This window comes from Mus musculus, chromosome 12 (assembly GCF_000001635.26).
Source record: "Mus musculus strain C57BL/6J chromosome 12, GRCm38.p6 C57BL/6J".
Taxonomy (NCBI): domain Eukaryota; kingdom Metazoa; phylum Chordata; class Mammalia; order Rodentia; family Muridae; genus Mus; species Mus musculus.
Window position 1 is genome coordinate 110,123,258 of NC_000078.6, and position 72,089 is coordinate 110,195,346.

At 46.7% G+C, this 72,089-nt stretch overlaps 2 long non-coding RNA genes across 2 annotated transcripts; both read right to left on the bottom strand.

The window, feature by feature from the left end:
• Positions 1–28,396: 28,396 nt before the first annotated feature.
• On the bottom strand, positions 28,397–34,816 carry 3110009F21Rik (RIKEN cDNA 3110009F21 gene). Its single transcript, NR_045466.1, has 3 exons — positions 34,582–34,816; positions 33,015–33,084; positions 28,397–29,712 (listed from the first exon to the last, which is right to left on the bottom strand). It is a non-coding gene; the product is annotated as an RIKEN cDNA 3110009F21 gene (long non-coding RNA).
• A 19,882-nt stretch (positions 34,817–54,698) lies between these two features.
• On the bottom strand, positions 54,699–60,387 carry Gm34785. The gene is made up of 4 exons (XR_381940.2): positions 60,303–60,387; positions 59,783–59,861; positions 59,526–59,708; positions 54,699–58,917 (listed from the first exon to the last, which is right to left on the bottom strand). It is a non-coding gene; the product is annotated as a predicted gene, 34785 (long non-coding RNA).
• Between the last annotated feature and the right edge of the window lie 11,702 nt (positions 60,388–72,089).

Genomic DNA, 72,089 nt, shown 5'->3' on the forward strand with positions numbered 1-72,089 from the left:
AGCAGTCCTGCAGGGCTGGCTTGCTGGTGAACCTCGCGGCTCTCAGCTCTCACCCTGCCCCAGCCAGAGCACAAGGTTGGGAACAGAGAACCCCTGAAATCTGTGTTCACCCCATGTCCTGGGTCATGACATACCTGGGACAGACACTCATTGTAAAATGCTTTGTCTGCCTCCGGGTGTGTGCAAGATCCTTGGGGTGGATATGTATGTCTGCACAGGGACACCAAAGATAAGTCTTGGGGGTCCTTCCTTAGGATATTGTCTACTTTGTTTTGTGACCCCCAGATCCCACATTGACTTAGAAATCATGAGTTTTGCTGGGCTGCTTAGCCAGAGAATCCCAGAGACCCTCCAGTCTCTGCCTCCCCAGAGCTGGGATTAAACCAGGTGCTGTCATGGCCAGCTTTTGATATGGGTTTTAGTGGAGGAAATCACATCATCATGAGAAGCACTTACCAATGTTGCTACCTCTGTTCCACAGCCCCCTGTGTAACTTTCAGACCACAAAGTGGCTCTCGAGCTGAGGGGCTGCAGGTGTCATCTCCCTCCCTCTGCTGGGGCAGGTTGCCTCCAAGGTTTGACCACACTGGGATAGAAAGATGGAGATAGCTAGGAAGGTCCTGGGAAAGATACATAGAAGAAAGTGTACAGGACTCAGGGCCACACTGCTCAGGAATGGGGGGCCAGACAGAGCGTCAGAGCCTTTGTCAACCTCTCAAGGCCACTCTTGGTGTGGCCGCAGAATCCACAGCCACAAACAGTAACAAAGTAAGAATGTTTTCCATTCTGGAAGGCATTTTTCCCATCATCAGAGACAAGAAGCTAGACCCCCTCCATCCCTCAGACAGCAGCAGGATCAGGCATCCACTCAGAGCCAGAGCCCACCTTCAGTCTTCTGAATGCTGGTCTTCTAACAGTATAAACCAAAACACTGAAGGAATCTGTCTGGCCACTTTGAAATCCAGGTGACAGAAGTCAAGAGGAAGAGTCAAAATTCAACCAGCGATCGCCATCTTAAGCAAAAAGATGATACCCCTGTTGAGCATCTCTGCTTTGTTCCCCATAGCCTGTGGCTTCTGGAAAGCAGGAACCTAATATCCGGATGGATGCTGATCTGCTGTGGCTTATACCTGAACTATAATCTCCCCACAACTGCCACAACCTTCCTGCTACTGAGGACCAACGCCACCACACGGTGCCTTCTTAGGAACAGACAGCCTTCCCATTGCTCAGTCTGGCTGGTGGAAACGCAGGACTTCTAGATTCCAGAAGCAGAAACATTCCTACAGGTAGCTGGGCTGCAATTCCCCAGGTGTTAAAGACGGGCGCCCCTGAGAGCCCACTTAGCCCCTGGTGCGTGTGAGTTTCTTTCCTGTCTTGTTCTGACCCCTCCTTCTGGTTCATGGGTTTACCAGTTGTTTCCCCCAAGGCTTGAGAAGGAAACTCTGTTTCCTTTGTAAGGCTGTTTACATTTGGATGCACTTAACTTGCGTCTGTGCCTTGCTCCTTCTCAAACGGACCACAGCTCCCCACAGACATGCAGACATAATATTCTTGTTATAGACTTGAAGGAGCTTGGGGAGGTCTGGAGGGAGACTGCTGCTGATGGGAACAAAGGGGTGGGAGCTGTGGTGTTGTTGTTGTTGTTTTAGTACTTGCACGAGCATGAGTGCATGTATGTGTGCATATGTGTATGTGATGTGTGTGTGTGGGTGGGTGGGGGGAGATGCATTAGAGATCAAGAGAACTCCAGGAGTCGGTACTAGCCTTATATCTAGTTGAGACAGGGTAGGTCTCTCCTGTCTCTCTGCAGCTGCTGTCTACTCCAGGCTGGCTAGCCCTTGAGCTGGGTAATTCTGTCTTCACCTCCCATTTTGCTGTAGGGGCGCAGGAAGTCCAGATGCAGGCCACCGTCTCCAGATTCTTGGTTTTACGTGGTTTCCAGGGACTGAACCTGGGCCACCAGGCTTGTGTGGCTAGGTGCCTTCCTTGCCTATTGGTTCCGTGTTTGCTATCACGTCTTCTTAGCATGGGGAAATCGAGGTGCAGAGATGTCAAATCATTTGCTGGGCAGAGACGCAGCGGAAAGAACACGGTGTGAAACCCAGGTCTGGGCTGAAGCTCCCACTGATTCCACAGTGTCAAAGGGCCGCCGGTGGCTGCAGCAGAGTTTCCACAGTGAATGCCCACCTCCGGCCTGCAGCTGCACACGGTGGCTCCTTTCCCCTTAAGGTATAGATCCATGTTCAGAAGCACGGTGTTGCACAGGCAAGGGTGGCATTGATCCGCAAACCCTTGACTTGACAGGAGGCATCTTGGGGTGTCACTAAAGCCAGAGTCAGCACTTCCAAGCCTATCAAAAGCACGAACTCCAGTCTCAAATGCCATTTTACCTGGGATGGAAAATTATCTTCTTACTGCTCACAGCTATACCTCGTAAGTGGGCCAGAGAGAAAACCTGTGCTTCAAGGTCAGCCACAGGGCTCTCTGCCAAGATGAACTACAGAAAACCAGCCCAGCTCCCTCCCTGTCCTCCCTACTCCCATCCATGGAGACAAAGAAGCAAAATGGGCAATGCTTGTCTAAAACCCCCAACAGGCAAGGACCCGGAGGTAGAACAGGAGACATAAACACCACACCCACCACATCCTAGCTATTAACTCAGCCTCACCAACTGCCCCTGTATTTGGCCACCATTTGCTTTCAGGAGTGGATCAAACACAGTCACTGCACTCATCTGCTACAAGCTGACGGTAACTCGGGCTGCATGACGACACGGTCACGGACAAAGAGTCAAATGTCCATGAACAGTGGCATCTTCCGCTCAGTCCCTCTGCTCTCAAAGCAAGGACTGTTGTCCTGAGTCTGTCCATATCAGAGGGAGAAGGCCCATTCAGCTGTGACCAGGGATCACTTGGGACATGCTGATACTCAATAGGTTCCCTTGGGACACATCCTAGGACTTAAAGAAGATCTTTGCATTGGGGGGGGGGTGTTGTGTGTTTTTTGTTTTGTTTTTCAGATTCGAGAATTTTGACATTCATCAATTCCAGTGATCAGAGAGTGAGTGGCCTTGTTGGTTAGAGTGAAACTCAATCAAACTTTATGCTCACATCTATTTTCCCAGCACTTTGCATTTAATGGGCTAACCTCATGCCTTTGTGTGCCTCAGTTCTCCAGTCCGCTAGCCTCTGTCTTAAAGGCTTCACTAAATGAACAGCCATGCAAGCACCTCTTTTGTGGGTTTTATGTTTTATCACGTACTGCATGGGTTAATCCCTTCCCTTATAGAGTGAACAGGTGTTTGTTCCATGACTTAGGGGGCCACAGAAAAAAAGACCTCACCAGCACCATGTCGTTCTCAAACGGGTAGGCAATTTAAAACTCCACAATAAATTGCAGCTTATTAGGGATTTGTGACACTCTTAATAATGCACATTAACTGGAAAGCAGGCTTGCGAGCCATGGCAACGCATCTCCCTCCTCCCTGCTGTCACTGCCAAAGTCCTCACCGGGACCCAGCTCATAAACACACAAGCCAGCCCTCATCTTTCTGCAGCCTTGCACGCCTAGCCGAAGACTTTGCAATAACATCATCTGATGAACCTTGGGAAATTTGATTCTGGGACACTTAGGGAGAAATAGGTTGTCAACCTGCCTTTCTTTCTTGCCTAAGGACTGCTGTGGCGTACTTACGTTCAGCTGTAACCTTTTTAAGGAAAGTAAAATTGAGACAGAAAAGCCGGGGTGGGGGGTTCTCCTCAAGTGGAAACGGGAATGATTGTTTGAGGAACTGCCTAACTGTTGCTCCTGGGACTTTGCAGACTGATGAAGCTCTGTAAGAAGAAGAGTCCCAGCTTCCATACCAATTACTGTATTGACCTGGGTGACTTGCCAAACTGTGAGTCGTGTGTGTCTACATCACGAATAAGCCCGATTCAAAGACAGCTTCAGATAATTGGGGGTAGGGGTTTGATGAGAACTTTAAGGAATGGGGTGACTCATCAGGTAAAAGTGTGAGTGGTGTATGAATGATGTGTGTGTGTGTGTGTGTATTGTATTGTATGTGTATGTGGTGTGTGTCAAATATACATGCGTACATGTTTGTGTGTGTGTATGCACATGTGGTGGACAGAAGAGCTAGGGTGTTCTCTATCACACTTGACCTTATTTTTTGAGACAGGGTCTCTCACTGAACCTGCATTTCACTGGTTTAAGAAAATGGTTGAGCTCCTAGGATCTGTCTGCCTCTACCTCCCAACACTGGGGCTGCAGGCCAATGTGTCCCTGCCTGGCTTCTATATGGGTCTGAGGGATTCAAACTCAGGTCTTCTTGCTTGCCTAGCATATGTTTTTACCATTGAGCCATCTCCTTAGGCCTCAAAACTGGCTGGGCTTTTTGTTGGTCGTGGTGGTGGTAGTGGTGGTTTGTTTATTGGTTTGTCTGTTGGAATGAAATCCTGTGTGGCCATTTTCAAACTGAAAACTAATAGTTTATCAAAAGTCAAAACACTGAACGTGGAGCTAGGGAGACCTGGGTGCCTGGTCTTCTCGACACAAGGGAGGGATGGTGTCCTCTGTGGTGAGTGGGTATTGACAGGGTAAGACAGGTGTGTTGACAGCTGACCATGCAGCTCACCATATACATACCCCTTAAGGAATCAGATTGTTTGTGACCTTGTACTGTCAGAGTGCTGTCAAGTTTCCATCATAAGAAACAAGCATTTGCATGAAAGGATGGTTTGAGAGCAAAGTTCCCCATTTCCATTGCTTTCATGCACAAAGCCTCACCAACCATATTTGTAATCGAGTCAGTGATAACTCTCACATCTCTAAAAGTTTGTCTTCCAAGCTTCTCGAAGAAAATGGAGATCCAACCCCACTTGTGAAGTTCTCGTATGATTCAGACCAGGTCTTTTGTCCCCTACATGTCATTCCTATAGTCCCAAAGGAACCCAGAGAAAAAGAGGTTGGCATACGCAGATCCTTCCAAAATTCAGTGGTATGGGTGTGCTTCTGCTGGGAGCCCGTGGGTATTTAAGACATTTAAAATAGATGTTTTTAAATTTTTTAAAAATATTTTTTGGGTATATCCAAAAGTAAACAAAGTTCGATTACTACAGAGACACCTGCACGTCCATCTTTGTTGTGGCTCTGTTAGTGGTAGCCAGGTGATGGGAGCAATCCAGTTCTGATGGATGAATGGGTAAAGAAAATGTGGTGTGTACATAATGGAGTTTCAGTCAGCCATGAAGACGAATGAAATTATGTCACCTGTAGGAAAATGAGTCGAACTGGAGGTCACTGCATCGAGGGAAATCAGTCTAACTCACAAAATCAAATGCTCTGGGGGGGGGGGGGAATCTGGGTGAATCTGGGGGAAGATTCACACGTGAGAGAGAATGGGATTGGAGAACAATCTAGTTACATATGGAAACACCGTGAAGAAACCCCTTCTTTTGTACAATTGAATTATTGTTTGAGGCACTGTCTCATTATTTAGCTCTGGTTAGCCTGGAACTCACTTGGTAGACCAGGCTGGACTTAAACTCCCAGAGACCCACCCATCTCTTCCTTTCAAATGCTTGATCAAAGGCATGTGCCACCATACCACGCCAACTGAATTTCTGTTAATGCCAAAAGAGACTCATGTAGTCTTCAAATTTTCAATATTATTTGATTTTTTTTGTTTTTGTTTTTGTTACATCAAATGGTGTCCCCTAAAATGCTTGCCCATGGATTTTATTTGACAATGGTGTTAGTACAGATGAAATAAGACAAAGTAAAGTCATGGTAGGTTAAACTGGGTCCTAATTCCAATGACTAGAGTCCTCATAGACAAAGCAGAAAGACATCCAGACTCAGAAAGCGAATGACAGCCCTGTGCTGATGGAGACAGAGAATGGAGCCTCAAAGCTACAACTCAAGAAATGCCAAGGAGCTCTAAAGACCGCCAGGAATGGGGAAGAAGAAAGGGGGGACTCTTGGTGAGTGCAGTCAGAATGCAGCCTTGTGTGCAGCTCGACTTCAGACTTCAAATCCCAGAGCTATGACAAAATACATTTCTTTTCCTAAGCCATCCAGTCCACAGTACTTTGTCACACCACTCTAGCAAACTGAGCTAATGCCGAAGTTACACCTTTCATCCATGAGACCTGCCCCCTGCTCTCACATGGGCTGGTGAGATGACTCGGGGGTAAAGATCATTGCCACCAAGCCTGATGGCGTGCATGAGCTTGATTCCTGAAACCGACATGGTGACAAGAGAAAAGTGATTTCTAAAAGTGGCCATCCATCTGACCTCCAAAAGAGCATTATGGTGCATCTACAATTAAGTCAGAAATTCTGGAACTAGATCCCAAATGTTTTAGGTTTCTGAGACAAGGTCCCATGTAGCCCAGGCTAGCCTCCAATCCCTGTGTAACTGAGCATGACCTGGTATTTCTGATCCACCTGCCTCAACCTCCTAAGCATAGGCATACAGGTGGGCACCATCATGCCTGGCTTATGGGGTGCTGGAGCTTGAACCCAGGGCCTTGCACATGCCAGTCTGACACTTTACCAACTGAACTGTAAGCTCTGTCCATACATGCTTTAAACCTCTGTGGGTAATGTCAGTGAGCAGCCAGACATCAGGCATCCCTGCTCTGTAGGTGAGGCAGCCGCCAGGGCCAGTTTCAGAATCAATCGAGTCTTTGCTGGATTTCTGTCTTTACACCTCTTTGATGCCCTTAGGCAGGTCATTTAACTTAACTGATACTTTCTCAAATCTAAAATAAGATGCTGTAGGTACATCTTCTTAACTATGTAAAGCATCTTAAAATACCTGCATCAAGTACAGATACCCAATAAGTCTGTCTGTCTGTCTGTCTCTGTCTCTGTCTCTCTGTCTCTGTCTCTCTGTCTCTCTCTCTCTGTCTCTCTGTCTCTCTCTCTCTGTCTCTCTCTCTCTCTCTGTCTCTCTCTGTCTCTCTCTCTCTCTCTCTCTCTCTCTCTCTCCTCTCAACACACAGATGAAACTAGCAGGGATTACAGAAATCCAGGCTGGGGACGGAGAGTGTGACACTCAAATCCTCACTTCACACAGTTGGAAACTGCAGGCACGGCTCCAGGCTCAGTGTTATCTTTGAACAGCCACAGAGAGCCATTATGACATTTGCTTGAGATAATTACGAAGTTTATGTGAGATAATAAGGTGATGCGATCCCCAAAAGCACTTCCAACGGTACCTGGCGCACATAAGCAAGGGTTAGCTCATTCGATAGACCTGATCTTATAACCCTGCAGAGAGTCCCTTGATATGACCAGACTCGCCCGTCTAGCATCGCGTCCCTGCACAATCAGACATAGTGTGGTGGAGATCAAAGAACCAACTGGATTGGGTGGAGCTGGGACTTGAGTTCTGAGTGCAGCTAAGAAGCCATTACATTACAGCCTAGGCGCTGAGATCAGTCCCCATCACAGCTAATATATAATTACCTGAGAATTATAAAGTGGTAGCAAGGTCTATGTTACACTTGGCAAACAGTTCCAATGCTCTTGTGGTTAGGATTTTCTTTGGAGCTTCACAAATATCTATCTCGGGCAGAAAAAGGAATAGGACTCTGTTTCATTGGAGCAGAGGAGAATCCTGGGGCCTTTTCCAAGAAGTTGCAGCCTAATGGCCCTGGACTCCACTCTGTCATTGCCAACTGAAGCTGGAGAAAAGACAGAAGCTTTTTTTTTTTTTTAAGAAGGAAAAGACGTTCCTTCTAAAAGTTAAGGAACAGTATAACATGATACAAACACTCCGGTGGGAAATGAGCTAATACACACTGATGGCTTTAAAAACACACAGCGATCACGTTCCTCGGCATCTATGCTGCAGATACACGGTTAAAATGTGAAATTAGGTAATGTGGATTAATGGCCTCCAAAAATACTCAGTAATTACATTCCTAGGAATCTATATGGAGGAGAAATGGAATCTCCTTTTTTTTTTTTTTATGACTTTGCCATCAGAAATTGGGACAACTGGTCAACCTAATGAAAAGCCCATTAAACTGAAAAGCTGCAACAAATGTCACAAATGACCAAAAGCAGTTATCTAAAAGTTACAATGTAAAGTTATAATTCTCTTTCAATCACCTTACAGTGGAGGGTTAAGCCTCCCTATACTCTCCCACTAGAGCTCAGTAACCCCCTTAGATGAACCATCGCAGCAACCCCCGCTTCAATTTGAGTTGCTTCCGGCTGAATGGAGCACCAGCTTACAGATGTCCATCTCAAAGTTCACTTCTTAGGCCAGTGAGATAGCTTAAGTGTATAAAGGCAATTGCAGCAAAATCTCACAAGCAGACCCGAGTTCAATCCTCAGAACACACGCACCCACAGTGGAAGATGAAAACTTACTCCCAAACATTGTCCTTTGACCTCCACATCTCTGCTGTGGCCTGTGCGCATGACTACACTTGCCACACACACACACACACACACACACACACACACAGAGAGAGAGAGAGAGAGAGAGAGAGAGAGAGAGAGATGCAAATAAACAAATGATGCAACTTTATAATTTCTATCTTACTAGCCAACTTCTCTCTTATCTTCTGGCCAACTGATCTCACAGCAGCCTTATCTTTATTTCACTTTATTGAGTCTCGCTTAAGTATTCAACTTCACTTTTATACAAAGAGTCGTTCTTTTCTCTTCTGATTCCTAATCAGTAAGTCAGTTTTCCAGTCACCTCACAGTACCATGCTGAGGCGTAGAAAGGTTTTGGATCGGCATTGTTACTTTGTGTAACTGTAGCAAAATGTTTTCCAATATGAGGTAGACCTCATCATGGCTTATACCAAGTAGACCAGTATGGGAGGGCCCAGGCAAGAAACAGCTCCCAAGGCCACACCTCCAATGAGTTACCCTTACAAGTAAACTCCATCTCCTCTCTCCTCCCCCCAATAGTGCCATAATTGTGTGACTCCATCAAGGGATTAATCCATTCATTATTTCAGAACCCTGATAATATATTTGTTTCTGAAACTCCTTGGCAGATAGACCCCGAGGTGTGCCTGGCCATTCTCCTAGGCATTTCTCAACTTAATCAACTTGACAGTCAAGATTAACTATCACAGAAACATGCACAATTAGGTCTGAGTTAGCAGGCATCACAAACAGTATAAGCAGAGGAAGGTCTCCAAAAGTCAACAAGACAGAGACGCAGAAAGCAGCAATCAGTCCAGCAAACTGGTTCAGGCTGGGGCAGTTAGAGAGACTTTTTCTACAGTTAAAGACTTATATGCAAAGTACCTGATATTAACAAGATAAAAAAATGAATTTACAATAGCTAAGAAATAACTAAGTTAATTAGTTTGTATCCATGTAACAAAATGTTATGTAGAGATTTAAAACTGTCTTTCAAATGCATTTTACAATACAGGTCATGCCCATAAGCAGTGGAACACGAAGCTACAGAACACGTTGTAAATGAAGAAAAGATTGTATCCTTCTTATGCAATTAAAAGTGAGCCAAGACCTAACAAAACAGGGCTGATAGCATCTTGAGTCTTCATTTACGTTGACGTTGACTCAAGGGAAGTCCAGACATTATTTTTAAAAAGACATCAAGTCCCATGCACATTGCCCAAAATCAAAACTCCTTTAATCATAAGGCGAAGAGGAGGCATTGCCTGCCTTCTGCTATTAGGGAGTCCGTCAGTTTCTGGACCCATCTCTGCTGCAAACCTTTAATCCCAGGGCTCAGGAGGCACAGAAAGGGAACCTTTGAGTTCAGTGCCAACCTGGTCTACTTAGTGACAAGTTTCAGGATAGTTGTGGCTACATAGAGAGACCCTATCCGCCCCCCCCCAAAAAAAAAACCAGTAACTATGAGCCCAGGAGAAAAATGAAAAGCATGACTTCCACTGAAAATAGGCAGAGTCTGGAGAGAAAACAAAATGGTATGAGGCAAAATTGTGAAGCGCTTACCCCGAGGGCACGTTAGTGTAGCCAACCACGCAGCTAAGTGTCTAAAGGAAGATGTGTGTGGGGGGGGGGGGGCATTCTGGCCCAAAGAACCTAGGAGCAGCGCTCAAAACAGCCAGGGATACTGCAGAGAGTGTAATTCTGGAAAAAAAGAACTGGGAGGGGTCAAGTTCTCTCCTGATGTCTAAGCTGCATGTGGGAGATGGAGTCAGCGAGCTTAAAGCTAGAAAAAAAATGAACTGACCTAAATTGTAGCTGTTTCAAGACTCAATTTTTAGTCCAAATAAATAATCTCCTCCTCCTCCTCCTCCTTCCTCCTCCTTCCTCCTCCTCCTCTTCCTCCTTCTCCTCCTCCTCCTCCTTCTCCTCCTCCTCCTCCTCCTCTTCCTCCTTCTCCTCCTCCTCCTCCTTCTTCTCCTTCTCCTCCTCCTCCTCCTCCTTCTTCTCCTTCTCCTCCTCCTCCTTCTCCTCCTTCCTCCTCCTCCTCTTCCTCCTCTTCCTCCTTCTCCTCCTCTTCCTCCTCCTCCTCCTCCTCCTTCTTCTCCTCCTCCTCCTCCTTCTTCTCCTCCTCCTCCTCCTTCTTCTCCTCCTCCTCCTTCTTCTCCTTCTTCTCCTCCTCCTTCTTCTCCTTCTTCTCCTCCTCCTCCTCCTTCTTCTCCTTCTCCTCCTCCTCCTTCTTCTCCTTCTTCTCCTCCTCCTCCTCCTTCTTCTCCTTCTTCTCCTCCTCCTCTTCCTCCTCCTTCTCCTCCTCTTCCTCTTCCTCCTCCTCCTTCTTCTCCTCCTCCTCCTTCTTCTCCTCCTCCTTCTTCTCCTCCTCTTCCTCCTCCTCCTCCTTCTCCTCCTCCTCCTCTTCCTCCTCCTCCTTCGCCTTCCTTCTCCTTCTCCTCCTCCTCCTCCTCCTTCTCCTCCTCCTTCTTCTCCTTCTTCTTCTTCTCCTCCTTCTCCTCCTCCTCCTCTTCCTCCTCCTTCTCCTCCTCCTCTTCCTCCTCCTCCTTCTCCTTCCTTCTCCTTCTCCTCCTCCTCCTCTTCCTCCTCCTCCTCCTTCCTCCTCCTCCTCCTTCTTCTTCTTCTTTTACAAAATCAACACTCTTCAGAGATACGTAACAAAATCCAGATGGCATTCCCAGTATTCAAGATAAAATTTAAGATTACATATACTTAAAAGAAACTAGGAAACATGATCCCCCCCCAGTAGAAAATATACTAGATGAAGAAGAATTCCAAAAACGATGAAAAATTTAAATGACAAAGATCCAAAGCACCGACAAAGGTAGAAATGTTAACACAGGTGCGCTTGTAAACACAGGAGGTGTCAAGGTAAAAGCAGTGGTAAAAGGAATTACAGAGAATCCTGGAACATCTAATAAAATGTACAGCACTATAACATTTGATACTTATCTAAAACATCTGTCAACCCACAGAAGGAGCCACCAAGAGGGAACTCTCATGTAAACAACGGATTTTACTGAGGAAACACATCGGTGCGATTCATCAGTCATCAGAAAGGAACCACGCCCCTGAAGGATTCTGATGGTGGGGAAGCTTTGCATCCAACGATGCCAGGAGACTGACTGACGGGAAACACCTGAGCCTTCCTTTGACTTTGCTTCAGGCCTAATAATCCTCTAAAACTTATAGTACTTGAGCTTGGAGAGACAGCTCAGTGGATAAAGCACTCTGTATAAGTGGGAGAGCCTGGGTCCCATCTCCCCTGAAGCCACAGGAAAGGAGGGTCCACACCAGTGACCCCAGTTCTTCTATGGCAGAGACAAGAAAACCCAGATCACAAACAAACTGGCCCAACAAATGCAACGGCTAGCAATAGACAGAGCATATCTCAAACAAGGTGGAAAACAAAGACAATGGACTCCTAAGGCTCTCCTCTGACCTGCACAGGAGCACCTGGCATGTGTACACCCACATTCAAACACACTTAAGTACCAGACACAAAATCTAAATAATTTCTTTTTTTTTCTAAATAATTTCTTAACTCATTCTTTGAAAAACTATGTAAAAAATAAATTAGGCACAGTGGCATAATAGATACGATATAGAAAAGACTTTGTGAACTTGAAAATACTTCCAATAAAAATTATTCAAAATAAAAAATATAAAGAAAAACTTTTATACAGTTAAAACATCTGAAACCTATGGGATAATGCTATGGTGATTTGGGTAGGTTTGGCCCCCATAGACTCATGTGTTTGAATGCTTGGCCTATAGAGAGTGGCACTACTAGAAGGCATGGCCTTGTTGGAGTAGGTGTGGTCTTGTTGGAGTAGGTGTGGCCTTGTTGGAGGAAGTGTGTCACTATGGAGGCAGACTTTGAGATATATATATATATATATATATATATATATATATATATATATATATATATATATATATATATCAAGCTATGCTTAGTGATAAACACTGCCTGTGGCTCAAGGCGTAGAACTCCCAGCTCCTCCTGCACCATGCCTGCCTGGATGCTGCCATGCTCCCTGCCATGACAATAATAAACTGAACCTCTGAACCTGTAAGCCAGCCCCAATTAAATGTTGTTCTTTATAAGATTTCCTTGGTCATGGTACCTGTTCACAGCAGTGGGATCCTAACTAAGACAGATGCCAACAAATCAATCAGCAGCTAAGACAAAGAGAAAATCATGAAAGCCACGAGGAGAAAAGGAAATGAAGTGCACGACCAGCCAGTCACATGACCTCCAGCCCGTGGAAAGCCAGCACAGTCTCAATGTTATGAATTAGAAACATTAAAATGCTGCATTTTAAACCCACCAGTCCAGTGTGCTGGCTGGTCTTTATTGTCAGCTTGATACAACCTAGAGTCACCTGGGAAGACAGAACCTCAAATGTGGAGTCGCCAGATCAGATTTCCTGTGGCCACATCTGTGAGAAATTGTCTTAGCTGATGGTTGGTGGGAGGGCCCAGCCCACTGTGGGCAGCACCATACCTAGGCAGGTGGATCTGAGCTATGTAAGAAAGCAAGCTGAGCATGAGCCAATGAGCAGCTTTTCTCCACGTGGTCTGCTTCAGGTTCCTGCCTTGAGTTCCTGTCTTGACTTCCCTCCCTGATGAACTATGACCCAGAAATTTAAGTTAAAGAAACCTTCCTCCTCCATGTTGTTTTAGGTCATTGGGATTATCACAAGAACAGAAAGCAAATTGGAATACTTAGATACCTAGATTCATGAATACATCTGTGAGGGATTAAGATAAATACAGCTTGAGATAAGGGATAATTGAGAATTCATTGACAGCAGACCTGCACTAAAAACGACTATAGTACAATTTTCATGTTAAAGAGAAATCAGCTCACCCAGGATCAAACAGACCTAGTGAAAATAGAGGGGACAGGCTTGTGACATGGCTCAGTGGTCAAGCTCACTGGCTGTTCTTCCAGAGGACTCTTGTTCAGTTCTCAGCACATAAACATGGCTGTTTACAACCATTTGTAAATAAAGTTCCAGAGAACCCAACACTCTCTTCTTGCCTCTGCAGACTCCAGGCATGCATGTGGTACATGGGCATACATGCAGGCAATACTTATACACATAAAATAAAAATAGTTCTTATAAAGAAAACAGTAGATTTGCAAAATGTCTGAATAACTGCAAAAGCTATGTTCCTTTGTTCATATGTATTAGTAAATATATAACAGTTGAAGTGAACATTGTAGCCTCATACGGATAGACTTAGAGTGTGGATAAAATCTATATGGCTATAGTGGCAGCAGCTACGGGCTCACACGGGTCACATGTGGAACACAACACAAGCACTAAGCAGGGCCCGATAAGCAGAGGATGTCACTCAAAACTTAAAATCTACTACAGACACAAACAGAAATACCTGAGATCGTTAGATTGAAATTATCTCTCAAAAGTAGAGATAATTTACACTCAGAAAGATCCCCAGACACCATGTAAATGCTAGGTGGGCATGGTGCTCTGCCTGTCATTCTAGCTTCAGAGAGAGAGAGAAGATGACGGGAAGGAGGGGGTAGCAAAACAAGCTGGCTGGCAAGAATAGCCATACTGGTGAGCTCTGGGTTTCATTGAGAGACCCTGCTTCCATAAATAAAGTGGAAGAGTGATAAGACTGACTCCCAGCATCAACCTGGGGCCTCAACAGGTACAGGCACAGACATTACTTGTGCCCCTGCACGCGCAAACACATAAATGCACACATATAAACATGCACGTGTACATACATGCATACCATATACACATGAAATTTTGTGGTGGGGAAAAGAAAAGAAAGAATTTAAGAATAGATTCAACTATATGCTTCCTACAGTCAAACAAAATAAAAATATAAATACTCATAGTTTTCTTTAAACTATTATTATTTTGTATGTATGATGCTTTGCCTGGTATGTGCCTGGTGCCCACTGAGACCAGAAGAAGGTGACAGAAAGTGTCAAGTCCCCTTCAACTGATGTTACAGGTAGTTGTGAGCTACCATATGGATGTGAGAAATTCAGGTCCTCTAGAAGAACAGCAAGTGTTCTTAAGTACAGAGCCATCTCTCCAGTCCCACGTATAGGTTTGTCAAGGAAGATAGGTGGGTTTCAAGTAAATGACTGACATATAATACATGTGATTGTCTTAGTTCCTTTTCTATTGCTGTGAGGAGACACCAAGACCAAGGCAACTTATAAAAGAAAGCCTTTAATTTGGGGCTTGCTGACAGTGTCAGAGGGTTAAGAGTCCATGACCATTACAACAGGGAGCATGGTGGCAGGCAGGCAGGCAGGCAGGCAGGCATGCTGTTGGAGCAGTAGTTAAGAGCTTACATCCTGATCACCAAGTTGGACATTCTGGGAGGGAGTAGACTGGGTCTGAAGCCTCAAAGCTCAACAGCAGCAATACATCTCCTCCACAAACGCCACACCCGATCCTTCCCAAACAGTCCCACTCACAATGTTTGGGGATCAAACATTGAATGTGTGAGCCTATGGCACCATTCTCACTCAGGCCCCCACAGTGATGAGAACAGGTAGGGGAAGACTGAGGGAGCTACAGATAAGACAACTTCAGCAGCAGTCTAGCCAGGATTAAGCCCCAAATTTGGAGAACACACATTCTCTCCAACCCATGTGCTGTACAAATACAGACAGACTACAAGTTCCATGAGAATCACGCCAAGGATGGGTTCCAGCTGCAATGGAACTATAAATCAAATAATAAGAAGAAAACCTAGAAAACCCCAAATATGTGAAAATTAAATAACAAATTTCTAAGTAGCGTATGGTTCAAGAATAAATCTCAAGAGAAATCAGAAAACATTTGAGCTGACTTCATATCCAAATTTGCAGAACTGAGACAAATCCCTTAGAGGGGAAAAATAGCTCTAAATGTTCATATAATAGAAGAAAGATTTGGGGCTGAAGAGATGGTTCAACAATTAAAAGCACTTGAGGCTCTTCCAAAAGACACAGGTTCAGTTCTCAACACCCACAGGATAGTTCACAACTGCCTATAACCAGTTCCTAGTGATCAGGTACTCTTCTAGATCCTGAGAGCACAAGGCACATACATCCTATACATATGTCAAAACAAAATGGCTACCTAAATTCAAATAATTAAAATTTTTTCTTTAAAAGAAGGAAGATTTAAATGGGCCCAAGGCTGTAGTTTAAGGGTCTAGGGCAGTGGTTATCAACCTGTGGGTCTCAACCCCTTTGGGGATCAAATAACCCTTTCACGGGGTTGCCTCAGACCATCAGAAAACACAGATATTTACATTATGATTCATAACAGTGCAAAATTACACACAACTTTGAAGCAACATTGAAGTAGCAACGAAAACGATTTTATGGATGGGAGTCACCACAACATGAGGAACGATATTAAAGGGTCAGGTCAAAACCACCGTACTAGAGACAGAGGAACAGAGGAAACCCAAATCTGAGTGGCAGACAGAAGGAAAAGCTAAACATAAGAGCAGAAACCACTGCTGTGTTAAAACAGAAGTAGACACGTCAGAAGCAACGCTAAGTATGATTAACCTACCTGTTCTGATCTAGGGAAGGGAGAAGGCACTGATGAACTCCATCAAGCCTGAGACAGGCGATGTCAGCGCCAAGTCTACGGGGATTAAAGATATAATTATAGACTGTGTCAACTTTACACTAATGACTCTGACAACTTAGACGACATTGACTAATTCCTTATGACATAAAATCTCAATAATTATTATCTATAAAATATTTAATTTCTAAGCCAGGTGTGATAGCTCATGCCTAGTCTCCCGCCATTACAAAGACTGGTGCAGGATGACTACAGTAAGTTCAAAGCCAACCCTGAATACATGTTGCATGAGTTCCAGGCCAGCTAGGGCTACAGTCAAGACCTTGTCTCCCCCAAACAGCCAGAACAGTCCCTTTGTCAAGCACTTGTCCATAAAGAAAACGTCAGACTTATCAACAGCTTCCCTGGCTGATTCTGTCAACTTGTGAAGAAGTGGCTCACCAACAATGCAAAAATTCTTCCTAGAGGCAGAGGAGGAAACCCTTTGCAACTTGTTTTATGAGCCACTAAAACCTTAAAAATCTAAGCTCTGCAAAGCTGTCAACAACAAAAAATTATAGACTAAAACCACTCATAAACATAGTTACAATTTTTAATAAAATGTTAGTAACATGTAAAGGGCTAATAGATCACAAGCAAGTGGGGCACCTCCCAGAAATTAAGGTTGAATTAACATTCAACCATCAATCAATGTCATCCACGGTATTGGCGGAGTAAAGACAATTCCTAGCAATGTTCCAATAAATGCGGAATAAGCATTTAACAAAACTGAACAGCCCTCCTTAACAAAACCTCAAAATAACACTGCGTACCTACTGTCACATTGAATGTTGATAGACTGTCAACTTCCCCCACAGAAAACAGAAGGAGGGTGAGGACGGCCGTACCTGGCACTCTTTCTTTTAAAATCTTTTATTAATTCCTTGAGAATTTCCTGCCCTGTAGTCTGATCATACCCTTTCCTCTCCTCCATCTCCTCCCAGAAGGACCCTCGCTCCATACTCACCCAACTTTTTGTCTTCAATTTCTACAAAACTCATCAAATCCATTATTGCTGCCCATATACTCTTGGACTCTTGGGTATGTTAGACTATGATAGACCAATCATGGTCTATGATAGACCACCCTTAAAGAAAAAATACCCCTCTCTTAGGGGTAGGACTTTAAACCCACCTCCCTCCTCCATGCTAGAAGAAAAGTGTCCCTTAGAGTCATCTATCTTCCCTCTGATCTTCCACAGTGACTCTGAGCCTTGGAGGAGAAGGGGCTGTACCATTCTTATTCAGTTCTGTCCTGTAGGTCAGACAGCGAAGGTCATTTACAAAGCCATCCAAATTAGAAAGGAGGAAATAAAACTGTACCTTTTGTCTGTCACCCAGCACAGTCACAAACCTCGAAGATTTGAGAGAATCAACAGGATTACCACTGGAACTAAGGGAAGAATTTAGTTAGTTAAATAAATAAATAATGAACGGATACAAGACAGATACACAAAAGTTATTGTGGCAAATAACCAAAAACTAAAATTTGAAAATCGATTCGCTGACACTACCACCCCAAAAAAAGAAAAAAAACAAAAACAAAAACAAGACACTTAAGGATAGATTTAACCAAATTATTTCAAGACTGGTGGACTGAGATGCACAAAATATTCTGAGAGGAATTACAGAAATTAAATTAATACTCTGAGCAATGTACCTTCGTTGAGGCCAGAAGGAAGAGTACGGCCTAGTAAATCACATGACCACATACACATTCAGAGTAAGTCTCCAGCTGCCAACCATCAGACTGAGCAAGGGGACGGACTGAGAGTGGGACTCTAATGGGGAAGGAGTGAAGGATCTGAAGGGGTTTGCAACCCCTTAGGAAGAATAGCAATATCAAACAGTCAGACACACACACACACACCCGAACTCCTAGGGACTAAACCACCAAACAAAGAGTACACATGGAGGAACCCATGGTTCTAGCTGCACCTGTAGCAGAGGATTGCATTATCTGGCATCAATGGGGGAGCACCCTCATAGAAGCAAGGGGTGGGGGAAGGGATAGGTGGTTTGTGGAGGGGAAACTGGAAAGGGGGATAACATTTGAAATGTAAATAAAATAACCAATTTAAAACAAGGTCTCTGCCTGCCAGTCACTGCCTAAAAGACTGGCATCTCCTTCTGAAATGACCACAGAAATGCAGATACTTAGTGCTAAACTGTGCATGATACGGTCCCTGCCCATACATAGTGAGCACATAGTAGATAATTAGTTACTTGGATGGAGTGATAGTCCACTCCAGGCCAGGCAGGACCACGTGTGACTATAACCCCAGTGCTTGGGCAACAGATACAGGATTCACTGGCAAGCCAGCCAGAATAATGAGCTCTAGAGCCAGTGAGAATAAGTTGGAAGCCAGCATGGTGCACTCAAGAGGTAGAGACAAGTAGATCTGTGTGTTCAAGGCCAGTCTAGTCTACGTAGTAAGTTCCAGGCCAGTCAGGGCTACAATGAGAATCTTCTGAATTATAATGAGAATACCCTGTCTGAATCTTCATCATCACCATCATCACTATCATATAAAAGCAATAGAGGAAGGCATCTGTGCCTACCTCTGGCCTCCACATGTACGCACACAAAGCCACCCACCCGCACATACAGTACTCGCTTGTACACACACAGATCCAGTTGCTTATCCTATCAACCCTATTTTAGGATTAGCTACTTGCAGAGAAACCCAAAACACCTCAGACAAAGAACACTTCTGCCATGGCCGAAAGTTGTCAGGACAGCGCTGACCTCAAATCTCCAAGCAACCTAAAATAAAAAAGAAGCAGCAGCGGCCAAGCATTTCTATTACCTAATTTCAAAGCTGACTGTCAGACTGCCACAGTCAGACGCAGCGCTCCCGGCCCGGGAAGAATGAGCTTAGACCAGGGACTGGGAAATGTTTCTTTGACAAGTCCTATGAAACAATAACCATAACAGAAAACACTGAAACATTAGACTCCGCCAAAATTAAAATCCCCTGTCTATCAAACAACCGTCAGAAGGAAAATTCATAGGCAAGCCACAGACTGAGAGAAAATATTTGTGTGGCAAATGTGTGACCTAAGGCGGGTGTCCAGGAAATATGAAGAACCCTCCAACTCAACAAGAAAACACAAACAATCGCTTTCCTCAAAAAAAAAAAAAAAAAAAAAAACATAGAGGCAAAGTTTCTTTAAAGGAAGCTGTTCCAGGACAATCTATACAAGGCTCTGATAAGAAAAATAAGCAGTAGTCAGTGTCCTTAGAAGCCAGGAACCGAAGCTAAGCTGCAGCTGTGTCCCGCGCCATGCCGTTAGAATCACTAGAATTGAGAAGGCTGGAAGGACTCAGCAAGAAAAGTGTCCTGTGGTGGAGTGAGAGTGACAACTGGAGAAGACCCCTTGTGGAAAATCCCGGAGTCTAATCAAGAGCTGTCCACAACCTGGTAAATCCACAACTGGGTGTTTACCTTAGGGAATCAAAAATAGACATCTACTCACAAAACGGAATGCAAGACACCATGGCAAATTACTCCTACCATCCTAAAACTAGAAACTGTCCCCATGTTCATCAACAGGGGACACAAAGGTGATAAAGTTACGTGGTGAAGAAAGATGCAGTGATGTCAAGGACCAATCAGAACACACAAAATGGTGAACCAGTCTCTAAAATATGCTTAGTGAAAGCAGCCAGCATATTTACTATATGATTCCATTTATACGGAATCCTAAGAGAGGCAAGATTAATCCAGAGTGTAATAAGCTTTGAAGAAATCTGTTGCCTCTGATGCTTTCCGGATGGGACAGACAGGAAGAAGCCAAGAGGCTCTTCCAAAGTTCTCTCTCTCTCTCTCTCTCTCTCTCTCTCTCTCTCTCTCTCTCTCTCTCTCTCTCTCTTTCTCTCTCCCTTTCTCTGTTTCTTCTTTCATCCCTAGTTGTGCAGTATGAATTTTCCAAATTCCCCGTGGCTTTGTCTTCTACTCTATATAACAAACTAACAGAATCAGGCTAACTCCACCAGCATGTGGAGCATTTATTAGTCAGATGTGCAAGCACAGCCTCATTGGGTCCTCCTCAGGGTCCACAAGGTTGTCTGTGACAGCATAGAAGCTGCAGCCTCATTTGGGGAATAATCAACCTCCAAGATCTTCCTATTAGACCCTAGGCCATCTGGAGACAACCTCACAGTTCCAACAGGTGCCTTTGTCATGTAGACCCTCCAACACTACATTTGATGCTGTGAGGCTGAGAGTCTCTGGATTGTTGCTAGCACAACAGCAATGCTTTGAAACCTTCTGCTGACCTTCTTGTGTGAGGAGAGGACCTATGAGATACACTCTCTCCACAGACTGCTCTGTGTAACGGTTCCGTCTTTGGGGCTCCAGCTGAAGGTTGTCCCATTATCCTTTGGATTCACTTCTCCTAGACTGTTGTAACATCTGTTGCTAGGCAGGTGTGCATACTCATGCATGAGACCAGAGGACAACCTTGGGTGTCATTCCTCAGACCCCCAGGGTCTCTCGTTGGAACTTTACAAGTAGGACAGGCTGGCTGGCCAGCAAGCCTTAACTGTCTCCCTCGTTCCACTTCCCACACCCACTTTCTGTGTGGGTTTTGCTTGTTCTTCAGCAAGCACCTTCCTGGCTGAGCCATCCTTTCCTCTCCTGTCCCTCCTTCATTTTGTTCAGGAGCTCGCACGATTGGTTTTTCCTTTCCTGTTTTACCAGACTCAGCCAGGAGACAGCAGAGGAAGGTGTAGACACGACTGCTTCCCAAATAGGTAAGGATATTGGTAAGCTTTCAGATGCCATATCCCAAGGACTGCCCGGTCCCCAGTTTCCAGCTTCTTGGTCCTCACCCCTTCTGTGCTTTCAGTGCCCCCAAAGCCCTGGTTTGTATTTATTTTAGAGAGAGAAGCTTTCTCCCTCGTGCTCGATGAGCTCCAAGACCGCCCCAAATTCTCTAGTGTTTGTTACAGTGACACCCCCTCTTCTTCAAGTGATAATATTTGTGTTGTTTCCTATTGTTGTGTAACAAATTCCCACACATTTTGCATCTTAAAACAGCACTGGCACCCACTGTATTGGGGTCTCGATGGAAGGAAGCTCAGGAGTGATGTCCCCAGATCGTCTAAGCAGTGTTCTGCACATCAGTGGCTCACCTGGATGCTAAACCAGGAAGAGTCTCTGTGTAGGCCTCACCTTACAGCTTGTTGGGATTTGTTTTCCCTTCCAGCTGTGTAAGTCAAGGCCAGACTTACAGGTGCTAGAGGACACACCTACTTCCCCAGCACCCTGACTTTTCTCATAGGGCCCCCTACTTCATGAGCCCCACACAGGTCTCTAGTTTACTAGCAAAATGGAGTCTCAGGGACACTGCAACACCATTGTGGTGGTGACTAACCACCTCCCTTTGAGCCCCTGCTTGTGAGTAAGTATAAGAGATTGTACAGGGGGCAAACACCTGGGGCCGAGGATCGTGGGGGCTGCTGTAGTAGGTATCAGCCCGACTCAGAACCATTAGCTTTGGGCGTTTTGCTTTAAATAAAAATAGATTAAACCCTAGACGTATGCACTGGAGATGCATGTATGTCCGGAGAGGAGTATGCAGAAATGCATCCAGAGAGAAACATGTGTTTGGGGAAGGACAGAGGGACGATTGAATAGGTATCCAAGCAAGCATGGCAAAAATGGTAAGAGCAGAATTGAGCTGTGAGCATACACACGTTCCTGAAAATTCATTCCAGTGTTCCTGAAACTTTAAAATGCACACCTGGTAGAATGCTGACTGGCTCGATCTTACAAGGGTCTGGTGCAGTCAGCCTTAGCTGCTTTGAATCCCTAAGTTCAGCCATCCCAGCATGCCCAGCTTGCTCACTCAGGCAGTCCCTGACCTCCTGGCTCTTTCCTGACCCTCTTCTGTGATGGTCCTGACCCATGATATAGATGTCCCATTTGTGACCCAGCCTCCATAGACCCTTAGTCTCCACACTCTGAGCAGTTGTGAGCTTTATGCTAACTGCTGTACAAGGCACAAAGGAACTCTTTTGACGAGGTCTGAGTGCCCCCACCAATCTGTTTACGCACTCGTTCATTTGTTCCTTCTCAGCAGCAGTCTCGCTTTAGGACCCAGCATGGTTTCTGTGGATAATCATGAGCTGGGAAAGTGTATTTAACTGACAAGGTAGCTGGTGTGTGAAGCCAAGGCCCCCTCCACCCGAGTGGAGCATCATTGTCTTCCCAGCAACCAGGCTCCAAGAGAGCGGAAACTGACACCCCCAAAAGACATTCTTGAGTTTTCCTAATAGCCAGTTGTGGCCAGACCACGCATGATGTCATGGATGTTCTGGGGATGTATCATCTCTCATGTACAACGGCTGCCTGACAGCACCCCAAGGCATGCTCAGTGGCTCTCTTCCTATGTCCTAAAACTACCCCATCCTCTCAGATTCTAACATTTCTGAACTTAATAAAAAAGACAAATCCAAATTCACAGCAGTCTTTGTGATAGCGATTCTTCCATAAAGATAACTATTGTGCAGACATAGCATGTGTACAGCCACACAAACAGCACGCCCAGTACACCTACCAGTGCCATGTCTGTGTAGGTGAATTAATTAGTCGGTATTATGTAGATGGTGTCAGAGCACAGCCAATAAAAACAACAGATGTTCCGGGAGTGAAGTAACCGGGTTAAGCAGGCCTAGACATTCGCTTTTCTGTTTTCACTTTTTACAGGAGGGATGGGTCTGCCTGGTCAAGCACCTTAGGAAGGCATTCAGATGGAACAGGCGGGTCCCAACAGTGGAGAAGTAGCCAACACTACGTGCTAACTCTGAATAGGTTGCTTTTGCTCCCTTCAAAGCCAGCCAGAGAGTAAGTACCTCTTCCGTGTGAGATCCCTGCTAGAGGCAAGGACACAGACAAGGGATAGTGCCAAAAGCCACCAGCACAGGATGCAAGGAAGCATCTACGTGTGTGCTCAGAGAATCCAGCCTCTCTCTGTTAGGCTGGGCACTAACAATTAGCAGAAAAGATCATTGCTTCTCTGGCCTCCAGAAGCTGGGGGGAGCCAAGCGTGCACCAGAGATGTGGCCTGTCAACAACTTTCCACTAAATGATACACAGCCCCAGAACGCAAAGAAAGTAGAAATTAGTAGGCAGGAAAGCCAAGATCCCGAAATGACGGGTAGAAACCCAGGACTAACCTTAAAGAGCCTCTTGAACTGTGGGCAGAAGCAAAAGAGACATCATCCCACTGCCGTGCTGACGACGGCCTGGTTGCCCCTGAGGAGCAAAGCGAAAGCAAGACCCGGCTTGGAATTTGGGACATACTCTGAACGCCCCTCGTGATGCAATTCCGTTGGTTTCAGCTCTTCAGCAGGGACTTGAGTGAAGTCTTTGTGGGCACCTTGGAAAGTTCAAGGGAGTAATTCAGTTGGCCATGCTGTTTGAGTGAAACCGTTCCTCAACATAAAAAGGATATATGCCATCTTGTATATTTTAGGTGTGTTTCACACACACACACACACACACACACACACACACACACACACACACTCTCAACCCAGTAAAAAGTACCCCTCTACTTCTCAACCAAGGCATCCTCCTGCCTCCTGCCTTCCCTCACCACAGGCCTGCTCTCTGTGCCTGCAGACATAAACTCTTAGATAACCAGGAACTGCTCCTTTCGCTCAGCACAGCCATTTTGAAATCTACCCATCTGACTGGCATCACACAGGGAGGACCGAATCCTTTTCATTACTGAGTCGTGCTGTACGGTGTGTTTCCCGCAGGTGTCCCCCTCCTATAGCTGATAGTCACACTGTGACCAGACGGTGGCCATTATAACCAGAACTGCTTTGATGAGTATCCGTGTCCAAGTCTAAGCAGATACATGTCACGTATGTCATCTCTCTTGGATGGAGTGGAATGGTTGCCAAAGTCTCTTCCCACATGGCTTGTTCCCCTCATCATCTGGGTGTGTACTGACATCGTGTTTTTAATGCATAGTTCCCCCATACAGATTGGGCCAAACATCTTTTTACCCCTTCTTAGTCAGGGTTACTATGGCCGAGATGAAACACCATAACCAAAACAACTTATCTGGCTTATGCTTCCTTATCACTGCTGGTCAATGGGTGGAACTCAAATGGGGCAGCAACCAGAGGCAGGAGTGGATGCAGAGCCCATGGAACAGTGCTGCTCACCGTCTTGCTCCTCATGGCTTGCTCAGCCATGGCACCGCCCACAATGGCTGGACCCTCTCCCATCTATCATGAAGTAGGCAAATGCTTTACAGCCTACAACCTAGTCTTAAGGAGACATTTTCTCAACTGAGGGTCCTTCCTCTCTGATGACTTTAGCTTATGTCACACTGGCATAAAACAAGCCAGCACACACCTTTACCTGCAACCTACATGTTGTCTCTGGTGAAAAGGCCATCTGAAGCTGTCATTGATTAGATTAATATACCTAATTAAAACATTTGTTTTCTTGCCTCTGGGTTTTGAGTCTTTAGTCGACACACAGTAAGAATTCCCTCCCGGTTTTCTCACCCTACACAAACGTCTTTGCAAGAACACAAGTTTTCTCAATTTTATTGAAGTCCAATTAGGCCATCTGATCATTACTGCATCACAGTTTGCAGTGTTTGAAGCTTTTGCCTAACCCAGTGTCACCAAGAATCTCTCTGTTTTCCTTGTGCGAGATCTGGAGGACGAGGCTCTATGTTTAGACCTAGAAATCACCTCCAGTTAGCTTTCAGTATGTGATTCTATTGAAATCTCAGCATCAGCTCTTGGGAAGTGTTGTCCTTTCTCCACCGGTGTGCCCAGGTGACCACATGGCTGAGCAAGCTATGAGGAGCATAGGGACACGTGGGGGTGTCCCCCAATCTGATTCTGTTCCTCCAATTCGTTTACTTCAAGCCAGGGCTGCCCCACTTGGGTACTACTCTGTAAGGAGAGACCCTGGGGTGAACAGTGTCATGTTCAAACTTGTCTCCTCTTCTAGTGTCACTTGTCACATACAAAAATAAAACCCAAATGATCTACTAGGTATTGCAGCACCAGCCCAGAATCCCTATACTCCAGGAGCAGAGGCAAGAGAATCCTTGTAAGTTTGAAGCCAATCTGAACTACATGGTGAATGCCAGGCTACCCCACGCATGCGTGCGTGCGCGCGCGCGCGCGCACACACACACACACACACCACAAAACAAACAAACAAAAACTATCAACCATGAAAAGATAGAGAGAGGCAAGAGAGAGAGAGAGTGGGAACAGCGGGTATTTCAATCAGGACTGCATGCAGTCCCTGCAGCAACCTGGCGAGAACTGGTCTATAAATACTGTCTGTCTTGCCCCCTGAGGTGGTGTGTTTTTACACTTCATGATGACATTTTCAATTCCTCTCAGCAATATTTTCATGTTTCAGTGTGCAACTTATACAGCTTGGTCCAATTCACCCTCACACATTTCCTATTGTGTGAGATTATGTGAGGTCATAAGACACAGCTTAGACTGGAGCGGTGGTTGAGTGGGTAAAGGCTTTTACCGCTAAATCCAGTGATTTGAGTTCAAAGCCTAAAATTTACGGAAGGAGAAAACTGACTCCCAAAAGACATCCTCTGACCTCTCCTTGTAGGCTATGGAGTGAATGCACCCATACACATACACAGTACATACAAAATATATACACAATACATACACAGTACATACACAATACATACATAATACATGCACAATACATACACAATACATGCACAGTACATGCACAATACATGCACAGTACATACACAATACATACACAGTACATACACAATACATACACAATACATGCACAATACATGCACAATACATGCACAATACATACACAGTACATACACAATACATACACAGTACATACACAATACATGCACAGTACATACACTATACATACATAGTACATACACAATACATACACAGTACATACACAATACATACACAATACATGCACAATACATACATAGTACATACACAATACATACATAGTACATACACAATACATGCACAATACATGCACAGTACATACACTATACATACATAGTACATACACAATACATACACAGTACATACACAATACATACACAATACATGCACAATACATACATAGTACATACACAATACATACATAGTACATACACAATACATACACGGTACATACACAATACATGCACAATACATGCACAATACACAATACATACACAATACATGCACAATATACACCACATACACACACACCACCAACAACAACAACAACAACAATAAAAATAATACTTTTATTTTTGTTTTGTTTTGAATTGTTTAGTTTTGTTATTTCTGTTCTTTGTTTTTGTTTCCTAGTGAAGTTGGTCACCTTTCTCATCTCTAATCCTACACATCTGTTTCTTCTCTTTTCCAGATCAGTATGCATAAGGGTGTATTGAGGGCTGCTTGCTTGCTTGCTTGCTTGCTCGCTCCCTCGCTTGCTTGCTCGCTTGCTTGCTTGCTTGCTCGCTCCCTCCCTCGCTCGCTTGCCTGCTTGCATCTATGTAAAGAACCTCTTTCTGGTTCTGTAGGTGTTTCTCTGCCGTCCTCTCTGGCTCTGTTGCCATTGATGATGATGGTCATCGGTTCGTTTGTTGTCTTGCTGAGTCAGCTGTCCTTTTTCAGTTTCTTCTTCCTACTTAGCTGGAGTGACTCCGCCCTCCCTATCACTAAGTTTTTTGGTTTTTTTCCTTTGGGATAGGATCTTCTTACTTGGCACAGGTAGTCTCAGATTCATAACCCTTCTTATTTCCCTTCCTGGGGCTACGAATAGAGGTATGCGTGTCGTACCTGGTTCCTCTCTCTCTTAATACAGAAACTAAGATCATTAATCTGAGGCCTTTCTTCTTTTGGAATATAGGGTGTTGATTGGTTTGGTTTGTTTTAAATTAATTTTCCCTGGAGAATTCTGCCAGCAACATCTCATGGCTTCTTGTATGTACTGCTCAGGGTCTCGTATGTACTGCTCAGGGTTTTGTATGTACTGCTCAGGGTCTTGTATGTACTGCTCAGGGTCTCATATGTACTGATCAGGGTCTCGTATGTACTGCTCAGGGTCTCATATGTACTGCTCAGGGTCTTGTATGTACTGCTCAGGGTCTCATATGTACTGCTCAGGGTCTCGTATGTACTGCTCAGGGTTTTGTATGTACTGCTCAGGGTCTTGTATGTACTGCTCAGGGTCTCATATGTACTGCTCAGGGTCTCATATGTACTGCTCAGGGTCTCATATGTACTGCTCAGGGTCTTGTATGTACTGCTCAGTCAGGTCCTCAAATCTTCCGCTATCACTTTACTCCACGGGAAGCGTGCTTCTGGTTCGCTTTGCCATCTCCTTTGACCGTGAGTTCTGTACAAGTGACTTACTTAGTTCTGAATGTTTAAGGTTTGCCTCGGGGTCTCTCGGGTGCTGATTCACCGTTTAGTTCCAGTGTGATTGCATAGCACTAGCTGAGCATCTGAAATGCTTACTGAGACTTCTATTATGACCCAGACTATGAGCTGCCTCAGTAAATGTGCCAAGAGTAGTCTAGTGTTGGGCACCCTTCTGTCCTTGGAGGAAGTTCTCCATAAAGGACACTCAGGCCACGCTGACTGATGGCACCGTTTATGCTGTCCTAAACTGATCTTCTGGGTAACAGGTCAAGAGAAGTGCCTGAAATGTCTGCCTATAACTGAGGGGTTTTCTTTCTTTTTGACGGGTCTATCAGATTGTGTTTCGCCCTTTCAAGTTCTGCCCTTGGGTGTGTAAATGGTGAGGCAGCCTTCATCAAGTGACGTCCACATCACTATGAACTGTCTTCATTCTTGACGATGCTATGATGCCTGCCTTACCTAGCCTGGTACAGACCCTCCTCCAGCTTGCAGTGGGATGGGAACACATCTTGAGACGTGTTACATACACAAACGTTTAAACATGCAGTAAGGTTGGCTTTGTATGCTTACTTGTCAGCGTGTCCTTACCCATCTCTCATGACTGGAGTGCACTTTGTTTAGTTTCATTAGGAGACAGTAGAAAGCTGGGTTCTTCTTTTTTTTTTTCTCACAATCTTTAAATCTTTCCCTTTTAATTGGAATGTTTTACTATTTACATTTAAATAGGGGGTTGGGGTGGGGCTAAATCTCCCTTAAGTTGTCTAAAAGTTTTCTATTCATCCTGTCTTTGGTTCTCTTCTTCCTTTTTTGAATTAACTGTATATTTTTTCCTAACTTATGTTAACCTATGTGATAAGACAACTGTTGGAGTATTTTGATAGCGGCGTTGAGCTTCTTAGTATACATTTTTATTTTTTAAAGGTTTTATTCTTTTTTAACGTGTATTTATCTGTATAAGTATATGCTGGGTATGTGTAGCTGCCCTCAAAAGCCAGTCAAAGTTACAGGCAGCTGTGAGCAAGCCAAAATGGGTGCTAAATGAGACCTAAATTCGGGCTGTCTGCAAGAGTAGTGAGTGCTTTTAGCCATAGAACCATCTCCAGCCCCAGATACAGCTATCGTCAACAGCAATTATCATCTGATGGGTATCATGAATTATATATCATATACATTATGTCCTGGTACACATAATGTGTACAGTAGTGTCCTTCCACTTTATCCCTCCTGGTGTCTGTGTGCTCATTCTCATATTGTTTGTTTGTTTGTTTGTTTGTTTGTTTGTTTGTTTAAAGAGCCAACTATCATTGGAAGCGATGTAAACATAGGAAAAGTATCTTAAGTGCCAACTCACATGGTTGCCATGTCTGGAGTTACCATTATCTTGTGAAGACCCACATTTCTGATCATTATCAATTTATTTCTAGCTAAAAGCCATCTATCTGTGGCTGGTGAGTTTCTCATCTTTTGGATGTATTTATAATTTATGAGTGTACAATATAACTCTATTATGTGCATATATACATTTATGCACACACACACAATGGAGCTACAGTGTTCATGTTACTTTTCTAATGCCGCAACTGTTGTATCAGTAGAGAGAAACTACAATTTTCTGTTTCTCTGAATTTGGCTACAATTTTGGATATAAAATCAGCTCACTGATGAGATCCACGCAGGTGTCATCTACCACATCCCAGCTGGGGTGGAGAAGTTCCTGGTGGCTTCGGCACATGTAGCCATTTCATTATGACTTCAAGCACAATTATCTTATTATAAACTATTTTCTTGTTATGTTTACACTTAAATGAGGGCATTGTGGTTTCTTTTCAACTGCATGAATGGCAGCCTATGATTTCCACATACACTGGCATTTCATGTATACCCAACATAGATGCCATAGCGTTTTAGAGAGAGTTGTGATTAAAGATTGCCCCACCTCCAAACATACTGACTTCACAAACTAATGACGCCTTTTCCCATGCTGGCTGGCTGTGTGCAGCTCCTTGGTGATGAGTCAGCAGATCCATGAGACCAGACTAGGCTGGAGCGGCTGCCCATATGGCAGTAGCCCATGGCGTTGGACTCTGCTTCCCACAGTCTTTTCCACACGGCTATCTCAGGCTTCCTCCCACAGGTCCCTGGTTATAAGGCAGAGCTTGCAAGGCCTTGGGGGTCTTAGCTCTAGAGTCACACAACACTTCTACTGCAGCCTGTCTGCCATGGTTGATCAGGATGCCAGCCCGGATTCAAGAATCTAGGAAGGAACCCATCAGCTTAGTTAGAGCAGTAGGGATAGCAGGTTGCAAAAATATCAGACACGTGCAAGACATTGGTAACCCTGTCCCACCATTTTCTACAAAGCATCATGGGATAGTTATTATAAAAAGGTGTATTGATCTGAAAGGATTAAGAACCATTAACAGGCAATTATTTTTTTCCAACTCAGCCCTCATCTATTTCAATGAGTAAACATCCTGTCTCAATTCTTCACACACACAAGTAAGAAAGCACCCTCCATGTTCTACGCCACCTGCGCGGGTTAAGGCGGTGTAATGTTCTGTGTTCCAGCCTGCTGGTAACAAGACAGCATTTATCTGCAGAGATGGAGCATTTATTTCTTCTACTGTAAAAATAAGGTGAAGTGAGGATTTGATGCTTACGTTTTTTTTTTCTTGCTATTGCTTTGTTTTGAGTTTCTAGAAATAGACGAGCCAGTAAACTCACAGCCCACAGTGAATTTTCAGATAAGAGGTCTTGCTGTGGTCTTAATGCCTGTCTCTCCCATCCAAGCTCAGTAAGATAATATTAAGAGATGGGATTTGGGACTAAGTGATTAAGTCATGAGATGGGATTAGAGTCCTGACAAGATGATCCTACAGAGATTGCTTGAGACGTCTGTGAGTTTTCAGAAAGACATCGCTGCCTATGAAGCAGAGAGCCCTCACCAGCCACCGAATCCCACGGCACCTAGACTTCCGGCCCTCTAGAACTGTGAGCAGTCAGCGTCTGTTATCTCTGCATCATCAACCCATGGAGCTATTTGTCTGTTTGCTGATTGCACTTCAGAAGGACTGGGACGGGATCTTCACTTTCAGAAGGATGGAGTAGTTGGAAATGTGAATGGGCAGAAAGAATTTCTTGTGTATTGTGTGGATGCCTCACCTGTCAATTAAAAATTCTGTGGCCTGTGGCTGAGGCAGGAAATAGAGGTGAGACATCTATCTAGGAGGCAGATGGAAGATCAGCCCTGGAAGATGTGAAGAGGCAGGGCACATGGCACCTGCGCACAGGTACCCAGTCACATGGCAGAATGTAGGTTAAAATAATTGAGTTATCTATGGTTTGACCGAGCCAGAGAAGAGCCTAGCTATATGGCCAAGGTGTTTGCAAATCTATTTTGAGTCTGAGTCTTATTTCTGGGAACATGGGCCTGGGAGGAAGAACTGGGCCTAACTTCTACAGACATCCTTCTTATATGAGTGACACTTGCCCAAGACACAAGATATAGCTTTGATATTCAGTTGGTGGTACCACAACCCTGCACACTTCCTTCTACCTGAGCTTTTGAAAGAGCTTTTTCTAGCAGCCAGGAATTCAAAGCATCTGGTCCATGAGCACACACAGGCCCTATGACCAGGTTCCCTCATGTTTCAAACAGTGTGTACTCTACCCAGCTGAAGAACTTTGAACTTCTCCAGGGGCACACAGTGTCCAGAGCCAGTGCTTCCTGGCTGGCCTCTCAGTTCCTGGTCGCTACTCCTTGTGACCACAGGTTACGGTCTACACAGCAAAGCTAGAGACAGGTCACAAAAACATCAGTTTATTCTCAAAGGATTTGGTTTTAGTCCTGCCAGTATGCAAGAGGCCAGGACAGACACTTATTTACTTTACACGCAGGAGAGGTCTTCACCTGTTTCTAGAAACTTCTCCTGGAATGAAATAAGCCCCAGCGCCCAAAACTTACTTCAAACACAGTAAGCCTGCAAAATATTTGACAAAGGCCAGTTCATGCTCTGCAGTAACCTTCGTGCTCCTGACAGTACCTGCCAGGCAAGGATCTGTGCCAAGCAACCAAGGCCTGGAGAAGACTGGCAGGCCTCTGCACCCAGAGCCACCAAGAAACAGCGCCCTCTCTCTCCTGAGCTGGGCACAGCCTCTCCCAAAGAGGAAGCCCAGTTCATCAGACACAAAAGGTGAGGCTATCTATAACGTCCCCTACAGAAGCTGACTGAGCGAAGCTGCAGACACAGACCTAGGAAGAAGGAGGAGGCCCTGCTTTCAGGAGCCATCCACCAGCCCCTGGACCTTCTGTTGGAGTTACTCTAGCAAGCAGGTGGGCTGCATGCAGAATACAGAGCTTTGTTGCAAAGCCTGAACTTTCTGCCTTGCATGTAGCTGGTGACCTTCCAGACTCCTTTCCGGCCAGTACAGCTAAGGCGCTGTGCCAGAACAGAGCAGCTTTGAATACCAAACCCACAGGTTAGGCTGAGGCAGACAACAGCAGACGTCACAGCCTCTGCTTGAGGGTCCTGCTCCATGGAGAGTGCCAATCCCCACCTAAGACTTGCTAGATCTGAGGAGACAAGAGTTTCCCCGCAGCCTTAAAGCAGCCAGGCCGGCACTTCCTTGCTTCCTTCCTGTTTTGTTTCTGGCCTCCTTGCTCAAAGCGCCCGTCTTGTGACACAGTGCAGAGTGTCTCCCTAACACACCTGGGGGAGGCGGTGAAAGGAACTGTGTTATTTGAGAGGGGGTAGCACAGAGGAGGGGAGGAGAGGCCAGAGAGTCATGTGAGGAGAGCTGGAAGGAGCAAGTAGACAGGAACTCGTGGTAAGCGTCCTGCAAACATAGCTGGTCACGTGTGGAGCTCGTCTTGATTGTGTGTGCCTAACCCCCCACAGATATTCTTCTGCCCCAAGAGCAGAGAGCTCCACACGGCGCCAGCACCTGAGTAATGGTGGATGCATCCATCTCTTAGACATAAATCTTGGTTTCTGACAGGCTTCCGGGAAATCCTGAAAGTGAGGGGAGGGGCTGGGGAGATGATGAGGGCCTGCGTTCAGGTCCCCAGGGCCCACGTTAAGACCCCAGTGTGACAGTGCATCTGTAGTCCCAGTGCTGAGGGCGCAGAGGCAGGGGGATCCTTGGAGCTTGACAGCCAGTCAGCCGAACTGAGTCTGTCTGCCCCTGGCCAAGAAGGAGACCCTAGCTCAAAAAATCAGGAGGATGGTGGCTGAGAAAAACACAGAGGATTAGTGTCTGGCCTACCACACACTCATGAGTGTGCTCAAACAGATAGGTGGGAGGGAGGAAGGGAGGAAGGGGGAGGGAGGGAGAGAGAGAGAGAGAGGGAGGGAGGGAGGGAGGGAGGGAGGGAGGGAGGGAGGGAGGGAGGGAGAGAGAGAGAGAGAGAGAGAGAGAGAGAGAGAGAGAGAGAGAGAGAGAGAGAACGAGAATTGGGATTCTAGCAGAAGGAAACACAAGAAGCCTGAAGCCTCTTAAATGAAATGCCTGGAAAGAAGAAACGGAGCAACCATGACCACAAACCCCATAAAGTACCTGAATGTCAGCAGGGCCACAGTCACAGACACCCACGGGATGAATCCCCAGGAGCCAGATCTGCATCTGTCTGAGCAACAGAATAAATAGCATAGTATTGGATAGGAGCCCAAAACATACAATAAACACACCGGAGCCTTGTCTCACTTAACAGATGGAATAAATAATCAAGTTGGGGGGGGGGGTGAGAAGATGAGCGATTGGAGTTGTTTATGTAGGTCCTCTAGCCTCAGATAGGTGTCATATACCTGCCACCCTCTTACGTGGCCTGTGCGTGGTCACTTCCTCCCAAAGAGGACACTAGGGAACCAGGAAGATTGGCAGCTTCTCAGTGGGGAAGCCCAGCAGTGCGTCAGCAGGGCAATGTAGGTCAACAGAGCAGGGTCAACACAGCAGGGACTGGGCGTGCTGACAGCCTGTGTCCAGGAGAGCGGTGGAGGAAACGGTCCTTCACCTGGGCCTTCCTCTCAACACCTGGCTAAGCACCAGGAAAACACCAGATGAATCCCAGTGAGGCCAACCCTGCAGACACTTGACTAGTGTCCCTCAAACGATCAAGTGTAAGGAAAGATCAAACAGACTGTCCTCGTTAAATGCACCCAGGCACGGAGCGGCATGTGGGAACAGTCAGAAGTAAAGAGGTGGAGGCAGGGTGGGTCCTGGCATACTAATGCATTGGGGACTGGGGCATTCGGTGTGATTAATGTGTCCTGTTATTGTAGCATGCCGTCACAGGAGTCAGTATAGGATACGGGACCACTGCCCATTTTGAAAGACTTCAATTAGTCTAAAACTATTTTAAAATGAAAGTTTTGTTGTGCTATTTTGAGATGGGTCTCAGGCCATCACCCAGGCTAGTGAGATGCTGGCTCCAGCGTGAACTTAATCTTTTGTTAATCCTCCTGCCTCAGTTTCTTTGCCGAGATTCTAAGCATGAGCCCATCATGCCTGGCAAGTGTTATTTTTAAAATATATAAGATGAATTGTATAAAGAAATACCAGTGTTGGACCAGGCATGGTGGTGCATGTCTTTAATCCCAGCACTCAGGAGGCAGAGGCAGAGGATTTCTGTGAGTTTGAGGCCAGCTGCTGTACATAATGAGTTCCAGGCCAATGGAGCTACACGCTGAGACCTTGCCATAGATATGTATGTGGGAAAGTATACAATTTTAAAAACTGAAATAACACAGATATTTCTAAGAGCATTGGCATTGGTTATCAGCTCATTAAGGCACCAAACTGCATGTTATAATGTAACAAGTATTTTTAAAGGCGATGTTATAGTATGTCAAAAGTTACAACACTGAACAGTATTGTAAATTTTTCAAATAGCTTGAAAATATTGTAAGAGAAACAGAGTATTTCTTTCCAAAACTATTTTAGGCTGTGACAGAAGAATTTTGGGGGTAGACAAGACACCCCAACCCTGCTTCCCAAAGCCACAAAGGCATCAACAACCAGGCCAGTAAGTTGGGCCACTCTGTAGGCACATAGAGATATAGAAGGGACCGGGACTCCGGCATGGCTGTCAGGGCACCCACCTGCACAGAGCTGACCACGTGCTTACCTGCTATGGCTGATGATACATTCATGAAGGTTCTTCAGACATGAATAAGAAATGAATAGAGCTTAATATTCACCCAGGAGAGTAAATCAGCTCAACTAACTGCCCTTCAGCCCCAAGTCATCCCTGCAAAGTTCCTCCATGCTAAGAGGCAAATAGAACCAAAGAGGGGATTTAAAACAAAAGCCCATGGGGCATATGTGTGGTCGACGTTTGGAGGGAGCAGAGTCTCATCTATGGGACAGTCCTGTGTGGCTGGACCCTGGGGTCACAGGGGAAGGGAACCGCAGAGGCTTTCAGAGCAGCATGGGTCTGTTTAATGTTTTCCGAACACATGACCCACCGAGATCTTAATCGATGCAGCATGTCCTTCTGGAGAGACCTAAATGGCTGCCCATAAACACGCAGTAAAAAGAAATGTGTTTAAAGTTACTACAGCCCTCCAGCCAGGCCATTCATGGTTTTAGTTACTGACCTAAGTTTAATGGGGAGTTCATCGTTTTCACACCACTCATGTGCTGTATGGAAAGAAGAGGTGAGTCCGTGACGGCAAACCCACATTGTCATTTCCTGAGTCACTCCGTCCCCAGTGATCACATGGCCACAGGTTGTTCTGTGCTCAGACCCTAATTCTTAGCCAGGGCACTGTTAACATCAGTGGGGGTTAGGGGGTGGTGTGCTATCATGGGGGTCGTCCTGTGTATCACAGGACATTAGTCAGCATTCCTAGCCTCCCCTCCCTAAGTCCTGACAATCAGAAACATCTGCAGACCCCTCCTAGGGGGTGTGACCACCGTCATCCTGTTAAGATCAAGGATCTGAAAGCCACAAGTATGAGAATGCTGCCCACTGCCCGCATTTGCAAATAAAGCTTTATTAGAACATAGCCGCCCCGCACTGCATTGTTTATGAGTATGTGGTCAGTTTCATAGCACTTGGGCAGAGCTGAGGGTTCCCCCATGCAACAGGGAATGCAGAACACGCAGGGCGTTGAAGCATTCACTGTCCCAGCAGAAGGTTCTGAGCCTCTGCTCAGCTCCAACCACACTGGGTTCTCCCACACTCTTCCCATCTCCATCTACGCTGTGAGTGCCTGGCCAACCCTGCTCTCGCCCTCACTGACTTCAGCCAGACTTCTCAGGGCTCTCCCTCTGCTCCCCCTGCCAGCTTCAGATCATAGATAACCTATCACTTTTCTGTTTAAAAGCTGTTGAGGCCAGGGTCTTATGTAGTCCAGACTGGCCTCGAATTCTGTGTCCTCTAACTCTGCCTCCCAAATGTTAAGGCTAACAGACAGGTGCCACCATGCACGCTATCAATTGGATGTTATTTTAGAGATTTTTTTTATTTATCATTTGGTTATCTATTTGCATGTGTGTGGTGTGTGTGTGTCTGTGTCTCTGGTGTGGTGTGTGTGTGTAGTGTGTGTGTATGTGTGGTATATGTGTGTGTGGTGTGTGTCTATGTGTGTCTGTGTGGGGTGAGGGTGCAGGAGTGGTATGTTTGTTGTGTGTGCATTTGTGTGTGGTATTTGTATGTATGTCTGTATGCGATGTGTAGTGTGTATATCTATGTATGTCTGTGTGTATCTGTGTCTGGGGGGTATCTGTGTGCATGTGTATGTAGGTGGGTAGGGGTGTCCATGTGCATATGTATCTGTGTATGTGTGTATATGTTTGTGTGGGGTGTCTGTGTGCATGTGTGTGTGCATTTGTGTAAGTATATATGAGTGTGTGTATGTATATATATATATATGTGTGTGTGTGTGTGTGTGTATGTGTATGAGTGTGTGTGTGTCTGAGTGTGTATGAGTGTGTGTGTGTGTCTAGAATGTGTGAGTGTTTGTGTGAGTGTGTAGTGTAGTGTAGTATACTGGTTCCTCCTCTATTACTCTCCACCTGTTTCTTTGAGGCTGAGTCTCCCTAAACTCCCTAAACTAAAGCTTTCTGCAATTTCTGAGCAGCCATTACAGGCATGAGCGAGTGGTTTGGATCCCGATCATTCAAACTTCTGAATCATGACTACGTTTCACCATAGCCTTCTAGGTCTTAACAGCTTTGCTTTATCCACTCCTGCCTTACAATCAGCAACCTGGTATCTCTCTGGATAAGTGCACGTTCCATCGCCTCAGGTTCATCCTCTTGCCACTTCTGCTTGCACCATCCCTGTGTCCTGGTTGGGTTCACCTTGTGCTTTGCCTGACAAATACAGAGAGCTTTCTTGCTGTCCACCCTGACTGTTCAGGGCACATACACTTGTACACTCGCTGTTTATAGTTCTTTCCCGTCCCACATCACCTCTGTTTAGTCTCTGAATCTCACACGTATATTTCACTTGCTTTTGGAATTCAGCCTTATATAGTTTACCTGTAATAGCCCTACATTTTTAAATGATCATTTCAAGTGTGTTTTCCCGCCATGCTCGCATACCTGGGGTGGAAACAAAGAATGAGAGATAAGTTTTCAGAAACAAGACCTACTGAGAGTCCTCTTGCCCTCAGGACAAGGTGAAGCCTCTCCCACAGCCTTTCTCAGAGCAACCCTGGTTACCCCAGCATTCGGACGCTGCTATCACTGGCCTTTGTACCTGGTATCAATTGTTCTGTGCCTCACCAAGGACAAACATCCTGTCAAGTGTCCAGCAAAATCACACTACCACCCTTAGCTTTTGTCCCTGGGTGTCTTGGGAAAATGGCTCCAGGTCCCCAGCACACACGAACCCCATGGATGTGTTTTATATAACATATTGTCCGGCCTCCTACGCATATTACTCTAGATTACTCGGGATGCAAGGCTGAAAACGGAAGCTCTATGCCAGAGGCTGCTGCACAGGCCTTGAGAAATGGTGATGGTGTTGAGTACAGCTCAGCTGTATTTCAGATCTGTGCAACCTGTATTTGGTTGAATATGGACATGGGACCTACCCATAACAGCAGATCAACTGCCCACTCAATTAATGTGACAACTTCTCCGTGTCTTGGCCATAACTTTACCAATAGGAAAGATCTCTTGCCGCATGCTGAAATTTTCTCACAACAGGAAGTCCCCACATTTGACTACAAGCCAAAATAAGTATATGATGTACCAAAATCTAATTCATGTATGTATGCAGATCTGAGACATACATTTTGAGACGGAACATTTTATACCTCTGTTGTTCACTTTTTCTTTTGTCTTCTATTTCAGTCTTCAGATGTTGGCCATAACTCACTGTGCAAATCATACTTACCCACTAAGGGGATGCACATAATAACCCCCATCCCACGACTCCTAGCAAGGAGCCTCATGCAAAAGAATTACTCGGTAAATATTTGATAACTGACCACATGATTGGCTTGTTCCAAGAATGCTCCAGAAATGCTGGAAGGGTCTTGATTACTGGCTCTGGGTCTTTCCATTTTTTCCAACTTGTTAGGTTTACTGGTAAATTACACGGTTTTCCTTCATAATTGGTGAGGTCCCTTGAAGGGGTTCTGGAAGAAGGAGGGAGGGACCCAAGGACAGTATTGTTCATGCATTTTCTCAACTCTTTGTGCTCCCAAGCAAATCCTGTAATTTTAGAAATATTTAAATGATTGACAGGTTCTAGAGAGCCAAAACTGACCGGAGATCAGCTCAAAGTAGTGCTTCCAGGAGGCGATGCCAAGAAAGGCTACGAATGAGCAAAATGGGAATGCATGAACGAAAGAAAAACTTAGAAAAATTGAAAACAGCCCAGAAGGTCAGTGAGAGTTGCTATGCTAGAGGGGTGCAACTAGCCTCCCTACCCACCCCCAGACTGCAGCAGCTTCCCTGCCCCCAACCAATGTTTCCTAAGCATCTCCCAGCATGCCCTTCCTTGGCCCCAGTCCCCACAAAGGCCTGATTCCATATTAGCAACCAAGGTTCCCCAAATGAAACAAGCCTGAGTCTTAATTAGCTTTTCCTGCAACGGGGCTAGTCAACTTGAATGGAAGGAAAAAAAAAAAACTCCTATCTTTTCAATGCCTCTATAAGATGTTCAGAATGCCACCCTCCAGATGAACTTAGACGAGAGGCATTAATATCCCTAATCTTCTACCTGGGTCATCAGTAAAAATCATAAAAGCGCTCGTGTCATGCTGAAGTCAAAGCGTCTGAGCTATCATGTACTCTTATCTCTACTTGGAATGATGGCAGTAGTTTGATCCCCATTAGATCTTCCGGCAGATACATCAATTACTGCACCCTAAATTTGCCTTTTAGCTATCGTGTGACTTTAACAGAACAGATTGTTATTGTAGCACTTCAGGCTCTGCATTTAAAAACCTTGTTCTCAGACTCTCCAAGGCTTCGCCCAGCCATCAAGCAGACCACCAAATGAAGGCACCACGGAGGTCCAACAAACAGAAGGCAGAACCCCATGGGGGCCACCAAACACACTCAGGCCCCAAAGCCTCTCTCATGAATGTCTTCACATGCCAAGACGTTCTCAAAAGTCATTTCTTCACATTTTCCAGCACTCTATTGTTTAATGTCTTCAAGTTTGCTTACTTCCAGCCTCAAATTATGAAACTATAATCACGTCCCTCTGCCGCAATCCCATCACTCCCACCAACGCAGAGAGGCATAGGGGACCTGTCTGTTTCTGAGTCCTATATAAGGTTACAACTGATACACTTCTATAAGTCAGCAAGGTAAGATTAGGCTGTATCTCTTCTCCCCCTCTCTCTCCCTCTCTCTCTCTCTCCCTCTCTCCAAGTATATGTGTGGGGGGTATGCATGCAATTGTGTGTGTGAGTGTGTGTGTGTGTGTTTGTGGCTGAGTATGTGAGTTAGTATGTATGAGTGTGAGTGTGAGGTGTGTGTGTGTGTGTGTTTGTGGCTGAGTATGTGAGTTAGTATGTATGAGTGTGAGTGTGAGGTGTGTGTGTGTGATGTGTGGCTGAGTATGTGTGTATGTTTGCATGTGAGTATGTGTGTGAATGTGTGTATGCATGTGTGTGGGGTGTGTGTGTGTGTGTGTGTGTGTGTGTGAGAGAGAGAGAGAGAGAGAGAGAGAGAGAACTGGGAACTGAACCCAGGACCTAGTACATACAAGGCAAACACTTTACAATTGAGCTATACTTCCAAGTCCCTTCCAATTTCTTTACATGCATTTATATGAATGGATTTGGGGGGAGGGTATCTGGATAAAGTGTTTGCCTTGCAAGCATGAGGACCCAAATTCAATCCCCCAGAACTTTTGCTTATAAACAAACAACAGAATCGGAAAAAGCTGGGCATGGTGGCATTTGCTTGTAATCCCAACCCTGAGGAGGCTGAGGCAGAAGGACCCTTGAAGCTCAGTCACCAGCCAGCACACACATGTGCAGCCACATACACAAGCACAACCGTCCTGTGGATGAAGCTGTGCCCCACACCCCACCTTTTCCTTTGTATGGACTCTCCTTGTGTCTGCTTGCCTCCTCCTTAACCTTTACTATTAATACTTACAACATAATTCAAATCTTTGTAGCTTGAAACAATAAGTGGGCCTTTTCTCGCTGCTCCTGGACATTGGGAATCTCGAGCGCTCTTAGCTAGATGGCTCTGGGTCCAGATTCTGTCCTCAAGTGGCAGTCAGGAAGCCGGGAGAGGCCCATTTTACCTGCTGGCTGGAAAGGGCTAGAAGACCTGGTTTCCCATGGCTGCCTACAAGATGGAAGCCCGTGGTGGGACTCCTCTTTCTCATCGCATGTTCCTTCCCACGGATGCTAGAGTATCCTCACTCTATAGGGCTAGCTACTCTAGAGCAAAGGATAAGAGAGATGTGAGAAAGGCCCTTTCCTGAAAGCCAGCCTCCTCTACCATCAAAGGTCCCACCCTACAAGGACCCTAAGGCAACCCATGTTAATAATCTGCATTGTATCTTTATATATTTTGCTTCATGTTTTTATCAATGTATCAAGACATACAAAAGCATGTGCAAGAGAGCCTGGAAGGTTACAATTACCTCAGGCATGCAAGTCACTAGATTTCGAATATTTACAAACTAACATAAGCGTAACATTTTAAATTTTATAGGTAAGGAAACTACAATCTGATCTAAGGTCATAAGATCCAAACGTGGGCTGCTGGTATAAGAAGGCACAGCTGTCAGATTCCAAAGCTCACCTTCCCATGATGCTCAGCCATGACTCTCTCTTGCGGGCCTCCCACTTGGTGACAGACCTGAGTCTCCTTGCAAGGGACAGACAGGTTCTCCAGATGAAGGTGAAGTGTTGCTCTTACGCCAGCTCTCCCTGACTTGCTGCCTGTGATGGTTAGCAGCAGCTGTCAACAGGGCAGAATCAAGGAGACAAGCTCCTGGGTGTGTCTGCCAAAGATCATCTAGATCCTGATGGTGGAGATGGAAAGACCCACATCAACAGGGGGTGGCCACATTCTGGAGGGTGGGTTCCCGGGCTGAATAAGAGCAGTAAGGAAGGGAGCTGACCAGCCCTGTTTCTCTCCCTCTGCTTCCTGATTGCTGAGGTGATGGGACCAGCTGTCTCAAGATCCTATTGCTGTCACTTGCCCTTACTGGGGGACTACACCAGGAACTTGACCCAGAGTAAGCCCTCCTTTCCTTTCCTCAGGTTAGTTTATCATAACAACAGAAAAGTAAGATACAGCCCTTAAGCCTTCATTCAACCCACCCAATGGACGGAGCCATCAACCTCCCTTGGATCTGCTTGTCCTAGTCGCTCAGATCATAGCTTTTGCTAATTTTGAAAAAAGAAACATTTTTTCATGTGCTGTAATTCCTGCAAATGTCGACAGGGATCAAGAGGCCCCTGAAGGCACCCGCTTCTCATCGAGGAATGCAGGGAGGGAGAGCAACTGAACCGACCAGCTCCGCCAATGTTTATTTCCATCGTCTACCCTGCCTCTCAAACTTCTGTTTCCAACCTCCACCACCAGCAAAGGTTCCAAAACTGTGTCCCGGGCCCCTCCAAGGAGTCACAGGAAGACAAGACTTCCACAAGCAGTAACTGCATGCTCCCAGTGTCGTGGCAGACCTGTGGGTTCACAGGGACTGGGGATGGTCCCTGTGAACCCTCCCCATCTCCTCCGCAAGTGTAGTCCGGGGTAAGCCAATCCCTGAGCCCCCCACTTACAGCCCAGACATTGCTATAGCACCACAAAGCAGACAGTGTGGAGGGGGTGGGGTGGAGCTATCTAGCTGCTAGTGGCCACACTGAAATGTGGATAAAGTGATGTAAGCAAGGTGCCCAAGGGTGGAGGTCTGTGGCCACACAGGATGGTTAAGTGCCGGGCTAACTTGGGCAGACAACATTCTTTTAATATACTCAAGTCCACAGCAAGTGTCCTAAGGAGAAATGACTCAACACGGTGGCTGAAACCGAGTTGCCCGTGCGATCTCCCTCTCCCCACAAGAAGTGTCTTAGATCCCCGAGGACATGGTTGGGAATTGCTGAAGCAGAGTAACCTAAGTTGTGGGGGGGTTGCTTTGTTTTGGATCCCCACCCCCTGCCCCGACCTCAGTGATTTAAAGCACACAGCCAAACAACGTAGCTCCTCCATCTTTTGCTCGATGTTATTGTTTCTCTGTAGGTTAATGACAAGACAGGAGATGGTTTCTCCTCCCGACAAAACTCTTACACTTGAAAAGACAAAAATTAAATAAAGCACAGCCACCACCAAGCCTCACTCTCTCTTGCCCACTCACACTCGAGCTCTCGGGCTCCGTTCCTACCTTGCTGGATGGGGGCACTTAATTGCTTGCAGGTTTCTCTAGACAGTCCTCAGTTCAACTCTGCCACAGTTTACACTGTGGCCCACATTACAGAACTCCGCTGGCATTTGGCTCCTCCGCACCCCTCTTTAGAGTGGTAATGCTGTGCTCTCAACCATACACACAGGAAGATTTAGGAAATGCCAGCCTGTTGGGGCTGCTCGGTTCAGTGATTGGCCCCGTTGCCCCCAAAACTACAGATGCATTTCCCTCACCAGCACCGTAGGCGAGGGCAGAGGGCAGATGCTTTCCCGTCGACCACTCGCACAAATCACACGTGTTTGCCCATGGAAATCAGTAGGCTGAGGCACAGAGGGGACCGGAGGAGCCGGGAGAAGACAGGGAGGCCCACGGGCTCTCATCCCTTACAAGCACGCTACAGGAAACAGATTCTTTCTTCCCAAAATTGCTTTTAAGATGACGAGACCCTGGGCTGAGGCTTAGTGGTGGGCTTGCATAGCAGAAGGAAGCTTGACCTCTGTCTCTAGCACCACAAGAGGAGGAAGAGGAGAAAGAAGAAGAAGAGGAGAAGGAGGAAAAAATAGCTCAGTCAAAAAACCAGAAATCCAATACTTGCCTTGCAAGCATGAAGAACTGAGCTTGGTCCCCAGAACTCACGCTAAAAAGCTTAACATGGTAGTAGGTGGACCACTGGAACCCACTGGCCAGCTAGCCTAGACTAATGGGTGAATCTCAGGCCACTGAGAGATGTTCTCTAGAAAGAGGAGAAAGAAGAGAAGACAAAATGATGGATGAAGATAAAGGAGAGGTAGTTAGCACCCGAGGAATGATATAGCAGAGCTTATCCTCAGGTCTATACACATACACACTCACACACACTCACATACACACACTCACACTCACTCACACACACTCACATACACACACACACTCCTACAAAAAGAATTTTAAAAAGGATGAGCTCTTGGACTCCAGCTTGTCCCTAGTCTGTCACTGACCTCCAAGAGCCAAGAGAGTGGGCGATGTCCTATACCTTCCCAGTATGCACAAATGCTCAGACCAGAGCATGCTACCTCTTTCTAGAAGGTTCTCTGCTCCAGCTTATGAACCTTCAGAACCACAGAAGAATCCAGGACCAACAAATAGGCACAGGGCTCAGAGGTAACAGATCAGCGCTCTCCCCATGTTCTCGTTTCCGCCCTCCTAGTAAGACACTGCTGGCCAACCATCCTCCACTGTCCACATGGACCCACTGCCTTAGAACAGACACTGGTCATCCACCCAGAACATCTATAGTGCGTCTCATAATGGCACAGGCTTCCTGTCCCCAGTGGAACTGTCGCCAATGACTAACAGCAGTGACAGTACCCAAATGACCTGGCTTTTGTCTCCGGCATTACTAAGTCATCATAAGCCACCACCACCCCGAAGTTGGGCATAATATTATAATTTCAAGTAACAGTTCCCCCATCATTGGATACCAAGCTCAAGATGTTATGGGAAAAAGAAATAGCGTTTGCTGCTGATACGAGAATTTTCAAAGAGAGACAAGTGTGAGCAAACAAAAGCTGTCACATCAAAATCCATGAAAAAAAATGCCAAAAAAATGCTCCCGTCTAAATAAAGTCAGTTCCTTGTCGTTTTAACCTCTTCCCTGCCGGTGTTTCTGTGGTGCATGACGAGGGGTTCCTCCATAGGTGGGCCGTACTAAGGATGGGTGCTTATTCCCGTGTGAGCAGCCATTATGTGGCTGGGTTCCACAGCTCTCTGGCGTCAGTACCCTGGGTGCTACTGGGTGTTCCTCCAACCTAGAGTCCCCTTAAAGTATCTTTTGTTCAGAGAATTCATCCCAAGGTAACTTCTGTCACATCCGACAGCAAAGCATACCACGGGCCACAGCTGTCCATCATTCATTCATTTTGACACACAGTAGGTATTCAGTAAGATCTGTTAAAAATTATTCCTTGAAAGCCAGCATCCACCATTGACCTCTGATCTCAGGTACACACATGTAAGAACACACACGGTCTCTACATCCACAGGAACACATGCAGAACACATACACACAATTACTCCTTGAAGCATGTCTCAGGCAGAGGATCCCTTCTGCAGGGGACTCTTTAAGGTAACCGGAAAGGTAGGGGAAATACAAATTGGATAGGACTGGATTGATCCCTTGGACTTCTTTGGCCAAGTTCATAGGAATCCCATTGCCATGTCTAGGTCTAGCTCCTCTAAACAAATTGGTTACTACTGGCAGAAAGTATTTCTAAGGAAGGTCTATAGAAACAGGGGGACAGCACTGGTTAACATATATGAAGTGGCCAGGGTTGGGGGAATAGCTTAGTGGATGAAGAACCTGCCACTCAAGTGTGAAGACCTACTCCAACCACCCACATAAAAACCCAGTGTGTTGTCTGTTGAGGTTTGATCTGTTGCTATGGATTGTGATGCTAACTTCTGTATCCTCCAGTCCAGTTGCCTCAAGATGAGTGAATTCTCTCTTGAATGCCTGCCTTTGTTGTATAAACCTTGCTCCTTAATTTAGAGCTATTGGTTGGATAAAGATGCCTACAACCTGTAGCCAAGCAGAAGAGAGGTAGGCAGGACTTCTGTTGCCAGGACTTGGAATCTGAGGCAGAGATGATGAGGAGAGAGGATGAAGAGAGAAGGAGTCACCATGGGGTAGGCGGATCATGAGTGCATGGTCATAAGAGCTGGCCTGTTGGAGTAGGAGTGGCCCAGGAGGAACAGGCAAGTGATATCTTGAGCTTGATGACAGGAAAGTAAACAAAATAGCATAGAGGGTTGATATCTGCCCAGCTTTAGAACTTTAAGGGTTATTATAAATATAAAGGTTTTGTGCCTTTTGTCTGGGAACTCTATGGTCTAAGTGAGAGAGAACCCCCTAATAATATTTACTGCAACACATAACCGTGTGTAATCTGTTGCTGGGGAGACAGAGACAAGAGGGTCCCTGGAGCTCCCTGGCCAGTTGATGAACTGAAGTAAGAGTTTCAGGTTCAAAGGTTAGCTGAGGAAGCCAGAGATGTTGTCATCTGACCTTTACACACACATACTGCTCACATGCACCCCCCCCATACACACACACACACACACACTCTGCGTGTGCTGTGCCACAGGGCCCCAGCACCAGTCAGCCACGGGTCTGTGTCTTCCAGAGACGCCTGTCCTCCCAATCCCTGCTCCCTCTCCTGTACAGCTCCCTGAGACAACTGCCCCCATTAGCTTCCTTGGCAATGGCTACTAGACCTCCCAACTGATAGCATCCCCTGAACTATGCAGCCCTCCACGTCACTGCCCACTGGTGGCCTGGCCTGGCCTTGTGGTGGACTTGTTCACCAGTGGCTTTTCCTACACTGAAAGTAGAGTAGCTCTTCCTAAAGCAGGAGCTACCAAGTGTCCTCTTTCACTCCTCAGAAACGTGCCTGGACTAGCCTCAGGTGGCCCCAGCTCCCACTTAGACACACTCGGCCTCTTCCCCCCAAACCCCGGCCCTGAAATGTGAAGGTGTACCACGGACTGATCTCACTCACCACCACACTTCACACTTCCCCGGATGGTTCCACTAGCCAAGCAGGGCACTGCCTGGCAGCTGTGTCTCCAAGCTGAAGAGCCCAGTGGCACCCTGGTCCTCAAAACCTCCTTGTGACTCTGCCTAGGACAGTTCCTCGGAATTCCTCTATATATCAGCCTCTTGCTGGACACTCTGACAATCTTCCAGAGGCCTGAGGGCCACCACCCCATTTCTGCCAGCTCTCTCCTGACCACAGTGTCCAGTCATGCCCAACACTTCAGTAATGCACTCTTGGGCCCACACAGCCCCAGCATCCTCCACACTCTGCCCCCTCACCTTCTCAAATATGTCTGCATTATCTCTGTTCAAGTGGTTCCTGCTGCACCTCTGACTCATACCACCACACTCCAGGGACCAGGCCCTCAGCCAACCCTACCTCAGACTCTTCTCCGTACCTCTTTCCTTGGCACCTATAATGGTCACTTGCCTGGCCATCACATTCACTCATTTCCTGGCCTTGCCAAGTGAGGAGCCCTGTGCAAACACAAATCCCTTTTCCCTGAGGGGGTCCCCAGGTCTGACTCAGGGCTAAGGCAGCATGATGTGATGGTTAACATTGATGTCAACTTGACAAGACCTAGAATCATCAGAGACCCACCCTAAATGTGGGCAGCTCTCACTCTCTGCTTCCTGGTGCAGAGGTGAGCCCCTCCCTACCCTGCCCCAGTCCCCTGCTGTGGTGATAGCCCCATTTCTCTTTACATTGCAATTATCAGGTACTTTGTCACAATCATGAGAAATGTAACTAATCCAAGCAGAGCAGTATGGATCCTCACAAAGTGACCAAATGAGTGGCACATGTCAGCAGCAGCAACTGTAGGTTAGGTGTTCATGGGTCAATGTTGTCCCTTTCTGTGGTGCTTGGGCTAGAACTAGAGGCACTGAGTGTGTTAAGCAAGACCATCACGGAGCCTGATTCACCTGAGTACCACATATGGGGAGAGGCCTTCGTCACAAAGTGCCATTCCTAAGTCTCCTGCAGAAGGCCTCTCTTCCAGCCCCTCTGTACTTTTGGAACTCACTCAGAGCCAAGCTGGATTCTGCCAGTCCTGAGCTCAGAGCAGACCCCCAGACCTCTGTTCTCAGCTCCTTGAGGTCCCCAGAAGTGTCTGAGAACACATGAGATTGAGAAGCAGGTGGTGGTGTCAAGGAAGAGGTGGTTCTCGTGTGTGTGTGTGTGTGTGTGTGTGTGTGTGTGTGTGTGTGTGCATGCGAATGCATGCATATGTATCAGCAGTTAACTTCCAGTGTTATCCTTCAAGTAGCCCTCCCAGCCCCCACTGTTTCTTACCTGGAGAAACATGGGCTGGGACCCCCTATCTCAGATTGCCTTCCCTGAGCGACAGGAAGGCTGTACTCCGGTTTCCCAGTGTCGAGGCAGAAGTGCAGACGAGAACATCCTCAGATCCGGTTTTCAAAACTGAAATAACCAAGGTTCTAGGATCTTCAAAGCCATGCCCAATTACGAGGTCCATGCCAGGGTTCCAGAATCCTTTTCTGTGCCATAGCACCTGTGTGCAGGACTGTGCTAGTGTGCGCTTCATGCACAGATGCTGAGTGGGCGGGAAGGAGCACCAGAGCTGGGGAGAGGGGGCGGCACAGTTGGTAAAATACTCACTGTACAAGCATGAGGGCCTGGGTTCGACTCCCCAGAACTCATCTAAAACAGCCAGGAATCATGGGATAATTGTAACCCAAGTGCTAGAGAGGAAGACATGAATAGATCCCTGGGACTTGATGGCCAGTCCAACTAGCCTAATAGGTGAGACCCAAATCAGCATGAGCCTGTCTCAAAAACCAAGGTAGATGGTACCTGAGGGATGACACTGGAAGTTAACTGCTGACACACATGCATGCATGCTCGTGCACACGTGTGCGCGCGCGCACGCACACACACACACACACACACACACACACGAGAACCACCTCTTCCTTTGACACCACCACCTGCTTCTCCAGTAAGTTACCCCCTCAGCATCCTACCTGGCACCAGGGTTCCCTCAGGCAGGTGCTATGACAGTGCAGCCCGGATAGGAGAATGGGAAGAACAGAACAAGGAGAGGCGAGAGACGGAGACCACGTGTTCCAGACGGTGGCGGCAAGATGCTACTCTGCATGTCTGTGTGGGGAGAAGCCAGGCTGCCCTCCCTGAACCCAGGACCAGTGCTTTGTATTATCCCACAGTCTCATATTTAAAAGAAGTTCCCTTTTTTTTTCATTTTAGGAGTTGTGAATAATTATGTAATTCTGCCACCTTCTCAAAACTGATATTTTCCAAACTGACTCCTGAAGTCTGGGGCTGATATCCTTCCGGGAGATTTGGCTATATTTTTTTTTCTTTCTCTCTTTTGGAATTGTATCAAATGTATGTCAATCAAACTCTTTTATCTGGTCAAACTGCTTCATTATGGGAAGTCATCAAAGAGAGAAAGAGAGGAGGGGGAGGAGGGAGGGAATGTATCCAGGTATCCAGTCATGTGCATATTGACATGTGTGCAGGCTCATGCCCTGTGTGTATGGGGTTACTTAGGCTAGAGCTCACCCCTTTGAGACAGGGTTTCTCACAGAACCTGGAAAGAGGCTGGCAGTCAATAAGCTCTGGGAATCCTCTTGTCTCCACCTCTTCCCACAGCCCTGGGGTTGCTGATATATAGCCACACTCAGTTTTTTCCACCGGTGCTGGGGACTTGAACTCATGCTGTCATGCTTGAGCAGCAAACCTTCTTACCCACTTAACCACCTCTCTGGCCCCTTAGTCTACTTAGTCTTACACTCCTAGAGAGCGCACACAGGTAATTAAGCTCTTACCAGTGAGTTAGTTAAGTGCCTTGAAGTTCTTCTTGGGGGCATCTCTCCTCTTTCTCCTCGGTGTTTAAGAACCTGGGGAAAGGATTGAGAGAACTGTGTCCTCCACACAGTCCCTCCCCTTGATGCATTCAAAATGGTTGCCAAGGAGCTTCTCTGTCTACCATTTTCTGTTCTAAATTTATCTATGATCTGTGTGGGCCATGAGGTTCTTTGCTCTCCGCATGTTCCTGAGCACCCACAGCATCCCCCATCTTCTTTGTAACACAGGGAATGTCCTGTGCAAGGGTTGAGTGAGATCACAAATCCAGCACCGAAGATGAAGCTCAGTTGATAGTGTTTGCCTAACAAGCACAAAGGCCTGGGTTCGAGCCCCAGCACTGTACAAATCAGAATATGGCGAATACCTCTAATTCCCACACTTCAGAGGTGAGGTCACAGATCCCTGGGTGACATGCGATGTTTGAGCCCTAATGCCACCCACAGCTGACCTCATGATGTGTGTGATCGGGGTAGAGAAGGGTGGCCCTGTCCTTATCCTTAATGGAGAAATTGCTGGTGTTCCAATGCGCTTGTTCCCCCCACCCCCTGGGGCATAAGTTTTTTTTTTTTCCTTTTCCTCTCAAATGCATTTCATATCCCTAGCTGGAGAAATACCAAGAGAATCTGAATATCACCATCTGTAAGTTGTGCCATGGACTCCAGTGGGCAGGATTAGAGCTGGGTTTCACTCTCTCTCTCTCTCTTTTTCCCCCTCCAGAAATGTGTTTCTTCTGATTCAAAATGAGCAGATTCCTCTGACTCCCCGTGAGATTGACTCCGTCTGAAAACCGATCATTCTCTGCCCTCCTCCTCCACCCTGAGGGCTCTCGGGATTCTCCACACACAGATGAATGGGAAACTCTACCAAGGAGTCATGAGCCTGTGGCTTATCCCCCCAAACCACACATGTTGAGATACACGTGTGTCAGGAACAGAATATGCTGTCTTCACTGCAATGGAGTGAGGAAGCCCTGGAGACGGGACTCACTTCCAAAAGCTCCAACACCACGGTCAATACTTAGCTGCTGCGATCACTTCCTGAGTGTTTAGCACAGTCCTTTTGAAAGCATTGGGGTACTTACCAAGCAGAGGGATATACTTCAACATGTTCAGCCTTTACAGTGCCATAAAATCCCTTCCACACATACAGAGCTTTTCCGATCACCTCAAAGTGACTTACCACGGCAGGATGTAGCTCTTGTCCCCAGACTCACAGTCTTCGGAACCAGACACCCGCCTCTTGGACCCGAGGTACCCAGCAGACCCCGAGCTCTGCTGAAAACCAAAACCAAACCATTTTTCTATTCTCTCCTATTATCTGCCACCCAAATTAAATAACTAAAGAACAAACAATACACAGATCAGTTTATATGTGTAGACCCAACTCCAACATTTCTGCCAAGTTAGCCTAAAAGTATGTCAAGCAAACATTTTTTGGAGACAGAATCGGGCCATCTTTATAGGACTCAAGCCATTAACAGCGTGTTTATTCACTGCCTAAGATGGTAGCTAGGTTTGGCCCATCAGGTGTTGAAAGCCAATATTTACAATGTGGACTAACTCAATCTTCGTAAGTAACTAAGAGAGAATATTACTAATTTTTGCAGGTGTACTCATATGTGACTGCATTTGTATGCATTGATGCATGTGTGCATGTGTGTATGCAGGAACAGCAGTATGAGCACCCACATGGAAACCTAAGGTTAACACTAATGTCTTCCTCAGTTGTTTTCCACCTGTGTTTTCAGACAGGGTCTCACATTGAACAGATTGCCTAGACAAGCTGGCCAGGGAGTCCCAGCTATGCCCCCTGACTCTAAGTCTCCAGTATTGAGATTACCAACTGGCAAAGCCATGCCTGGTTTTGTCATATGGGCTCTGGTGACAGAACTCGGGTTCTCATATTTGCAGGGGGCCAGGCCTTGTCCCCAACCCACGTCTTTGGGTTCTTAAAAATGTTCCCAACCCTGGTTTAACATGAGTGGCTGAAGCACCTTTAGGTGGGGAGACAGCTCATGGCATCCTTGGCTATTTTTTTTTCACAACTACAAAGTGTAAGACTTCTCATGAAAAGTGGCTCACTCAGCCACACAAACCCATAGTACTACTCCAGACAAAATAGGTTGGCTCACAAACCACTGGTTTCCATCAGACATTCTGTCAGTTCCTCTGCCTCAACTGCATATAAAAGTAATCACTTCACAAAGTAGCTGCTTCCTGTCCCTCGGGTTACTGCGTTATCAAGCCAACAGGCATATAAGCTGCTCAAGCTCGTAAATGGAAGGCCATCTTCCCACAACAGAGAAGAGGGTCTAGAAGGTTCCCAGGCTGGCCCATAGCCACGTGCTGAACCAGTTCTGCCTAGGACCTGATAGTCTACGTCCCTTCCAGTATGTCTTGCTTATATCTCCTTCCACAGCTCTACCGGGGGCTGTGGAGGTCCATTTCTTCCAAAGGAAGAGGAAGAAAGCCTTTCTCCCACACCCTCAATAGTCAGAAGTTCTGCAGAGGCAAAGGGGGCTGCACCCCAGAGGCCACTATGTCAGGAGACCACAGTTCACAGCACCAACCTTGAGACACAGGCTGGTCCATGAGGGGGGTTTCGTTTCGTTTTGTATTGTTTATGTCTAGAATGGTTATTTGTGTCCCTTGTCCCAGCAAGGAGCTCAAGCCCATGGTGGCTGTGCAACCTTCCTCAGTCCACAGGGACCCAGACCAAGCCTGCTAATGTTATCGGTTTGCAAATAAATCAATTACCAGACACAGGTGTGAATGTGTACAAACTCATATATAAGTTCACACCCATTAATTGATAACTTCCACAAACAACAAACGTTTGTACTTCCTTGGGATCAGATATTATAAGTGAACAGAAGGTCTGGAGAGATGGCTCAGCAATTCAGAGCTTTTATTGCTCTTATAGAGAACCCAGGTTGGGTTCCCAGCACCCACATCAGGCAAGTCACACCCACCTGTAACTCTAGCTCCAGGGGATCTGACATTCTCTTCTGACCTCTGTGTTCACTGTGTGCAAGACCACACACACACACACACACACACACACACACACACACCCTAAACTCATTATCTTAGTTTGATTTCTGTTGCTGTAAAAACACACTAACCAAAAGCAACTTGGGGGAAGAAAGGATTTATTTGACTTTCAGGTCACGGTCCATCAAACAGAAAGGCCACAGAAGAAACTCAAACTAGAACTTCAAGACAAGAAGTGAAGCAGAGCAACTGAACAGAGGCTCTCAAAAAGCAAGCAACATTCCTCTATGGCCCATTCAGCCAGCTTTCTTATACACCCCAGGATCACCTGCCTAGGTGTGGCACTGCCCACAGTGGGCTGAAACCTCCCACATCAGCCATTAATCAAGAAAATTCCCCCACAAACTTGCCCACAGGTCAATCTGATAGAGACAGTTTCTCAGTTGAGGTTCCCTCTTCTCAGGCGGCTCTAGTTTGTGTCAAGTTGACAAAGAGTAACCAGCATTCACGTCATTAAAAATAAATCTTGAAAATTGACATAATCAAATTAGTTGATAATAGGCTAAAATTATGTTTAAAAAACATGCACCATTGACAAGAGAAATATTCCACCATTGTTTCTTTTTAATTTGTTTTTTATAAAACGTGGTCTTGCCCTTAATGACTGATTTCATTTTATCAAATACCTAACCAAGTGCCGGGCGGCTAACCAAGTGCCAGGCAGCATGCTGTGTTTTCCACGTGGGACACAGGTGTGACAAAGACATACCCACCCTGCTGCAGATGAGCAACCCAAAACAAGGTACAAAGACGCTGGGTAATTCTCACCAGAGAGCACAAGGCTAAAGACCTAAGGCCACGCCATTCTTGAAGGCGCACGCACTCCAGATACAAAGCTGGACTTGGATTTTCACTGAGCATCTGACTGACCAGGCTATTTGTGATACAACTCATCTGCAATACAGTGGCTCAAAAAGAGAAACAGGTAGGTGTATTCCTATGTGGATGATGTGTCCACTCTGACTCAAAGGGGATGTGTGTGTGTGTGTGTGTGTGTGTGTGTGTGTATATGTATTAGAAATAGGTAGACAAGCTTGTATAGACGAGTAGACAATAATCCCAAACAGCTGAACTACTGCTTTCCGTCCTCCATAAAGTGCCCCCATCACTTAGATGAGGTTTCACTTGCACCAGAGCTGAGTTGCAAACAAAGAGCACCAGGCACCCACTTCCTCCCCGAGAGACCCATTTGGTGCAGCAGATAAGATGCCAGCACAGCAGCACTCAGCTTTCCAAGGAGATAATCGATTCATGCGAGCTCACTTATCAAAAATGGATGAGCAGAGAGTGAATGTGTTCCCGAGAGAGTGGATAAATAAAAGGTCTTCTCTTTAGCCCCTAGAGACAGTCCTCTTCTCTGGTAGCAAAAGGTGAGAGCCACACATGGCATGCAATGGCCTGCAACTGACACCCAGAAATGAGCAAGGGCTTGCCTGCGATGACTACCAGATGCATATATGCATTTAGCTAGCAGTATTGCCTGCGCTTTACTTTTTAAAATATGTTACAATGATTATTTGGTTGAGTATTTTTGCCCACAATTAATCTATATGGATTTAATACAAATTACTTTAATTAAAAAAATAAAATAAAAAATAAAAACAGCTAGACAGCTAGGCATGCATATCGCCTCTGCTTCTGGGGGTAATTTTTGGAATCTTTTTTAAAAAAATCAAAGTCAAATTGCTCCAGCATCCCGCCTGCTACCTTGGATGTTTGTCTCTCCGTGACGAGCTTCATGCTGAATACTGATGTAAGTGTGGCTCACCATGTAGATTTCAATTGTCCTTCCCACAACTTTATCTCAGAAGCCTGACAATGGTGACAGTCACAGGATTAGTTTTCCTGGGTAAGACTATTCTATCTGCCATTTACTCTGACAGGCTACACAATTTTTAAGTGCAATTAAATGCTAAGAATTTGCCCAGGAAAAGAAAATCTACCACATTAAAAAATTTTTAAAGAAGGAAAAACAGTTGAACTGAACAACTAATTATTACAAATGCTCTCTCTCTCTCTCTCTCTCTCTCTCTCTCTCTCCCTCCCTCCCTCCCTCTCCCTCTCTCTCTCTCTCTCTCTCTTGTTCTTATTTCAAGCCATGGAAGCTTGGAATTCAATTTCTTTGTACTAGAGGCAACTTCCTAGTTGATCATGGAAAGAGCTTTATGGGAAGTCAGAATCACTGTTAGTCTCTACGTGGTTAAATAAGGCTTTGGTACTATCCAAGACACACAGAACCTTGTGGACGCATGCTTCAGAAACTGCTGCACCTAATTCCCGTCACCAGGGCAGATCAAGGGACCCCAACTCAAATGATCAGTTTGCTTCTTGGAAGCAGTCACACACCACTTTTATGCCTCCCTTTTGTACCCCAGAAATGGAAACTGGAGTTTTGCTGGGCCAGTAACACACGGCTACCTGTGGGACCAAATCTGGAGCCAGGAGAGACCAGGTCCTCCTCTTAAATGGTCCAGACAACACTCATGGTAAACATGAATGTAACTGTTGGGACTGATTTCCTTTGTGAACTTCATATTACTCTTCCCACCTGCCCATCAGCCTCTTTGAAGCTGTCATTCAGCAGAAAGGTAGCCTAATATTGAAATAGCTATCCAGCTTATATTTGGAAAGTCAAATATCTGTAGGTAATGTCTGCTCAGCTCATGTGCCAATAAGGCTTCTAGAAACCACGGTCATAGATGAGATGAGGTCTCTAGACTACATCAGGCCATTCAGCCTTAGCAAGCAGAGGACAGAAAGGCTCACTCAAGGTGAAGGAAAGGTGAGAAACAAGACACAGGAGATAGGACAGAAGCCTGGTGAAGAAAGGGCCCACTGGGGCTGGAACCTCCAAGAGGAGGAGTACTTCTGGGTTTCAGCACCAAATGTAAGGAGCTATCAGAATTAAATTTGTAGGCAGCAATAAAAGATAAGAATTTAATGACCTGGAACAGCTAGAGCAGGCATCGTTCAATGTCAGAGAGGGAGTGGCGCCATTGCTGGCCATGTTGTAATCAAGGCACAGGACCTTGGCACTCAACAACCAGAGATTAAGAGAACACAGATTACAATTCTTCAAGCTGAGGGTTTTTTTGTAGCTAAAGATACAGACAGGGGATGGGGAGCTTGTTGGGGACCCTGGTTGTGTGTCCATCATTCTTTAGACTCCCACCCTCTCCACTGCTCTGTGGTTCTCCCTGCCCCAGATGTGTTACACTGTCGTGGTGAAATTCCCCCTGGATCAAAACAGTTCTGCCCAGACTCCTTTAGAACCTAGAAGGGAATGGGGAAGGCTTAAAGCCCAGAATAAACAAAACGATACACAAATCCCCAAGATTATAAAAACAGTAAAAGAGTTGCAGGGAGGAGCAGACTCCTCTTCAAACCCAGCCACCTGAAAGAGACTGCAACTGTCCTGTCCGTGGAGCTCAGCATACAGGGAGCCCCAGGGATGCAGCTTTGGCGAGTCCTCACTTTCACTAGGGTGGACTTGGCGATGAGTTGTCTTTGAGTTGTCCATGTGCCTATAAATAACCCGGTTAAACGCGGAGGTTCGTCAAACAGGACTTTGGTAGAGTCATTACTTCAGCCTGTCATTGGTTCCCTATCTGGAGTGAGTGGACACTCCAGATGTGTGACAGGCCACACAACACACATGCTTGAAAACATTGGTACCCTCTCTTCCCATGTGCCCCAAGATGTCTGTTTTCACTCAGAAGTCTGAAACAACCTTAGCTCTCTTGCTCAATTATGTTCCAAACTGCCTGGAAGCATGACCTCAGTTCCCTACTTTCCAGCACCTTCCGGACCCAGACTGACACACGTCAGAACTCCCAGGGATGCTTGCTGAAGGTTCCTTTCCTTTTCAGCTCCTAAAGTAATGGCCATTAAAAAGTCACCTGGGTCATACTGTCACTGAGTATTTCTGTTACCACGTGGCTTCCTCCACAGAATAAAGCCCAGTTGGTGGAAACCGCACATGTCTGTCTGTCTGTCTGTGTAAAATATGTGGATTAAAGTTAATGATGAAGAGAGATTCTGAGTAGTAGTCAGTAAATGCGCATCCAAAGCTTCAACCTGTGCACGAAGAGTATTGAGGAATCTGTCCATCAACGCTTTGCTTTTCTGTAGATCTTGAATTTACCTACTGCAGTACAAAGCAATGTGAAGTATGAGCAAAGAGGTTCTCTTATCTACTTGTCCTAGTCTGAGGATCTGAGGCAAGAGAGAGCCCCGTGTCACAGCAATTCCCTCCTGGAGGAAAGTTCATTAAGACTTTAAATGCTTCAAAGGGAGACTGTTAAGTCTCAGGAAGTCAACAACTCAGAAGACTCAGGAAGTCCCTGAAACTTACCAGATATACAAGCTTCCTCCCTTCTCAAGATTATATGAGCAGTAAGGATCTCTGAGAGAACTCAGAAGTCAAACTGTACACAAGAGATTCTCCAATCTGCTGAGCTACCTGCAAATCATGCAGGGAATTCAGAGTTCTAGTGTTTATGAACGAGCAAGTTTTCATGATACAGCTGAGTAGTGGCCCTGTAAGTAACCCCTTGCCTGTATTCCTGTTAGTCAAATAACCCACTGGTTCACCTACTCAAATTTTGGCGAAATTTGGTCTGTCACTGATTTTCTATCTAGGGTAAACATGCCCTAGATGACCAGGAAAAGTGTCACACAACAACCCCATAGTCTTCTTTTCTCGGGCTGTCCTTTTTTTTCCTGGATGGCTGTCTTGTATGTCTTCCCCTCATGCTGACTAATGTGTGGAGGCTCAAGTGTGAATCTCACCTAAGGTGCCACCTCCCATTGAATGCTTCTGAGCTCTCCCTGCCTGGCCTTGCATAGACACCTCTGGTGGTTTCTTACACAGTCATAGGTAGATTTTTGCCTTGTTCTTTGACCACTACTGCTGAGGAGCTTGCTCACCTTGGCCAGTGCCCAGATTTGCTGACACTCAGACCTCCACCAGGCACATGAAGTCACTGTCTTGTGTCTAAAAGGCTCCATACAACACTGTGAGCTATTCGGGAGGAGATATGCAAGCCTGGAAAACATTTAGTGGAACTGTGGATAGAAATCTTTCTTGCCTCGAGGCAGGTTCATCTCTGTCTCCCATAGAGGCTGTGGTACCCCTGTCAGGGTATCAGCCCTTCAGTATGCACATGAGTAATGAGTACACCTGTCTAGTCAGGAATGGAGCCCCTATGGGAGACAACCTGGAACATGGTAACTTCACACCCTCAACAAGGCCATCTCACTGATTTTGGAAGTTCTAGCTGCCCCAAAAGAAATCCTTCACAGAGTCTTCTGTCTCCTCCAGGATTTGCCAGAGAGTTTCCAGCCTTTTCCTCTTACAGCAAGAGATGTAGCCCTGAACCTTCTCTCCCTTTGGTGATGGTAAGTGCCAACAAAGCCAAGAAATGATCATCAATGCCTCTATTCCTTTCAGAACTCTTTTACTTGGTAGTCTAGACGGATCCCTGAAAAATAAAGTGTGAAGCTGAGGGTTACATGCATACAGAGCCATCTTTCTCAATACGTTGTCTTTTCATTCACCTTATCTATCGATAGGACACAGTATGTCACAAGGCTTTTTATATTGTGTCACGATCAAATAAACACAGAGTTCCATCTTCCTAAATATACACTATTTCTTTGTATTACAGAGTTGAATCCCTATGGGGGATTGAAAGGGTTTTTTGGTTTTTCTGTTTGGTTGGTTGGTTTGGTTGTGGGTTTTTTGTTTTGGATGTATGTTTGCAATATATGTGTAATGTGCATGTTTGCAGGTTTGTGGGTGTGGATGATGCATGCACATGTTGTGTGAGTGTTTGTGTGTGCATGTGTGTGTGTGTGTGACTGAAATTCAAGTCACTTGGATCTTCTATTTAATGAGGCAAGGGCTTTCAGTTGAACCCAGAGTTCACACATCATCCGGTCTACCTAGTTGGCTTGCTCCAGGGAGCGCCTGTCTCCACCCCCTCCGGGCTGGGATCAACAAGCTCTGCCAAGCTTTTGTATGTGGCTTCTTCTTGGTTTTGTTTTGTTTTTATACAATGTTTTTTATTGGTTATTTGCACCAGATCTCACTTTCTTGCCCCTCCCCGCTCTCCCCTACACTTGTGGCCTCCCTGCAAAAGAAAAGGGGAAAAAAAAGATAAAAATAAAACAAGTCCAATTTGTGTTGCCCATGTACTTACTAGAGCATGGCCAAACTCCCAGTGCCAGCCCCTTAAAGAAAAGTCTTTCCCCCCAGCCACGCCCACTTCCATCACTTTTGGAGAGCTGCACACCAGCTTCCTCATCCCATTTCTAAGAGTTCTTTTTGATGTTTCCTCTCCACATTGTTACTCTTGTCAGGGGGATAGTGGCAGGTGGGAGTTGTCCCAGAATTCTCCTGTCTCTCTTCCTCAACTGTGATTCTGCAGGCATCAATGCCATTGAAGAAGACGCTTCCTTGTCCTTTGTGAACAGTGGGAACACAGTCCGTAGCCTTCCACCTGGTATCTGGCAACAGCGCTGACCATGGAAACCCACCTGGCCTTCGGCATCAGTACAGGCCATGAACACCCACCGGGTCCCCGGCAGCAGCCCAACCCACAAACATCAACACGGCTTCAGAAGGCAACAAAGACCACAGATTTCCGCATGACTGGTAGCGACATGAATCACGGACATCAAGTTAGCCTGGAGCTGCAGCATCCCCACGGACGAAGACATGGCTACCAACAGCAGCATCATGGACCACAGACACCAACATAGACTCAGGCTGCACCACAGGCACCCACATTGTATAGTTTGGTTTTGTTGGTTTTTTTGTTGTTGCTGTTGTTGTTGGGTTTTGTTTGTTTGTTTTTGTTTTTGTTTGGAGACAGAGTCTATTATGTAGCTCTGGCTGTCCTGTAACTTGCTATGTAGACAAGGCTAGCCTCAAATTCACACAGATCCACCTACCTCTGCCTCCCGAGTGCTGGTATCAAAGGTATACAACGACACCACACCCGGTTTGATGTGGCTTCTAGGCATCTAAACTCTGGTAATCAGGCCTGCACAGAGGTGTTCTATCTCTCTCCCAAGCCTCATCTTCTAGGTCTTCGCAAGGTTTTATAAACTGTGGCCATTTCATGGTGCCGTAGAACCTAGAAGATATTTCTCCTAGTCAGTTGGATTTTGTTAGCCTTCACCTCTCTCTGCAGTGTCTCATCTATCTCATGCTTTTGTGACGGACATTTTCCTTTCTACTCCAATGGGACCATTTTTTTCCCAGCTTCTACCTGTAATTATGGGGTGTATGATTTTCTGTGAGAAGCTTATTTCTCTTAGAATAATCTCTCCCCATGATCCATCCGTGCTGTAGATGGCAGGGTTCTGTTTCCCTTTGTGACTGAGTAATAGTCTATTGTATAAATATGCACTCATGACCTCCATTTTAATTTCAGAAATGCATCTTCAGAGATCACGTACAAGCGCCCAACATAATAACAGGCCCTAATGAAGAATCCTGACATCTACGGGGAGTGTGTGGAGGCTGTGTCCACTTCAGCTGCTCCTTGGGGCCCTGAAAATAACTCAATCAAAACTGAACAATGCATGATCCTGCGTGAGAAAATTAAAAAGCCCTGTAATAATTAAAATGTATATCATAGTCCCACTTCAGCTAGGCTGCTCGCTATTTTTGCCCCAGATGGCCTTATCCCTTGAAAGAGCCGATGGTTTCCGGAGCCTGATGCAGGTCAGGCAGACTCACCAGGTCAAAACTGGATGGGGCTCTGTGAGTTACATAAACTAGTTTCTGTTGTCACGCTGCTGGTCAGCCATCCTGAAAGTCTACTCCTTACATGAGGAAGGTCAGGTACTGCCAACCTGGTTATCCATAGTCCCCTATGCCGTGTCCTTAGAGTGGTACCTGCTCTGCAGTTACAGACAACCCCTGAAACATAAACAAGAGCTTGTGTTGATACATCCAAGTGGAGTGGGGGCTGGGTCAGTTCATATAGTGTTTACCTTTCAAGTATGAGGACCTGAATTCCATCTGTAGCATCCTCACAAGAAGGGGAGATGGTGTCCATTTGTAATTCCAGTCCTGGAGAAGGGAGATGGAGAGACAGGTATCTCTGGGGCTCCTTGGCCAGTCAGCTTAGTCTCAGTAAACATGTAATAGACCAATGTCTCTAAATCTAAGATGAACAGAACAACTCCTGAGGAACAACATCAGAGGTTGTCCTCTGGCCTCACATGGACAAACAGACAGACAGACAGACAGACACACACACTCTCAGTCACACACGAACATACGCACATGAAAAATGCACCCACACATAGCCCTCTCTCATGGTTTATATGAACCATCTGTAAACCACAGGCTTCCTTTTACAGAGAGCACTTTGGCACCAGAGTTAAAACTCAAATTGACCCATCCAAGAATTCAGAAACCTCCTAGAATGAATGCCCTCTTTTTAAAACATTTTTTTTTTGGTTTTTTTTTTTTTTAAGTAAAAGAAAAGGTCCTGATGCCCAGACTCACCATCCCCTCCGCCATGCTCAAAGCTCCCTGCAGACCTGGCAATGTATTAGCCACACTCCCTGCAAGAGAGTATTCACAACTGCGACTAAGTGGACTGGGAAGGTCTGGTCCTGTCACCGTGCAAATATCTGTGCTCTTGAGATGCAGTGACCCTGACGCACAGCATCTGCCTGTCATTCCCTTCCTACACCCCGAAATCAAAAGAAATCTTCATTCTGACATTTATCCTACCCCACGGGCTTGTGGACAGGTATTGTTAAAGTCAGATCTAAGCAGGGGCCTGGCATCTAATTAAGATAAAGAAGCAGAGAATAAAAGAGGAGATGCTTCGATTAAAACTGAAGGCCTGGCCCGGGGCCAGAGCCGCCTTTAACACACACTGAAACAACGCACCAGTTCCTTGACGGTTGGCACAGACCCCAATATCAGTTCTGCTTCCAACCATAAATCAAAAGTGGGCATTTCTGTCTTGTTTGTTTCTCTCTTCCCATCCCCCTAGGAGAACACCCAGGGAGCCAATTTAAAAGGAACCTGGTCCTACGTGTCCTCTTTAACTATTGAGTTGAAATAAAATCAGCACATCCAAAAAGAAGAAAAAAAAATCTCTAAAACCACATTGTGAATGGAATGGGCGCTCTGTTCAGTCTGAGAGCCTGGTGGAAAAGATGCAATAAGGTCAAAGGATTTCATGGCTCAGAAAGGCTTAAATCACCCATCCGTTTAAAAATAAAATAATAAAATACTTTTGTGAGGAGGACAACAGCACAGGCTTGTAAGACAACTTGAAAACCACGACCTCTCCACTCGGCACCTTTGCCCTGCCTTTCCCCAAACTCAACGCTGTTTTCTCTGTCTGTGCTTTGCTTTTGATTATCACACTGTCGGTGATGAATATGAATTGAGAACACCAAAATCTAAGGAAGGGGCTCCATTTCCTGGCTAACGATGAGAACTCTCTGAGATGGTCCCCTTTGGAGAGCGTAAAGTTCACGGCAAAGCCACAATCCATCTTTAAATGCTAATACTCCTAATTTAGTTCATTTGAATAAGTGGTCTGAAATGATACCTGGCTCGTACATGAACTGTTAACACATTTTTCCGGAAACTCTAAAATGCCGAATTTCCCTCCCTCAGACTCCAGAGAGTTCTCCTCCCCGTTTCCCTGTCTTCCTGAACCCCACCTATTGCTGCTCCTTTGTTCCCTGAAGAGTTTTTAAAGTCGCTGTGTTCAAGACATTTTTATTTCATTGCTCTAATCATACACTTATTGATGGTAGTGGGGTGTGTCAGGCTCCTCAGAGCAAGCCCCCATCACCAGGGTTCTAGTGTGATTCAATGTGAGCCACGCTCTCTTGAAGAAGGTGCCTGAACTCAACCCACCCAGGAACATAGACTAGCACTGTGGTAGCAGGGACCTTGAAAAGAGGGTCCCAGGCCAGGCTGCAACCAGGCTGGCTATGAGGTGTGTCCTCCCCTGCAGCCTTAGCTAGGACATCCCTACACTATGGCACCTTTATCTCAGGGGTCTGCTCCTCTCGGGCAAATGTAGACTCTCCAAAACAGATGCTGTTTAGATGTCTTTTCTTCTGTTTGGCTTGTCATCCATTTTCTATGGCAGTCCTGTTGAGTCGGATTCTTTTTTTTTTTTTTCTTCCAGATTCGTTTTTAAAACAGTTTAGAACCTACCTAATTTAAATGGTTGGCCTAATTTAAAACTCGAGCAACAGTGACTGAGTTTTTATGAGGAAGTGTGGTCACTTCGAGCACAGGTGCCAGGCTGGGGGTGCACAGGTGCAACCCTAAAGGGTCTCCACATTACCAGTCACTGACCAGCGTGCTTTTGACTGATAGACGGCCTGTGGTGTCCTGGGCACTGTCAGAGAACACGAAGCACACTCCCGTTACTCAGAAACATCTGTGGTTTTCCTCGACCCTGGTACCATGACCAGCGCCTTGCCTTACAGGGACTGAAAAGCAGGCAGCTAGACATTGAGGACAGTGCTTTCTGGGATCGCTCAGTAGTAGAAACAGTTCCCCGAAGGGGGGGGGGGGGCGTGCAGCAGGCCAGGTTCCTGGGAGTCTGACAGGGCCAAACTGGACAGGTAGAGAGAAGGTAGAAGAGAGAGGGGTGTGCAGGAAGCCCAGGGACAGGACAACAACAGGGCCTTCCCAAACAGTGTGGCTGAGTGTGGGCTGTTTACCACGGATTATCACCTAGGCTTCTCACAGAAGCCATGATGTGTCCCAGCAACGGGTGTGTAGAAGGATAAAGACAGAAGATATGGCAGGGCCAGCACAGACTCAGGAGACCAGAGGTCAGAGGTCGAGAGCTGATCCCGGAGGCAGCAGGCCAAAGGAGATTTTGAGAAAGAAAAAAAAAAAAAAAAAAGGGACAGATTTGAGAACTTTTTAGAATTGTGCCTAACCAAATTAGATATTCCACTTCCGCATACTGTTTATAAGCCGTTCAACAAAGCAGGTCTAGAAAATAGTCCAACTCCCCCACAACCAGGGCAGGCAGGAAGAATCTAAATCATAAATTCCTTAATCAAGAATCTCTCCTCTCCTCTCCTCTCCTCTCCTCTCCTCTCCTCTCCTCTCCTCTCCTCTCCTCTCCTCTCCTCTCCTCTCCTTTCCTTTCCAAAAATTGAATCCAGAAACTGTCAAATTCAAACTTCTATTTAACAAATGAACATCTGTGCTCACCCACCAGGAGCAAAAATCCTAACTGCGCTAAGCCTGGCACTTTGCTTTGACAACCAAGTACCAACTTTTTTTTTTTCTATTATTTTATTTCCTTAACACACCTGCTTTCTTTACATATTGCCTTCTTAAAGAAGAGATTCATTTTTATTGTCAAGAGAAATTCTTTTCCAGAACAGAGAAGCAAAGGCTGTGCTGTATAGAACTTGCCAGAATGTGGGCACACACATTCACATCCAGCAGGACATCCCCACCCGCACCCCCCAGTGGTAACTCCATCCCTTGGAATCAAGACTTGATAGAGACGCACTGTGGGGCAGGGTGGTCTGGCCACACACCACCACAGTAGCAGGCCTGTATTAGCATTAGAATCCCCAATTCTTTTTCCTCAGCCCCCCTCCCATCCAATTCTTCAGTGAATTAAATTTCAGTTAAGCTGAAACTTTGGTCATGAACGGTACCCCTACCCCCACCCCACCCCAAATGGGAAGTGTAATTTCTCTGAGCCATTTTCCAAACATTAGCTGATCTCTTTTTATAATCTGAGAAAGGTAAAAGCTTGTTTTTAAAGATCAGGCTCACATTTCTAAAAACCTGGCTGGATTTTTTTTTTTTAATTCAGATAAACAGTCAGGATGCTGGTAGCTGTATTAAAGGGCTTGAAGTTTTCATAAGCACTTGTCAGAGACCTCGGGACAGCTCTGTAGACGTCAATTAATGTTCAGTCCGGTGGAGATTCCGATGAGAAAAGAAGGAAAGGTTCAAGGCCACACGGTTGTGTGTCGGGTATGGATCTGGAAATAGAAATCTCTCTTTCCCAATGAGCCGCCGAAAGTCTGTCGAAGTCTTGAGGAGCCCTATTGAAGGCTGTGGGAGTTTTGGCCGCTTAATGGGATTGTGTGCAGTCCTCAAACTCCCCTTTAAAAGCCTCCAATAAAAGGGCCTCTCTAATTGCTTTCTGACTTTCTATGAAACTTTCTAAGCTACACTGACATCCTCGAAGACAACTATGGAATTAAATAGTAGAAAAAGGCGAGACAAAGTGGGTGCGGAGAGAAAAAGAGGTTCTCAGCCCAGTGTGTGTGAGGTGGGGGATAGCTGGGGGGAGGGGAGGTGGAGTGGGTGTGAAGTCTGTACTGAGAAAAGAAAAATATGAGTGTTCTCTTTTGTGTGCAGACAAACAGCCTAGCTCAGGGAGGTCGCGGCTAGGGTCACGCGGCTCTGGGCTGCAGCTGCCGCGGTGGGGTGGGGGTCCTGGGCGGCCACGGCGAGTCCCTGGCGGCCAGCAGCATCAGCATTCCGGCGGCGCGGGAGGCCGCTGTCCTCGCCCGACCCCGGCCCGGTCCAGTCCAGAGCGAGCCCGGCACCAAGCCTGGCCAAGAAAGGTAAGCCTCACCCGAGCAGCGCCTGAGCCTGTGCGCAAGGCAACTACTTGACAGGACGCACGGCTCGCTCTGGTCCCTGAGTCCCGATGTGTCCGGAAGGACTCGGAAACCTGAAGCAGGGGAAGCCGGCCACTGTGGCACCCCGCCTGGACCTGATCATGACTTGAGCAAGAATTGTGCTTTACTGTGGACACCCAGGGCTGTGTCGCCTCCTCCCTCACTGGGGAGTTCAGGAGGCCACAGGTAACCCTGTCAGGGATGCCCGTGGTGTTGGATCACCCTCTCTGGAAGCACTCCTAAGGCAGGTCCTTACCAGGATCTGGCCAGCCTGGGCCTCCGAAGGGCAGGTGCCACGTCTGCAAAGGCTCTGCAAGCCTAGCCCACTGGAGCACCTGCTTGGGCTCCGCCAGGCAGCGGGAAGGCCGAGCGGGCGCACTCACTTCGGACCCGGATAGCGATGGCACATCGTGGGGCGCAGAGGGCAAAGAAGGTGGCGGCGGCCAGGCGCCGGCCATCAAAGGCCGGGGGTGGTGGCCCGCCGCATTGCCCCGAGGCCAGGCCAAGGACATGAAAGGATCTTTATCCTCGGGTGACACGGCGGGCAGTTTCCTCCTGCCTCCCCCTCCCTTGTCCCTAATTGGGGCCGGCTGCTAATGTGATTAAAGGCCAGTTAAACGTTTCTCGGAGCAAAGATTGGGAAGAGGCCGAGACCCCTGCCCCCTCCTTGGGTCACTCCAGGCCCTTGGTCAGGGGGTCGGTGGCAGTGCCAACCCCAGGATAGCCTGCCCAGGCGCTCCATGATTGTTCCCCTCGGGCCTGGAGGCCGCGGGCGAGCAGGCGGGTTTCTGGGGCTTTATGTAAGCTGGTGGGCTTGCGGCCCGGCCGGATTTGGGGATTCTTTTCTCAGTTTCCATTTTCTGGTCTTTGGAACTGCGCCCTGGGCCCTCAGAGCCCAACATCCCTCTGGTGCCTGGCGCCGCGGGCTCCATCCACGAGGGCAGGCCTGGGGGTCTGGGAGTGGGGGAATCTAGCCACCCAAGACACTGACTCCGGCAGCAGTGCCCCGACACTGTGCTGTGGACAGTCAAAGCCCACGACCTTGCGGAGGCCCGTGTGACCGCGGAGTTCCCACGTCGCCTGCGGTGTGGGTGGTCCCGCGCGCCCCGGGAGGGCTCATCAGTGTGGCCGCTGCGATTCAGGCCTGGGAGCCAGTTGTGCCCGCTCTACCCTCCGCATCCTTTTCCGAATGTCGCCCGCGGACTCAGACCCTGGGGACCCCCTTCCCAGGCTTGGCCAAAGCGGACAAAGCTGGTGCGCTCTATGCGTGCAAGGTTAGACTCAAGTCTGGAGCACTAGGGTGCAGAAGCAAAGAGTCCCAACTCCAGCGACCAGCTCCTGCCTGTGGCCTTGAGCCCCGGGGACAGTGAGAACCAAAAGGAACTCCGCGGGCCTTAGTCTACAGATCCCAAAACCTTTCGCTGAGCTGGCTACCTTGGCCACAGTTTTCTGGGAGTCCCTGGGACTTTGAGACCATGGTCCGGTGGTATCCCGGCTCTCTGAGAATGCAAGTCTGGATCGGTTAGAACTGGGTCAAGGCAAATAAAAAACAAAAGGTACTCAAACGGAGGAGTGAACTTCCGATATCAGGTGGCAAGGCTGCGCTCACTCCCCGGCCGGCCGCGGTGTTAGGATCTGAGGGGTCCGAAGGTGCTAACAGGTGGATTCCACACAAGTCCCCGCTGCAGGCCATGCGTGGACCACAACTTCGGGGAGGAGAGGTGGGGGTCTGTTCAGAGCCTCCGTGAGTTTCAGAGAACGAAAACTCCAGCGAGCCTTGAGACAGCCGAGGGCGCGCTGAGGAACCAGGCCGAGCGCGTCTCCAGGGGCTAGAGAGAGGTCATTTGTCTCCTCCCTTCGCTGCGCCCTGGGGGACCATCTCGCAGCGGTGTCCATCAGTCAAGCTCGCCGTTTCAAGACCCCCACCCCCACCCCCAGTGCCTTGGAAATTAATGCGAACGGAGCCAGGGACGCTTCCGTGGAAATTTTACATATAAACTGTTTACATTTTTCCAATATTGTCCGAAATTCTCGGTAGGGATTTTTTTATATCTTAAGCGTCAGCCTGAACACATCAGAAGATATTAAATGAAAATGATGTTTTATTTAAGTAGAACAAAAGCAGACGGCATTTTTTATTATGTCTAGGGAAATGTGCTGTGGATGAAAAAAATTTGTCATGCTCAAAATCTACAATTTTTTTGAGATTTTAAAATGTACATTTTGTACTTTTTTTTTTTGCCAAAAACCAAGGCAAAATAATTTTTAAAGCAAAAACCAGAAGCCAAGAAAAACCTAAAAGAAAGTGGAGAGCTAGAAGCCACTATTTCCCTTCTCCTTACATTACTTATTTATTTGCTTACTTGCTTGCTTATTTATTTATTTTTCTTTTATTTCTAATAGTCTGGAAATACAGCAAAGATACAATAATTTTCTATTAAATTAACACATAGAAATAACTGATTTCTGTGCAGATGGGTGAAGGGACCTGGCTGTCTCACATGCACAGAAATTCCTGTTTTCCCTGATTTTGTTTCCTTTTGCTGCTCAAAGCTTTGTGAAGTAAAAAAAAAAAGTAAACAATTTCATTTGTGTGTGTGTTGTTGTTGTTGTTGTTGTTGTTGTTGTAAAAACCTGCTTATTGAACACAGATGAAATTAGAATCCTCATCTACTTGAGATAAAAGTTGCACAGCAAAAGTTGGCTGTTTTTGTTTTTGTTTTTAAGCCAAAGGAGTGTCTGTGTATCAAGTAGAATAGACCTTAGGCTTGTTTGCACCCAGCTCTGCCGGTTACCCCAGGAGAGGGAAAGGTAGTTCTCTGAGACCATTTCCTCAGGCTTTTCCCCCCTGAGATAGCTTTTCTAGCAATCTTATGTCGATAAATGAGCAATATTTAAAAAAAAAAGTAGTAATTTGTATGTTCTTAGCAAGTAATTTTCTCACTCTTTGAACAGAAAAAAAAAGCTCAATGCTTCTTTTTAAGAATAATCTCTCAGCTGAATGGAGAGGAGGATACATTTTTGTTGCCTCCTGAACAACAGGGGGGATGGGATCTGAAGCTTAGGTAGCTTTGCTTTGCCTTTGGGAAGCAACAGACCTGGGGCCTCAGAGGGTTAATGCACCATCTCTCTGGGTATCTATCCACAGCAGGCAGTCTCCTTCCTTACAAGGCCAGTTTGTAGAATTATGTGATAAAAAGAAGCCAGGTGGGCAGGCTGCACAAAGGGAGTGTGGGAGAGGCCCACCGCATGCAGAGGGCAGTGTTTTGGTCCCCTCTTCAGGGTCCCCCTGTGCTTTACAGCAGAGCAGTGGCCTACTCTCTGGCAATGTGGTGTCACTAGGAACCCAGCCACCACTTTTCATGACCTAGGTGTTCACAGATTCAAGGTGCCCCTGAACTGACTTGCCACACCCAGAGGTTTGCACTTGGTCACATTCTCTCTCTCTCTCTCTCTCTCTCTCTCTCTCTCTGTGTGTGTGTGTGTGTGTGTGTGTCTGTGTGTGTGTGTGTCTGTGTCTGTGTGTGTGTGTCTGTGTCTGTGTGTGTCTGTGTCTCGCTCTCTATCTCTCTTTCTCCTCTCTCTCCCTCTCTCATTCACACACACACATTCCACATATATATATCAACATATATATATATACACACACACACACACACACACACCACATACACACACCACACACAGAACCAGTCAAGGCATCCTAATGATGGGTGTGGAGTGGGTTTGATCTCTGTACAGTATTTGGGGATCACTCTGGAGACAGGACATTCAGGACTGGGTAGTATGGCTGACAGAGAAGCAAGCCAGGTGGGAGGACATAGCTTCCATTGGCAGCATGATCTGCTCTGTGCTTTTTATTGTGACTGAACACCTGGCCCTGTGCAGGGTTGTCCCAGGGAAATGCCATCCCAGAAAGGATGAAGGGACAAAACCACAGATGTAAATGTCTGGCAATGCCAGGGCAGAGATCACATGCAGATGGACTCTCACACATCCTGGGCTCTGCTTATGTGGAGAAAGACTGACAAACAGGAACCTTGGGCTATAACCTCCCACTCTCTCATTCTGGCCAGAAGTACTTGGAAAAAACAAACCTTGTGCATACCTATAATCCCAGCACTTGGGAGACTGAGAGGAGGTGGTGGGGTGTCACAAGTTTGAAATCAACTTGGGCTACATAGCAATATTCTATCTCATATACACACACACACACACACACACACACACACACACCTCCCTAAATCAAGTCAGCCCAGAGCCCTCCACCACTAGCTGCTGCCTCCAGACCACTCCTAGCCTCTAGATATGATGTTCCCTGATTGGGGGGGGGGTCTCTCTTCATTTCCTCCCCAAGCTTCCCCCCATTACCCAGGACAGGAAAGGCTTTCTCCATAGGGTTCAGGGTTGGGCCCCTCTTAAGGTCTTTCTTTGCTGGCTTGCAAGCACCCCTCACCACAGGTAGAAGCATGAGAACTCTCTAAAAGAGAAAAGCAGAGAAGCCATACTCGGGAGCTTAGAAGCCTCAGGAACAGTTAACACCACACATGCATGTCACCCAACATTAACACCCACGTCCCCAGACCCCACGTAACAGTGCCACCACCCACCGCCATGCTGAGCCAGCAACATTGTCATGTGGGAAGAGGCACACTGTGGAAATCCTCCAGCCTGCCCTGGCCTGTGCCCAGTACCAGTGTCCTTGTTCGGGGAACAAAGGCCCAGAGGCCCCTGCAGAAATGAGAAAGGCTGAAAGCCTGGCTTTCAGAGTTCACTCACTGGAGCCAGAAAGACAACTATGTCGTGTCTCCGACCCCAGTGCTTGCGTGACAGCTGTGTATACAGTAAGCATCAACTATTCACACAAGGAGTAGCTATCCTGCATTGCACTGTGATGCATGGCCTGCTATTTCTTTTTCTTCCTCTTCTTCTTCCTCTTCTTCTTCTTCTTCTTCTTCTTCTTCTTCTTCTTCTTCTTCTTCTTCTTCTTCTTCTTCTTCTTCTTCTTCTTCTAATCCAAATGGTGGCCACCATCCTCAGAAACGGTCCCCTCACCTTTACATGCAGTGTGGGGAATGCAGGGACTCTGCTGAACCTAGGATGGCAGGCAAGACAACCTGGGACCCCACCTACTCTTGGATTCTTCCCTTGGGCTAAGCAGAAGAATGTTTATAAAGCTCCTCTGGGCACAGTGAGCTTCTTTTTTGTTTGTTTGTTTGTTTGTTTGTTTGTTTGTTTTTTCGAGACAGGGTTTCTCTGTATAGCCCTGGCTGTCCTGGAACTCACTTTGTAGACCAGGCTGCCTCTGCCTCTGCCTCTGCCTCTGCCTCTCTGCCTCTGCCTCTCTGCCTCTCTGCCTCTCTGCCTCTCTGCCTCTCTGCCTCTCTGCCTCTCTGCCTCTCTGCCTCTCTGCCTCTCCTCTGCCTCTCCTCTGCCTCTCCTCTGCCTCTCCTCTGCCTCTCCTCTGCCTCTCTGCCTCTCTGCCTCTCTGCCTCTCTGCCTCTGCCTCTGCTCCCGTCATTTCTGACCGCTGCCTCATCCCCATTAGCCTCCTGAGGAGGAATAGTCCTCCTTCTCCTCTTCCTCCTCCTCCACTGCATCCTCCCCTTTATTCCAGCTGCGCCCCAGGTTTCCTCTTGTGGAGCTTTCTCTCAGAATCTGCTGCAACACCTAGGGCCAATAGGGGATTGGTACAGTCCCTAGAATGCCTTTCTTGCTAGAGGATCTGTTTGGCCCACCAGGATTGATGGGCAAACAACTGGCCATAGCCAGAGCACAGCAGCACTCACCTAACAGCCCCATGGATCCTGGATAAGGCTACATTGTTCCCATTTTTACAGGTTGTCATTGGGGGTGCAGAGACGTGATAGTGATGAGGCTTTGGGTATGGCTAGTGGCAGAGTCAGGTGAGGCTTCCTCTTTGAAACTCTTACTCTCGGTTGGCCTGCATGAGGCAATGGCCAGGTCTCCTTCTGCCTGCCTGAGCACATGCCATCAGGGAAAAACTCCGCGCCCTCACCACTGCCTCTGCTCTGCCTTGGGAGAAGGGACTCTATTACTCTCCATTCTTTTCTTTTTAAAAAAAATTTTTTGTTTGTTTGTTTATTATTTATAAGTACACTGTAGCTGTCTTCAGACACAGACCAGAAGAAGGCATCAGATCTCATTAAAGATGGTTGTGAGCCACCATATGATTGCTGGGATTTGAACTCTGGACCTCTGGAAAAGCAGTCAGTGCTCTTAACCGTTGAGCCATCTCTCCAGCCCCCTATTATTCTCCATTCTTGTGCCTCATGGTGTGAAAGGCCAAGATCTTCCTGCTCCATCAGGAGCCTACCTTCCAGCCAGGAAGTCCATGACCATGTGCAACTGGTGGTGCAAACAGATTCATCTCCCACTTGTGTCTGAGTGTGCAGACACAGAAAGCCCTGATCCTCCAGCCACATGTGTTGAAACTCAGTAGCTCCTTCTGCTCTGTGCACGTTAGCTTTCCCATACCATGCAAGTACAGGTGAGGATATTAACTTCTAACTCTCTCTTGGGTCTGGTCATGAAGCTGAAATGTGTTGTCTGGGAAGAGTTCCCTTCCCCGCTATTTATCTGGGGCTTTGCAAGACTCTGGTGGCCTTGAGAAGAAGATATACAGAGCACCATGGTGAGTCTCAAATGTGGTCAGAGCCAGCTGAGGGCCAGCCTTGGTAAACGGTGCTGCTGTCCCCTTCAGGAGATGGACACGGTAGACCATCACTGTGTTCAGACAGTGACTCGAGCCCTGGCAGCCCAGGGGTCCAGCAAGAATGAGTCTTGGCTGGCAGTGTCAGACCTGGGCAACATGCACAAGGAAGGAGACAGCCTACAATGACAGTGGAACTCTCTCAGAATGTTCTGGTGCCTGTATGCATACAAGACCCAGTCTGGGAACTGGCTGGTACCAATGAGGGGTAGGAAGGAGGCTCCGGCAGAGGCAAGAGAAGAAACACACGTGCTGTAGGGTAGTTTAGCCCTGGCATCCCAGCTTTTCGAACCCGAGGACCCAGGGGAGCTGTGGGACCTCCCTGGTTGTCCCACATAGGTGCCCCCAAACCTTGGGTTCTGGAAAGACCCTCCTACCCCAGACCTTTCTGAGTTGGGCCCCGGTTCGCCTGCTTTAAGCCTTTAAGCCTGTTCTCTGCATCCCCCAACCTGGGTGGCTTCTGTGAACAGCTCCTCTCTAACCCATTTCCCTTTTCCATCCACCTCTTGGTTTTGTTTACCAGATAGCTTTTGACCGTGTCTGAGCTGCTCTCTCAGACACCGGGAAACAGAGGGCCAGGATAGCGGAGGCCCCCTCACACACATACCACGCTCAGCCTCTGCTGGCCCTTGGTGCCCATCTTGCCTCCAGGTGGAAACCCAGGAAAGAGAAGGCACTGGTAGGCGGGGTCAAGAATGTTCCATGAGCTGTCTCTGATCAGAGCCTTAAAATGCTGACGGAAGTTTTCTAGGTCACTGCAGCCTCACACAGGAACAGCACCACACACCTGCTGTCCCACGGAGAAAACTGTCCTGTGATAGGTGCCCTGTGATGACATTCTAAATCCTCCCAGAGCTGTGCAGGATATCCTTCAAGGCCCTTCATAGCCTCCAAGATACACAAGGCTTA